The sequence below is a fragment of the Peromyscus californicus genome, unplaced genomic scaffold (assembly GCF_007827085.1).
Source record: "Peromyscus californicus insignis strain IS unplaced genomic scaffold, ASM782708v3 Scaffold_10__1_contigs__length_136768540, whole genome shotgun sequence".
Classification (NCBI taxonomy): Eukaryota; Metazoa; Chordata; class Mammalia; order Rodentia; family Cricetidae; genus Peromyscus; species Peromyscus californicus.
The window spans coordinates 82,035,325-82,107,413 of NW_026294391.1; positions in this window are offsets into that span (position 1 = coordinate 82,035,325).

Consider the following 72,089-nt stretch of genomic DNA (forward strand, 5'->3'; position numbering starts at 1 on the left):
GTCCCCAACAATCAGATGCCTTGAAATGTTTATTTCTTCTTCATTTCATTACTATCCTTTGTATATCTCTAACTCATTTATTCATTAATTTATTCAACAAAAATTTGCTGAGTACCTACTAAGTGACAGGCAGTGTTCCAAGTGATAAAAATATAACAGAAGGAAAAACAGATTTGAAAACTTCTTTATCCTCATTTTAGATCGCATCCAAGTGGGCAGAGAGAGAAGATAAACAAAAACAAGTAGGTAAAACATTTAAAGTGCCAGATGGTGATAACTTCTGTGTAGTGAAAACATGGAAGAGACATGTAGTGTATCAGCAGGAAAGGGTTACAATGGAAAACCAAGCTTTACTGAAGATTTGACACGTGAAGAAAGAATTAAATGAGCTACAGGAGCAAGACTTGGAGCAATCTGTTTTTGGTGTGTTTAGGCCCAAACTGCAAATCTGAACTCTCTGGGGGCAGAAAAATTTTGATGTGGCTAGAGGCTCATGACTGAGAGGAAGAATAATAGATGAAAGAGGAGAGGCTTTGGCCTCTGTTCCTAGTGAATTGGGAAGCCACTGGAGGTTGTAAATGCAGCAATGTTGTTTATTGGACTTGCTTTCTAAAACATTGTTTTAATTTCACTTTTAGAAAAAGGTATGATTTATACAAAATAAATTTCCTGATTCAGACATTCTAATGGAGAGTCCTGGGGCTGAAAAAATACATACAGATAACCTAAAACAAAAATCAAAACCCAGAAGCATTCTGTCACCTTCTCTTGTCACTGACTTGAATTCTGTTGTAGTCAACATTTATTTGTCCAAGGGACAGTACCTGCAGACAATTGCAGAGGCTGTTATCCTCCAATTCAGAGTTTTCTAAAACTATCATGAAGAGAGTCAGAAACTATATAACTTGTTGGTCTGGTGTGTGTGTGTGTGTGTGTGTGTGTGTGTGTGTGTGTGTGTGTGTGTGTGTGTGTGTGTGTGTGTGCGCGCGCACGCGCGCGCACGCGCTCGCACTGTGGGATGGTCTGTATGTCAAATTGCTCTGATTGGTCAATGAATAAAACACTGATTGGCCAGTGGCCAGGCAGGAAGTATAGGCAGGACTAACAGAGAGGAGAACAGAGAAAACAGGAAGGCCGAGGGAGTCACTGCCAGCCGCCACCATGACAAGCAGCATGTGAAGACGCTGGTAAGCCACGAGCCACGTTGCAAGGTATAGATTTATAGAAATGGATTAATTTCAGATATAAGAACAGTTAGCAAGAAGCCTGCCATGGCCATACAGTTTGTAAGCAATATAAGTCTCTGTGTTTACTTGGTTGGGTCTGAGCGACTGTGGGACTGGCGGGTGAGAGAGATTTGTCCTGACTGTGGGCCAGGCAGGAAAACTCTACTACATGTGTGTATGCAGATATCTGTGTATTATGAGCACATATGTGTGCAAGTGCTTGGTCATGCATGGAACAGGGGCCAGAGGAGGGTATTTGGTGCTTTGCCCAACCACTTTCTCTCTTAATCCTTTGAGACAGGGGACTTAAACCTAGAGTTAGATTGCTGGCCAGCAAGTCCCAGCCAGTCACTTGTTTCTGCCACCCAATGGTGCTAGGGTTAGTGATCTGGGCATGATCACACTGGGCTTTTTATATGAGTTCTGGAGATTTGAACTCACAGCCTTATGCTTGCACAGCACATGTTCTTACTTGCTGAGCCATCTTCTCAGCTCCACATACAACTTTTTGAGTCTTTTTTAGTTTACTTTTCCAAATACACTTTACCTTCATTGATTTTCCTGCATATACATTGTAATGAATTTCTCTATACTGCTGAATAGTATTTTAGCATATAGCTACACTAGTTTTCATATCCATTCATATTTTATTTTAAAAGGTCTTTTTATTTGTTTTCCATTGCGTGGCTGTTATGTACAACAAGTAATGCTGTGAATATTCAAATAAAAGTATTTTATTAAATAAGTTTCATTATCTTAAGTAAATACTTAAAATAGGGATTGTTTTATAAGAAAGGCAAAGTTTCCATAATATTGTGAATTAAGAGTGTGTTCAATTTGTTCCTATGATCCTTGACATGCTTTTCAATATCTTAGAATGTTACTTTCTGTTTCCTCTTAATAAGATATTAATTTTAAAAATGTTGCATTTAATTACATTTGTTTATATGAAACCATGTTTGAAGAATAGCACTGGGAATGCTTCATTTATTTTCTCCAAAATAATATTTTTATTAATTACTTGGGAATTTCAAACAATGTGCCCTGATCACACTCACTTCCAATTCCTCCCAGGTCCACCTTCTCACCCTTTTACCCACCCTCCCAAAAATGAGAAGATAAGAAAAATGAATAAAAATCCACCAAGTCCAATTTGTACTGCCCATATACTCACTGGAGCATGGTGAAACTCCCAGTGGCCAGCCCCTTAAAGATAACTGAGTCCTTCCCCACTCCTCCACCATTAACCATCAACTGGGAAGAGCTACACTTTAGCATCTTTGTCACAATTTGTAAGAGTTCTCTTCGATAGCTTCCTGTCTAGACTGTCTTCAATTTTTAGGGGAAGTGGGATTGGGAAAGAGAGGTTATCATAGAAGCCTTCAATGTTTCTCATTTTCAGCTATGAGTCTGCAGATACCACTGCAAAAGAAGCTTCCTTGCCCATATCAGCAGGCAGCAGCATGGATTATGGACTTCCACATAGTTTCTGGTGGCAGCACAGATTATTGAACATCTCAGATCACAGACATCAACATGGTTGCCGGCTGTAGCAGGGACCACAGACCTCAACATGGCTTCTTGTGGCAGTATGGATCATGGACATCAACATGGAAAATGGTTTATTTTTAATGCTTTATTACTACAAAGCATAACTTAGCTTAAAATAATTAATATAGACAACATAATTTATAGTTTTGTTGAAAGAAAAACAAATATTCATTAAATAGAATAAATATACATGATATTTTATTTTTATCTCAGATTTACTTATTACTTATGGTGTCATCAAATTTAGTCAATTTGAGTCATTTTGTTATTTGAGTCAATTATTGTTTGTAATTATTTTGTTGGTGGTGCATAAGAATTTTATAAAATAGCTTTAATTGTAAGTTTTTATATGTGGATACACTGTTCTCTGATAAAATTCAGTCACTAGTTATCCTTTCTCCTTTTCATTATTGCCTTACCATTGCCCGAGTAGTTCTCTTTCTGCTTTCTTATCTCTCTCAATAGCACATATGAAAGAAAACATTCCATACATGTTTTTCTGAGTCTAGCTTATTTTGCTTAACAGGATGACCTCCAGTTGTAACCATTTTATTGTAAATTACTTAATTTATTTTGAGTGTGGATAACATTCCATTTTGTAGGTATACATTTGCTTTAGCTAATTCTTTCTAAGCACTTCAACTGATTTAACGTCAGTAACTTGGTAATGTGAATCATGTCTGTATTACATACAAACTTTGATTCCTTTGGGAATATACTCAGGAGTCTTGTATCTTTTAAATATGTGATTTTTAACAATGTAGATATTAGTATTTACAAACTTCTCTCTTAATATATCTTTTACTGTCTCCTACAGATTCTAAATTTCATTTTATTTGATTCTAGGTTTATTTGAATTCCCTCAAAGTTCTTAAATGGCCTATTAATCCTTAAAATGTAGTGCTCAATCTGTGTTTTTTGTGTTTTCTCTATTTTTCTATGGATACCTAGTATTACATCATTTAATATGATAAGATTTAGGAAATTATTTCAATATTTTGTATCTAATATTTGATTTATAGACTAATTCATGGTTGATTTTAGATACTATTCACTGATTGCATAGAGAATGTGTTATTCCATCAGTATAAGATGGAATAGTTTGCATGTTTATATGAAGTATATTTAATATGTTGTAAAGTTTAAATCTAGTTTCTCTGTCGATTCTTTTGGTTTTAGGTGTTCCATTTATTAATAAAAGTAGGATATTGAACTTACCCACTTGATTACAATGTGACTCTCTCTGTACTTCTGATCCCAGCAATGTTTGTTGTATGAAGTGGGGAGGATCAAAGTTTAGTGCATGTGTATTAATGCTATGCCTTATTGGTTAGGTTGACTGGTTTGGTGTTTGTATCTTTCCTGATTCAATTTATCTTGAAATCTACTGTGTCATATATGAGAATAGCTCTTCCTGTTTGTTTGTTTGTTTTTTAATTTCTACTTAGTTGGAATATTATTTTATATCATTTTGCTTTCTGTGCATTTGTTAATGAAATAAGTTTCTTTTAGATAGCAGAGTTGAATCTTCTGTTTTGTCCATTCAGTCTTTTGGATGGTATTAAGACATTTTCCTTCATAATACTGAAAAACATATATTAATGACTGGAACTTTGATCTATTTTGAGTTATTATAACTTTTCTCTGTTCTCTACCATATTCACCTTAGAGGTTTCCTTGTTTACTGATATTAAAATGTTTGATTATTACTTTGCAATTGTTCAATTAGGTTATATTAAATTTTGCTATTTTATAATCTTTCATATTTATATGTGTCTTTCATAGTTTTATTTGTGTAGTATTTCATTTTAATTATCTTATGTAATAATGATGTAATATCTATGAATTTTAGGATGTCATAAATGGAGTCTTTTAACATTTACATTTTAGTTGGGTTACTTTCACTCAGATCATTTTTTTGAGGTTTATCCAAATGTCAACAGTTCTTTCCTATTACATTTAATTTCACTGCATTTATACATCAAAAATTGTTTTTCTAGTCAACTTTTAATGTTCACTTGGGTTAATAACAATATCCATTGGCAAAAAAATATATAAATTTAGCATTTTAAAAATTTAAATTTTTTTATATTTATAATTTATGTAAGGTATTAATGCTTAATTCAAGATTTTGATATATATACTTTTTGAATCTTAAGTGGTTTTCATTTTGCATGTAGTTATATAACTACTTTGAGTTAGTTTTCATATAAGAAATAGCTGTAAATAATATTTTGGATTTTTTTTGCTTATGGTTTTCCAATTATTTTAAAATCCAAGACAACAGCAACAGACATCAATACTGGCCCCCTCATCTGCTTCAGGGCCTGTGACCAAGACCTGGCCCTTGGTCATAGCCCAGGCCAGGATATCTCCCTGGACTCACAGGTCAGCCCGTTCCTCACCACCCTCACCTCTCCAGATCTGCCTCTATCCCCAGCCCTCAAACCGTTCTGTCTCTCCCTATCTTCGACTTCCCCCTTTCCCCGTGTACTCTCTCACCACATTGGTGCCCAATCACCCAATGCCAGGCCTCTTGGTTTGGTCACAGGTGGCCCTTGGTTGAGTATTGCACACCAGAGTCACAAGGAATGGCAAAGTTTTTGCCTTTCCTATCTCCAGTGCCCAGGCTCAAGATCTCAGGCAGCACTTGGTATGATGGTACCTGAGCTGGTGCCAGGAAGGCTCTGGTTGATTGTGATTGCTCCTGACCAAAATGTCTAGGTGAGTGTCATCTGTGTCCTCTGCCCATTAAGCTCCTGGCTGTTATCTTCTTAAATACTGATTCTACCCAATTACCTTTATGTCTTCTTGCTTTGGAATATAATTGCATATAATTTAAATTGAAGTTGCCCTCATTCTTAATATTTTGGAACACTATTGATAGTTATTTATCTGTTTGACTAGTTTCTAATATCTGCCTAAAAATTCCATATTTCTTTTGTTCTGCTTAGTATAGTGATGAGCTTCCCAAAGTAGTCTTCATTTATTTTATACCATTCCTTTTCATAGCCATTTCTGTTTGGTTATTTGTTTTGGTTTTCATCTCTTTGCTGAAAATAGTAATTCATGCACGTTGTTATTATTTTCCATGTATATGGCCTTCCAGTTGTTAGTTATTTGAAAACCCCCAATTATGAATTTCTTTACCATTTCTGAGTCTCATTTTACTGATTATTTTATTCTTTATCATGTGATTCAACATTTTTTGTTAAAACTGGATACTATGTACAAATCAATGAAGCATGAGGTAAACAGTACCTATTTTTACATGAAAATCAACACACACACACACACACACACACACACACACACACACACACACACACACACACATACACATTGGTAGAGAGAGAATGAAGTCCTGTATTCATGAACATGTGTTGTTGACAAGGACAAGGTCATGTCATGGACTCCAAAGCCTCAAATCCTTGAGCAGTTGGCAAACCCTTCCCCTGCAGTGAAGGTCCATAGATGACAAAGCGTTCATCGGGTCCAAGTGAAAATATTGATCATGTATACAGAGTAAGTCTACCATAGCTTTCTCCTATCAGCTCTTTATGACCTAAAGATTGGCCCTCTAAAGAGAGTGCTGTTACTGAAATTAACTAAATCTTCTTCCTTGTTTAAGCTGTATACCATAAACAGGGCTTTCTTGTTCACTTGTTTGCAGTAACCCTGCCTTTCTGTTTAACTTCATATAATAAACATTCTGAGCTTCATGTAACAGTGGCTTCTCTACTAGAGTGAAAGATCTCATCCAATCTCACGTTTTCTATGTATAGGTGTCCCTCTGCCCTTTCTTCATTCTTCATTGCCCTATTTAGTCAATTTCTGAAGCCATACAGAGGGCAGCAGGTGGCATGTGGACAGATACCTGAATGATGGACATCTGACTACTGGGATTGATCAGATGAGAGAGTGTTCCCAAGAGAATTGCACAAATGAAGGGAAAAGAAGTAAAAGATAAAAAAAAAGGATAAAGGAAAAATGAAGGCATTAAAAGAACATATTTCTATTTGTTGGATGTAAAAGCATGGGCAAGTGGAATCCAGAGCCACCCAGTTAATCTAGAGATAAACAGGATATATTGGCAAGTAGAATCTAAATACTGGAAGTTTATGGTTGTTTTGGAGATCTGGGGATCCGGTGGAATTGGGATGGTGGACAAATTGCAACTTAATTGGTTCTTGGGCTGTGTCAGGAGTGCTTGATTTCCAGGTCAGGGCCTGACAAATGTAATTTATTGAAGAAAGTATAAATAAATAAGCAAATAAATAAGAGAAGATTTTTTTTTTATTTTGCCTTAGTTGCTTTCATTTCACATTTGGCAAAACAACTAGCAGCACACATGTGACAAACCATGAGCTGGTAGCATACAGGTCGTGAGCTGACTTTGGATAAGTTGTCCTTTTCCAGCAGCCTGCACTGGTAGCCCTCCTTACTGAAGCCAGCACCCCTGAGTGGGAGATATGGACTGAGGTATCTACGACCTAGGCAGTGACTGTGACCTAAGCAGCAATTATGACCTAGGTGTCATGTTAAAAATGGATGGGATAGCTCACTGTCTCAGTGTTATTATGGCAGGTGTAGTGTGCAAAGAAGAGCCAACAGCAGTGGAGTGGGGCTCTAAGACTGAGGAGGCTTGTAGCCAAAGAATAAAATCTTGGTGGTTTTAAATATTATCCAGTTTTTTTTGTTTTTGTTTGTTTGTTTGTTTGTTTATTTTTTTGTTTATTTTTTAACAACCTGACCCAAATAACCCAACGGGTAAAATTCTAATGTATCTGCTAATTGTATCCATGAAGGTAAAACTGGTCAGGGGAGAAGCCAATTGGACCTTTACTTTTTCATCCAGTGGCTTGGTCACATCCTCCCATACCGATTTATACTAGTAAGTGCATCCATTTTGGAGGGCATTTCTCTAACCACATGGATTCCTAATGTGCTTTGTTCAACTATTTGGAAAAGTTTACAGCCCTGATATTTAGACAGGATTTAATGTCACACCAACTACCATCACATATGTGTGACAGCAACTCCTTATAATGAGATCAAATTTATTTGGGAATTAATTAGACCCACCTCTGAGCACTTGGACCCACAATACTGGTAACATGGATGTAGCCAAATTATGTCAGCACATAGTAGAAAGCAAAACACTTATGGTCACATTGGTTTTCCCTGCTAATACTTCAAAAACAATTCTTGACATGCTTTGAAGCTTTAGTCCCTTTAACTTAACAAACTCTCCCCCTTTGTTTTTGTTGGACATAGTGATGATCATCCTTCTTATAATACCTACAATCTGGATTCAAACATCACAGCAAATGCCCCCTGGAAAAAGCATAAAGATCCACCCTTAATACCTAAGAAATAAGAAGGGAAGAAGGGAGAAGATATAGAGTGAGGGCAGTCTTGAGTGAATGTGTGTTGTTGATGGCCATGTCAAGGAATCCAAAGCCACAGACCCATAGCAAGTTGGTTAGGTCTTGTCCCCTTGGTGAGGTTCAGAAGGATGACAATGCTTTCCTTTGGTCCAAGTGAGACTGTTGATAGTATGTGCATAAAAGGTCCACTCTAGCTTTCTCCACCTGGATATTTAGTCTGAGAATGTTACAGAGACTGCTACTGAGACTAGTCAAACCTGTTCCCTTAATTCAGTGGTATACTATAAACTTCACCTATATGCAATAATCCCACCTCCCATTCAACTCTTTAAAATGAACACAGTGAGCTTCTGAGATACTCTGGCCTCTTTATAAAAAAGCCCAGACCACCAAATCACAGCTTTTCTGTGTTTATGTGTCTGTCATTTGATGGTGATGTCATTCTGTATGCTGTGAATGTATGCTGCTCTAATTGGTTGATAAAAATACTGATTGGCCAGTAGCCAGGCTGGATAAGAGAGAAGGAGAATTCTGGGAATAGGAAGGCTTAGTCAGTAGATGCCAGCCCACCATCCAGGGAGCAGCATGTAATGGCACACAGGTAAAGCCACAGAAAACGTGGTGATTTATAGATTAATAGAAATGGGCTAAGTTTAAGTGTATGAGCTAGTCAGGGGTAGGCCTGAGCTAACGGCCAAGCAGTTTTAATTATTATAAGTCTCTGTGTGTTTACTTGGATCTGAACAGCTGTGGACAGGGTGGGACACAGGAAACCTTTAGCTACAGTCATCCTTTTCATTCCTTAGCAACTCCACTTAGGTCAGTTCCTGGCGTTGTGCAGAGCATGGCAATTTTTATTGTTATTAATTGTTTTTCACAGTCCAGGGAATGAAACTAGTCAGCCTCAGACTCTGTTTTTGTTGCTCATTCTTTTGGCTTGGTATTGTAGTTAGGACATTTAAAACATGGTTTCTTTTGTTTTCATTATGAACATAGATGCAAATATTCTTTTTCTGTAATATTGTAATTTAATTTAATTTTACATATCAGCCATGGATTCCCCTGTCCTTCCTCCCCCCCACTCCTCCCAATCCAACCCCCATCCCTACTTCCTCCAGGGCAAGGACTCCCCTGGGGATTCAGCTTGGCCTGGTAGATTCAGTCGAGGCAGGTCCAGTCCCCTCCTTCCAGGCTGAGCAAAGTGTCCCAGCATAGGTCCCAGGCTCCCAAAAGCCAACTCATGCACTAAGGACAGGGCCCATTCCCACTGCCTGGGGTCCTCCCAAACAGTTAACCTAATCAACTGTCTCACTTATCCAGAGGGCCTGATCCAGTTGGGGGCTCCTCAGCTATTGGTTCATAGTTCATGTGTTTCCACTACTTTGGCTATTTGTCCCTGTGCTTTTTCCAATCATGGTCTCAACATCTGTCGCTCATACAATCCCTCCTCTTTCTCGCCGATTTGACTCCTGGAGCTCCACCTGGGGCCTGGCCTTGGATCTCTGCATCTGATTCCATCAGTCATTGGATGAGAATTCTACCATGACAGTTAGGGTGTTTGGCCATCTAATCACCAGAGTAGGTCAGTTCGGGCTGTCTCTCGACCATTGCCAGTAGTCTATTGTGGAGGTATCATTGTGGATTTCTGGGGACCTCTCTAGCACTTTGTTTCTTCCTATTCCCATGGGGGTCTTCATTTATCATGGTCTCTCTTTCCTTGTTCTCCCTCTCTGTTCTTGATCCAGCTGGGATCTCTCGCTCCCCTAAGCTCTCTTTCCCTTGACACTTGTACTTCATTACCCCCCTCACATCCAGTTTGCTCATGTAGATCTCATCCATTTCTCTGTCATTGGGTGATCCCTGTGTCTTTTTAAGGGTCCTCTTTACTAGGTAGCCTCCCTGGAGTTGTGAGTAGCAGTCTAGTCATCCTTTGTTTTACATCTAGTATCCACCTATGAGTGAGTACATACCATGTTTGTCTTTCTGAGTCTGGGTTACCTCACTCAGGATGATGTTTTCTAGATCCATCCACTTGCCTGCAAACCTCATGATGTCATTGTTTTTCTCTGCTGAGTAGTACTCCATTGTGTATATGTACCACATTTTATTTATCCATTCTTCAGTTGAAGGTCATCTAGGTTGTTTCCAGGTTCTGGCTATTACAAACAATGTTGTTATGAACATAGCTGAGCATGTGCCCTTGTGGTATGATTGAGCATTCCTTGGGAATATGCCCAAGAGTGGTATATCTGGGTCTTGGGGGAGATTGATTCCCAATTTTCTAAAAAAGCACCATATTGATTTCCAAAATGGCTGTACAAGCTTGCATTCCCACCAACAGTGGAGAAGTATTCCCCTTGCTCCAGATCTTCTCCAGCATAAGCTGTCTTCAGTGTTTTTGATCTTTGCCGTTCTGACAGGTGTAAGGTAGTATCTCAGAGTCATTTTGATTTGCATTTCCCTGATGATTAGGGATGTTGAACAATTCCTTAAATGTCTTTCAGCCATTTGAGTTTCCTCTGTTGAGAATTCTCTGTTTAGCTCTATAGCCCATTTCTTAATTGGACTGTTGGGCATTTTGATGTCTAATTTCTTGAGTTCTTTATATATTCTGGATATCAGTCCTCTGTCAGATGTGGGGTTGGTGAAGATTTTTTTCCCATTCTGTAGACTGTCGCTTTGTCTTATTGACCGTATCCTTTGCTCTACAAAAGCTTCTCAGTTTCAAGAGGTGCCATTGATTGATTGTTTCTCTCAGTGTCTGTGCAACTGGTGTTATATTTAGGAAGTGATCTTCTGTGCCAATGCATTCAAGACTACTTCCTTCTTTCTCTTCTATCAGGTTCAGAGTAACTGGATTTATTGAGGTCTTTGATCCACTTGAACTTAAGTTTTGTGCACGGTGACAGATATGGATCTATTTGCAGCCTTCTTTATGTTGACATCCAGTTATGCCAGCACCATTTGTTGAAGATGCTTTCTTTTTTGCCATTGTACAGTTTTGGCTTCTTTGTCAAAAATTATATGTTCATAGGTGTGCAGATTAATGTTAGGGTCTTAAAGTTCTTGTCACACAGTTCCTTCACTTGCTTAGTTAGAGTTACCCCAAGGTATTTTATATCATTTGTGGCTATTGTAAATGGTGATGTATCTCTGATTTCCTTCTCAGCCTGTTTGTCAATTGTATATATGAGGGCTACTGATTTTTTTTAGTTATTTTTGTATCCTGCTATGTTGCTGAAAGTGTTTATAAGCTGTGTGAGTTCCTTGGTCAAATTTTTGGGGTCACTCATGTATACTATCATGTCATCTGCAAATAGGGAAAGTTTGACTTCTTCCTTTCCAATTTGTGTACTTTTGATCTCCTTATGTTGTCTTATTGCTCTGGCTTGAACTTCAAATACTATATAGAATAAAAATGGGGAGAGCAGACAGCCTTGCCTTGTTCCTGATTTTAGTGGAATCACTTTGAGTCTCTCTCCATTTAATTTGATGTTGGCTGTTGGCTTGTTGTAAATTGCCTTTATTATATTTAGGTATGTTCCCTGTATACCCAAACTTATTGGACACTATGAAAGCAGTGCTAAGAGGAAAATTCATAGCACTAAATGTCCACATAAAAAGTTGGAGAAATCTCACACTAGTGATTTAACAGTACACCTGAAAGCTCTAGAACAAGAAGAAGCAAAGTCACACAAGAAGAATAGATGCCAGGAAATAATCAAATTGAGAGCTGAAATCAATAAAATAGAAACAAAGAGAACAATACAGAGAATTAATGAAACAAAGAGTTGGGTCTTTGAGAAAATCAACAAGGTAGAAAAGTCCTTATCCAAACTAACCAAAAGGCAGAGAGAAAGCATCCAAATTAACAAAATCAGAAATGAAAAGGGAAACATAACAGCTAACACTGAGGAAATCCAGAAAATCATCAGGTCATACTTCAAAAACCTCTGCTCCCCAAAACTGGAAAATCTAAAAGAAATGGATAATTTTCTGGATAGGTACCACATACCTAAGTTAAATCAAGACCAGATAAACTATTTAAATAGTCCAATAACCCCTAAGGAAATAGAAAGTCATTAAAAGTCTCCCAACCAAAAAAAAAATTCTACCAGATCTTCAAAGAAGAGTTAATACCAATACTCTCTAAATTGCTCCACACAATAGAAACAGAAGGAACATTACCAAACTCCTTCTATGAGGCTACAATTACCCTGAATCCTAAGCCAAATGAAGATGCAACAAAGAAAGAGAACTACAGACCAATCTCCCTCATGAACATTGATGCAAAAATACTCAATAAAATACTGGCAAACAGACTCCAAGAATACATCAAAACAATTATCCACCATGATCAAGTAGGCTTCATCCCAGGGATGCAAGGGTGGTTCAACATACGAAAGTCCGTCAATGTAATACACCATATAAACAAACTCAAAGAAAAAAACCACATGATCATCTCACTAGATGCAGAAAAGGCCTTTGACAAAATCCAACACCCCTTCATGATAAAACATGGTTTCTTGATGCCTCTCAATTTACTTGTATCCAACCATTATTTTTAGTAATTACCTATTAAATATGTCAGTGAGGGCCTCAGCAAGAAGGGTTCTCTCCACTTTCTTACTTAATTCCACAGGTTACTCAGTGCTTTCTGTCTCTTTAGGCAGATATGATTTGCACTATCATCTATTGTCTTAGTTTTGTGTCAGAAAAAGGTAAGCCCTATGTCCTTGGTTCTTGTGAATTATATATTCTCAAAGCAAACAAGTAACATTCAAAGTTGGTTTTGTTTTTTTTTAGTGAGTCTTTCATGTGACAGGGAGTGTGTTTGTGTGTGTGTGTGTGTGTCCTTCTGAACCACTATTTTTTTTTAAAAGTTTTTATACAGTACATATTTTATGCTCTTTATCTCCTTAAAGATCTCCCAAATCCTCCCCTCATCCATACCTCCTTACCTACACAACTTCATGTTCTTTTTCAGTCTCAAAAGAGAAAAAAAAAATAATAGGAACAAAAAAGAAACCAAAGGGAATGAAATATAGCATAATTAAATATAGCATTCTTTAGACGCTTCCAAAAATATAAATAATGGATTTAAATGGAGTTACCATTTAATTGTGGCGACATTGCCACAACTAAACAACATAAACTTCCAGGTAAAATCCCAACACCAAGAATAAGTTATATCGTATTGAATCATCAGTGAAAGGGGTCCCATAGAAAAACCATTAAAAATCATATAGGAGCTGGGAGGTGGTGGCACACACCTTTAATCATTTAAGCACTCGGGAGGCAGAGCCAGTCAGATCTCTGTGAGTTCGAGGCCAGCCTGGGCTACCAAGTGAGTTCCAGAAAAGGCACAAAGCTACACAGAGAAACCCTGTCTCGAAAAACAAAAAAAAAAAATCATTACAGGATATTACCAAGGCTATTGGTTACTATACAGAGTCTGATAGTAATGCCTTGTTACTGAAGACACCACTTGCTTACATCCTTGAATTTGGAGAAATTATGCTGGTGTCTGACTAGAAGCTTCACCCCTATTGATAAGGGCTCATAGAGCTGGAAGGTACTGTCCATGCTACCAAATAAGAAAAGTAATTATCAATTTCACTCAACTAAAAACCTTGTTAGGTATAATAGTGACTTTCTTGCAAAATATACCCACTGGTACCATAGTGGCTCAAATATTATGTGGGCATCAAACAACTTTTTAAAATTTAATTGAAGGCCTCCTCTATGAGATATAACACATACTGTACACTGATACTGTGGCTAAGCCCCTGAGACTGGATAAGTCGTGGTCCCGAGGGAAACACTTACTACTATTATTTTGCTAAAGGAATACAATAATAAAATGACTACCGATGACATTACTGTACCCATAGAGCAGAGCATCAATCAACCCTAATAAGAAAAGTTTGTCCTTGGAGTAGAAGTAATTAACACAGAAAACCACAACCAGATTAATATGTAGAGAGTGAGAGACTTTGGAACATTCATCTTTAAATAGAATATCTTTATCAAATCCCTCCCCTTAACCACTCAAAGGCTCGGGGATCTAGATGGAAAAGGAGGTAGAAAGATTGTAAGAGCCAGAAGTTGATGGCATTGAGAGAACACTGAATTCCAGAAACAACAGGGCAAACACACACACTTGAACTCAAAGGGACTGTAACAACACACCACAGACCTGCACACATTCAAGCCTGACAAAATATCAGCATGAAGGGAGAGAAGTGGGAACTAAGTTCCACCATTAGCCAATAAGTTATTTGCAATTGATGTCTGCTGGAAAAGGAAAAATCAATTTTCTTTAGTGGAGTAACAGTGGATATATGTCAACAACACTTCATGGCAAATAGCAGGTTCAGGAGTAGTTGATCAACACAAAATAGACTCCATGTTTATATATATATATGTGTGTGTGTGTGTGTGTGTGTGTGTATCTATAATCTATCTATCTATCTATCTATCTATCTATCTATCTATCTATCTATCTATCTATCTACTTGCCTACCTACCTATCTATCTACAACTATCCGGCTATCTGTCTATCATTTGTCTCTCTCTCTCTCTCTCTCTCTCTCTCTCTCTCTCTCTCTCTCTCTCTCTGTGTGTGTGTGTGTGTGTGTGTGTGTGTGTGTGTGTGTGTGTGTGTGTGCATGCACGTGCGCTTGGATTTTAGTTTCTCTGTTGATGAGAATAGATTATGAACAATCTTCAAACATCTATCTGCATACATTGGAGGGTATGGCATTCTTTGTGTGTTTCTTATGTTTTTTCTTTCCTTTTATTTAGTTATGAAACTTCAAATGTACCCTAGGGGAGACAGATTGTGCTGTGTGCTCACAGTAATAAATGCAACCTTATGAAATTTCCTTTGTAAAAACACTGATAGGAATAATCTAAGTAGAAATCTTTGCTTCTCTGGGGCCAAGACTATACCTTTCCCCAAGGCTTGTTGCAATGAATGATTATTATCTAGTATCCTACCTGGAGTCCCATATTTCTCATAAGGGAACAATACATTCCATATAGAACAACAAGAGGGTGTAAGTTCATTGTAACATCAGTTCCAAAGAATTTCTGCTCTGTCATACTAACCCACTCTAGGCCTTTATGAATTCTTATAGAACTCATTTTATATATCCTTGTCTGTTTCTATGGCAGCCTCATCTTCCTCCAGTGCTTTGCTCCTGGTAAACAAACATGTCATTCCCCTCATTTCTATGGAGAAATCTTTATTTTCTTAGGTATACTTCAGTATTCTGATAAACTCAAGAAAAGTTAAGATTTTATATATTTTCTGTTTTATTTTCTATTTCTTCATTTGTGACATATAATCTTTCTTGCTTCCTATAAACAACTCAAACCAGAAGTCTTGACTTCCTTTTTGAAAGAAACAATGGGCCTGCAAAATGTAGAGCAGCAAAGATAAAAGTAAACTGCACAGCTGGAAGTTTGTTGCACTAAAACAGGGACAATTTATGGTTATTTGGGCAAAAAATGCAATGATAGATGTGATGAAAATTGAGCCGATCCTAGATATATTTTGAAGTTACAATCAACAGGATGTATACACTGATTGGAGGAAAGGTATGAAAAGGAAACAGTAAGCCGGGCAGTGGTGGCACACGCCTTTAATCCCAGCACTCGGGAGGCAGAGCCAGGCAGATCTCTGTGAGTTCGAGGCCAGCCTGGGCTACCAAGTGAGTTCCAGGAGAGGCGCAAAGCTACACAGAGAAACCCTGTCTCGAAAAACCAAAAAAACAAAAAAAAAAGAAAGAAAGAAAAAAAAATAAAAGGAAACAGTAGCTGATGATTATGGTAAGATTTTATTTTCAGCATGTATAATATTGAATTGCTGTTTTATTATATAAGTCAATTAAAAGTAGATTTTGGAAGAAGAGTAGGAGGGTCTCTTGTGGACTATGTATTTAAGACATCTATCAGATATTGAAGTAGTTTATATGAGCCTAAGACTATAAGAATCTTATATTCTAAGGTGTCTGGCTGAATGAATGTATTTTTTAGCAGAGTATGAAGAGCATTTGAATACTGAGTGAGATGCCCAAGGGAATGCATAGATATTAAGCTCAAAGTTAAGGAATTATGACAAAAAATTTCCTCATAAGGTAGAGTTGAGAACCCAGTTAAGGAGCCAATAGTTACAAGTGCCAGAAATAATAAATAAATGCTAAAGTGAGAGAACATGAGCAGAGAATTTCAAGAATGAATGCATGAACTTCATGTGTTCCAAGTCTGTGACTTTGAGTTTTTGAGTTTTGAGTTTATGACAGTGTAAAATTGAAACACAACCAGTAGATGCTATACTTTCACTTTTAGTTGTGATATTTTCCTTGCCTAGTGGTTCATAAGTGGGCACATAAGCAAGTTACAGTTCATAGTCAGCCATGTAATAATGTAACAAACAACTGCTGCTTTATAAGGCACTGTATTTCCAGTATTTTTTTATATTAGATATTGTGTTTTTGTATTACCTCTAGTCTAGAACTGTAGGTTAATGTAAATGTTCTGAGAAAATTTAATATATGATATAGTATCCTATAATGTTTGGTAGAGTAGTCATATTAAATACACTTTCATTTGTTCCATTTTCAACCTACTAACTTAACCATACTTTCAAGTAGCATCTCTAGATACAATGTTGCTTTTAGATTAAGTTGATGACTGAAGATTAAATAGTGCTCCTGATTAAAGAGACGTGGATACAATAGTACTGGTAAGTGAGATATTTTATTCTTTTCTGAGTAGAGATACATTATACATAGTGAAAGGAAGATAGATAGTAGAATAGGAGTTAAAAGTAGAAGGATAATAGCAGTAGAACCATGTGGGAATTTTGCATGTTTGTGTGTAATTAAGAAAAATATCCAAGTAGGATCATTAGCGCATGTAATTTTAAGTAGAAGAAAGTGTAAAAGTATGTAGGTAAATGGAAGAAAATAGATTAAGAAACTGGTCAGATTAGTGAACAATATCAAGGGCTTTCATGAGGATATTTTGTTACTTAAATATCAATGGAAAAGCTTACCATATTACTCAGCTTCTTCGTATAAAACACCTGACAAAAACTGCTTATGGAAAACGTATGGTTCATTTAGTTCATACTTTGTTGTTTCAAGTCCAAGATTATTCAGCTTCATTGATCATTGATCTGTGCCTGAGATGAGGATTCCACACCATATATATATATATAAAGGGTATTCCCACCTTGAGCCAGAAAGCAAAGTTTGAGGTGTCATAATACCTCACATGATAACGACCATGATTACCATTAAAGACTTCTCATAAGATCTTGTCTCTTAAAGAAACATAGCACTTACCAGTATCACCACCCTGGGGAGTATACTTTTTGTAATTGGATTTTGAAGAGACTGTGCATATTTAGACCAAAACACTGACAAATTCAAACATAACTGAAAGTAAACTGTTTTTCTTTCTTCAATGAAGTAGTTTATGACTAACCATTTTCTTCAGCACTTTCCATAAATAGCAGACTCTTTATTCCTTTTCTTTTTGAGCCACGGTCTTACTATATAGCTCAAACTCATAGTACTCCTATTATCTCAGTCTTTTGAGTGTTAGGACTGTAAGCCTGTTCCACCATACTTGGCCCCATTTTCATTCTTTTAAGTCTGTGCTTCCTTTGTGACTTGTTTTCACCAATTGAGTGAAACAGAAGTGAGATTATGTGAGATATTAAGACGGTAGACCTTCACTTATGCCCTTCTAGAACACCATTGAAATGTGAATATACCAGTAATCCTGTTTGGAGATGGATGAGTGTATAAAGAAATTGGAATATTGTCCAATAATAATAATAGCTGGTATCCATCATACCAGGTAAGGCATCAGTCTTATGTGTAGGATGCAGAAAAAAGAGCAACTACAGATTGATCAAGCTAAAATTGTCAAACAATAACATCATCAGTAAATAAATTATTTTTTATTTAATTAACATTTATTAGTTGTACAATCTAATGGGTTTCATTATGACATTTCATATGTATGTATAACATATGTTGATCATATTCAACCCCCTATTGTCATATCCTGCACTCCCCCACTATTCCCTTTCCTATGTCTCCAAATCTTACTCAATTTTCATATAATATCTCCATTGTTTTTCTTTTTCTTAAGTATTATTGTTACATGCATACATATGTATAAATATACAAATGTAACCTGCTGAGTCCATTTAGATTTTCATGTTTAGGGGGGCTTAAATCTTATAACTAAGGCTCAGGGAACATCTCTGAAGAGGGGAATGAAAGTTTGTAAGAGCCAGAGGACCAGGACATTTACTGCAAGATTGTGACTCTTAAATAGGACATAGAACCTGCGCCCAGGAGATCTCAATAATATGGTAGACTAAATAAGACTTAAACAGTGACAATACCAGTTGACATGTCAAATATTGATTGGGGAAATCTCACAAGGCCTCATCCCAAGATGAAGAGCTACTCACAATTAATGACTTCTCAGAGTCGGAGAATTTATCTTCCCTAGGAATGAGCCACCTAAATTGTTATCCAATACCAATTTCTTATTTTTTCAGCCCCACATTTGTATTTCGTGTCTAAAAGAAAATGCTCTCACTCAGACATTAAATCATAGCTTAAATACTTCCTAGACAATCCTGACATACTGAATAACCTGCTATCTTTGAAAACAAGTTGGAAATAGCCCAGAGGTTCCTACGTTTGTAAGTCTAGTGATCTCCATAAAGTAGTGGGGATCCCCATCCTAGATGGGCTTACAGTAACTTGTGCTACTGTGTTCAATCGCTTAATTTATAGTGACCATTTGGTTTTCATTTCAAAATAGGTTAGGAACTCAATGAAGGAAAAATTAGGAGTTTATTGTGGTCTGTTTATACATTGTCATATCTTTCACTTAAATTATTCACAATTATGCTTCAAAATGATTTTTTAATAGATAATTACTCATGCTAAAACATATAGGAAGAATATTATCCATAATAAACACCATGAAATTGAAGTTATGACAAAATTTTTCAATATTGTCATATTCTTGTCTTATTTGGCCTGCAGAGTTTAACGAAGTAGTTATCATTTTCTGTATATTCTTTTATTTATGGTAAAAGCTTCTAAAGGGGCAAATACAAGAGATGGAGTTTTGCTGAATTTTTAGTATTCATTAATAAAAATCAATACTAAACTATTGGTTAACAGATGTCATGTGTTATAAATAGATGTTTACTAAATATATTTGTTTTGTTTTATTTCATTTATTTTGTCTTCATTCATAAACTATTTTGGAAAATATATTTTATTTTCACACAGTTATTTAATTTTTTTGTTTTATAGCACTATTTTCATTCTGAATGATGTATTCCCTTTTATTGTCTCTTCCTAATTTTTGTATGTTATTTCAAATTACAATTATATGTAATTTTTAATGGCCACATTATTCAAATTTATTTTTATTACCTATAACTTTCTCTGCTTTATTTACTTTCCTAAATATGTCTTTTAGTTTTGTATTTAAAGTATATTTCAATGGCATTTAATAAATATTTCCTTTTCATTATAAGTTTCTGGGATGTGTTGTACCTCTTCTTTAACACATCTTATACCAATTTTCTCCAATGTTATATATACTCATCCCCTAGATTTCATCAAATAAAAAATTAAATTTATTTTGGAACCAATTACTTAAATATACCAAATCTCAGGTTTTCGATGATACTGTTTATATTGCATTTATCACACTATAAAGATTCAAATGTTGCAAACAGTCCAAATTACTGTATCTTCCTTTGTTCTTTCTTAGGGTTTAAATTATTGCAATAAAACAGCATGTGGAAGAAAAGGTTTATTTAATCTCACACTTCCAGGAAACACTCTACCACTAAGGGAATTCAGGGCAGGAACTCAAACTGACAGGAACCTGGGGACAGGAACTATGCCAAGGCCATTATCAGGGATTGTTTACTGGCTTTCACTCCATGAGTTGCTCAAACTATTAGTTTTATTCCATCCAGGATCACCTTCCCAGGGGTATCTCTACCCACAGTGAGCTGTGCCCTCTCATATCAATCATCAGTCCATTGTCTACAGATAAATCTTAATGATGCATTTTTTTTCAGATGAGATATCTTCTCAGATGACCCTAACTCCTGTCACCTTGACCTGAATATCAGCCAGATCATCTTCTTTTTCCTCATCTCCTAAAGAAAATCAGTCCATATTTGGTAATTATGGAATTGCTTTGTTTTTAAAGTTATTTTCCCACAGCATAATTTTAGTTCAAAGTGATTTTCCAACTTTAGTCAGTAAATTACAGTGTGTATCACCATAACCTAAGTAAGTTATAGGAAAGTAGTAGTCTATCTTATTCAGTCTTACATCTGTCACTTAAATTATTCACAATTTTGGTGTAAATGGAATTTAATAAACAGTAGATAGAGAAATATTGATCCTTAATTCAAGAGGTATTTATGAAGTAGGTCCAGGGCAGGCATAGAACTAATCAGTAAATTGAGATATTCCCTCAGGTCCATGAAACACACTTCGTAAAAATGACATCCAAATAAAGAGATTTGTCTAATCATTATAGCTACTAGACAGGGCTGTAGACAGCATTATCTATTTGTAATCTTCTACTGTATGAGTATTATCTCTCATAAGAAAGCTCATTAATTTGAAAACAGTTTTAGATTTTATAGACTTATACAGTAATAATAAAATAAACATTTTAGTTTGTTCAGGATTGAGTAAAACTTTGAGTGTTACAAAAATATTTCAGGCAAATGAGTCTTTAATATAATACTAAAATCTTTCTCTGATATCATCTATTGAAGTGTAGAGTACTTTCAAAACACTTTGATTTTACCTACTTGTCAACAAACCACACAAGATCAGGGAAAAATTAAGGCTTGAGAAAAGAAGAGTAACTGCAGGAATAGAAAATAAATAACCATGGAAGACAAGTTGAGATCATGTCAACAAATGTAAGCCTTTCTAGTATTTGGAGCAAATATGGCCTCCTTGCATTCCCTCTTCCTCTAGTGAAAGATCCATTATTGATTATCAGCAATACCATCCACTTCCACATACTGATTGCCCTTTAAAAAGTCATTGTTTTTCTGTTCCTTATTAAATAATTTATGAATGTATGTTCATGCTTTTCCACTGATACAATAAGGGAATGAACACATTTTTCCTTAGAAATTTGAAGGCATTAGAGAAGACCCCAATGGTCTTAACTCCTGTGCTCTAAAGCTTTTTAGCAGGTGCCATTGCTGAGCCTACTCTTTTTCCTACCTATCCTGTTCAGTGCTTTGTTGTTTTCAGTTCTTTTGTTTAAACAGTGAAAAATTTCGATTTTTATTTTCATTTCTAATGTCAGAAAATTTTATTATGACGTTCCTATATGGGATTTTTTTGGTTATTGGGAATGACATACAATAGACATTAAATTTGGCAAATTAAATCTCATATCAGCTGTGAGATATATTCTTCCATTATTTGTTCTATTATTTTGGTTGAATTTCTTATATTAATATTCTAAGACATTGATCTTTCTCATTTGTTTTGTATCTCTAAATCCTGTAATTTACTTTCTAAGTAAATTCTTCAACTATTTTCTTCAGCTCAAAGTATATTTTCATGATAAGAGAAGTAAATAGAATTCAAATAAGAGTATGAGCATAAAAGTAGAATATAATTAGTAAATCTGAGAGTGAGCTTGAGACTTGAACTATATTCCAATAATTTTATTCTACAGGTAGAAGGTTTAAATACAAAAATTAAACCTGAGTATGTGAAATAGAAAATGAATACACCATCCCCTAACATGGAATGTAAACATCTATACACATTTTCCACTAAGAATAAAGGAAAAATTAGAAGACCAATACATTTGACTAAACAGATATTAATACACATAGTAAGTGTCTGCTTTGATCAGAAAGTGCTGAAGGAAGTGCTTGCACTTTTCATGCTATATATTGGATTCAAACAACTAATATAAAAAGAACTCTTAGAAATCATCCTAAAAGTACAAATCAAACTCCAAAGAAAAAAGAATAGAAACAGACAATTTCAAAAGAAATACAGGGGGCTGGAGAGATGTCTTCTAGAAGAACCAACTTTGCTTCATAGACCTTACATCAAGTGGCTCATAACCATCTTAACTTCAGTTGCAAAGCATATGACACCAGGCAGGCACATGGCACATACACCGTTATGTAGGCACACATACACATAAAAAAAAACAAACATCTTTTTTTTTTAAAAAAAAAGTGCAGTCAATAAAAATAGGACAGGCACATCAACATAATCATTTTATTATCTGTGGAAGTGAACAAATATGTTATACAGAACCCACTAGGCATATCTTGAAAAAAATAACTGTAAAATACAGACTTATCTTACCATTCTGGTAATGCTGTAATGGTGCTTGATTATGATTGTTTGATTTCTGAACAGAGTCTTATACTGTGTGTACTATGTACTATGTAATGCAAGCTTGCCTCAAACTCATGGTAATCCACCTTTCTGAGCCCATTAAATGCTGGGATAACAGAAGCAAATCATCACACTCAGCTTATAGTTATAGTTTGAATATGAAATATCCTGCTGGCATTTATTTTCAGGGCTTGATACCCAGCTGGAAGATCTACGTTAGGATTTTCTGAAAACTTTAGATGTGGGTCACCCTAGAGGAAATTGGAGGAAATGAGCCACTGTGGGTGTGTTCTCAGAGTTGCTACCCTCAATTACTCTTTCCTTTATGAACACCATGAAGTCAGTAGTTTTGCCCCAAAATACCCTTCTGTCATCACATTCTGTCTCAGCACAGCCCAAAAATAGTTGATTCGACACTGAAACCTCTGGAACCATGAACCAAAATTAATCTTTCCTCTCTAAAGTCATTGTTCTAAGGTATTTTGTCATGGTGACAAAATATCTATTGAAAACAAAATGAAAACAGAAAATAATTTTAATGTAGTAAAATTGACAAAATATTCTTAAAATAATAACATACATGAGAAAAATACAAAAATATCTTCTTACATGTACTGTAAATAATAACGTTAATTGCCGGAATTTTTCTGGGAAGAAAATACAAAAATATTCCTTTTTATTTATCCATTAACTTACAAATTTAATTAAGAAAATATTCAAAAGTTCTCTAATGTTTACCTGAGTTTGATCAATGCAGCATATTTCATAATGGATTAATTTATTAAAATGGTGTTTTCTTGAATGCCCTTCTGGCATTCTTTTTATATAAATATCTCTAATATGCAATTTTAAAATATCAATAAAGTTATAAATTAAAGTCACATAGATTTTTATCATGCTATATTTTGAACATCCTCATCTTTTATAGACACAACAGTACTTGACTAATTGAATAGCAACTGCTTGTGAGTTTTAAAGAACTACTGATAAGAATAGTCTTTGCATTTCCCTTATATGGTAATTATCAGATTGTGGAAAGATAAGTCACTACCTCAGATATTTCCTTGCTGTTTGAATATGCTCCCTTCAAATTCTTCTTAAAACTTAATATCTATTGTGTTATTATTTGAAGTGAGGTCTTATAGTAAATGATTAAGAGCACTGTCAACTCATAAGTAGATTAGTGTCTTATTAATAATCTTGAGAGAACTAGCTTAGAACTTATTTTCCCTTCTTTTCTTCATACTTTTTGAGTACATGATGTTTAACCCTTCTAGAGAATTCTTATTAATGCAGTTGTGGCATAAATACTAGGAGAGTAGCCAAACACTTTTTTGATTGTATTTGCAACCTGATTCATTAGAGGGGAACCATGCTTGATACTATTATTGATGTCAAGAACCAAGGACTTGTTAGGTCATGGACCATGGACCGTAAGCGCAAACTCACTATTATTTTTCTTCTAAGTGAGCATAGCAGCCAAACAACTCCTAATGACATAATACTATACTAAAAGTTTAGTGTATCACTCAATCCTCATCAGAGAAGGTTCTTCTGATGGTAATTAACAACAGATATTCAGAACTAGACAATGTGCAGATACTGAGACATTTTGGAGCACCGAGTTCTATTTATTTATTTATTTGTTTGTTTGTTTATATATCTATTTATTTATTTTTATTTCATGTCCATTGGTGTTTCACCATGGGTGTCGAATTCCCTGGAACTGGAATTACAGATAGTTATGAGCTGTCATGCAGGTGCTGGGAATTGAACCCAGGTCCTCTGGAAGAGCAGTCAATGCTCTTAACCACTGATCCATCTCTCCAGCCAGAGCACCAAGTTCTAAATGGAAATTCTACATCACATTCCTCCATTCAATGCTCAAGAATATGTTGCAAAGGGTGAAGAAAGATTCTAAGAGCACGAGGTAGTAGAGTACTTCAAGGAAACATTGTTTTTTAGATATAACCTGGCAGGTGCATATACAAAATTAACAGTGTGATAGCATGCACAAGACCTTTACAATCTCAAGCTAGACAAAACTCCAGCATGGGACAGAAGTGGGAGCAACTTCTCACTCTTATCCAAAAAGCTATTGCAATTGATAGCTTCTGGGAGAGAGAAAATCAGTCTTCTTCAGTGGAGTGATGCTGGGTATATCAATCACAGTTCAGGACAGTTCTTATCAACAGGGATAGTTGACTAGCACAAACCAGACTCCACTCTGTGAGTTTGTGTGTGTGTGTGTGTGTGTGTGTGTGTGTGTGTGTGTGTGTGTGTGTGTTGTTGTTGTTGTTGTTGTTGTTGTTGTTGTTGTTGTTTTATGAGATAGCATGGTGTTGAATAGGTAGTGAGTTAGGGGAAGATCTGGCAGGAGTTTCGGGGAGAAGGAAGAATATGATCATAATATACCACATGAAATTCTCATAGTATAAAACTGGAAAGATTTTAAAAATAATAAAACACATTTTAAGTATCATCTGGCAAGATGTGGTAGAGAATACCTTTAATGCCAGTACTGGGAAGGGAAAGCATAGAGATCTTTGTAAATTCAAGGCCAGATTGGTCTATATAGTGAGTTCCACCTGAACCAGGTCCCCATGATGAGACCTTGTCTCAAGGTAAAAACAAAGAGCCCTGTTCATTTATAATTCCTATGAACCATACCAATGACCAGCATGGCACAGTAACTCTAAGTATGCAGTAGTGGCACATAAACATTGTCTACAATCAATAGCTCTCTAATTGGAGTTAAAACTCATTCAGTAATAGGGAAATTGTTCCTGGAACTGGAAGCCTAGCTAAATGCCCAGGGCTAGTGAAGTCGCAGATCTTGCAGGGAAACTGACAACTACTGTTTTATTAAACCAGCACAATCTCTAACAATGGTCAAAATATTTGGAATTACATCCACAGATCAGTGTAGTCCTCACTTCTCATCAAGGAAATGTAGAGTTGTAAAACTATGTCCCTATGGATGCATCTATAAAACAACTTGCACATCTAATTCTCAGGGATCACTATAGTAGAAGAGGTGAAAAGATCACAACAGCCAGAGAATCAGAGAGATGTTGTGAGACTGTGTGTCCTAAGACTGTTACAAGTTACACCCGTAAAACCTCAACAACATCACTGCCCAAACATCAGCTGAATAAGGACAACAAGAGCAGACATGTAAAAGTGGATGAGGGGCCGGGCGGTGGTGGCGCACGCCTTTAATCCCAGCACTCGGGAGGCAGAGCCAGGTGGATCTCTGTGAGTTCGAGGCCAGCCTGGACTACCAAGTGAGTTCCAGGAAAGGCGCAAAGCTACACAGAGAAACCCTGTCTCGAAAAACCAACAACAACAAAAAAAAAAGTAAAAGTGGATGAGGGAAAGCCCAGGAGGTCTTACACAAATAACTGCAGGCAACAAATAAATGCTGAGAATGGAAGAAATAGGATTTCCTGGTAAAGATCATACCAGTCAGTGAACCAATACAGAGAGAGTCAACCCTGAACCCAAACAGAAAAGTTACATTACAGACTGAACAACTTGTACTTATTTATTAGGAACATATATATAACAATGGTCAAAATATTTGGAATTATATATATATATAATATTATATATATAGGCATACAGGTACGTAGCAACAGTGAAAAAAGTGGCCATGAAATAAGGAGTATATGGGAAGTTTCAGGGGAAGAAATAGAGTGGTATAGTTATATCATAATCTCAAAATAGGGGAATGTAGCTAGAGTTTTCCTGCCTGGCCCACAGTCAGGACAAATCTCTGACACCCGCCAGTCCCACAGCCACTCAGACCCAACCAAATAAACACAGAGACTTATATTGGTTACAAACTGTATGGCCGTGGCAGGCTTCTTGCTAACTGTTCTTACAACTTAAATTAATCCATTTCTATTAATCTATAACTTGCCACGTGGCTTTTGCTTACCAGTACTTTACATCTTCCTTGTCCTGATGGCGGCTGGCAGTGTCTCCCTCACTCAGCCTTCCACTTCCCAGCTCTATTCTCCTCCTTGTCCCGCCTATACTTCCTGCCTGGCCACTGATCAATCAGTGATTTATTCATTGACCAATCAGCAACACATTTGACATACAGACCATCCCACAGCACTTCCCCTTTTCTTTTCTTAAAAAGGAAGGTTTTAACCTTACACATCTCCAAAGTCAGTTTGGTATATTTGGGAATTTGGGCGTAGCTTCTCTTACTACTTCCTGCTGGAGGGGGGCGCTGTATCTTCTGGGGAAACAGAAAATTTTAGGAACAGGGAGTAGTCCGTGAGGCTGTATCGTCTGAGCCAGTTGCCTTGAAACCATTCTGGATATTGGATCATCTGGGCCATGGTGTCATCGGAGACCTTTCAGGTGGTCTTGGCTGGTCAAACCTGATGTGTCTTAATCTGGAACAAATCCATAGCCTCTGGATTTCTGTGGAAACAAAAGCAGAGACTCTTTTCCAAAGCAACATATCCTTATATCCAAATTTTGAAGTCAAGGTACCTTTAAAGTATACATTTTGGCATAACTCAACAGCTTTTACAATCAAATGTTTTTCTGCAGCTAAAAATCCCAAAGACAACACAATCCAGATTCTCTGTGTAATATTCATCTTTATGTGACTTATTTTTTTATATTAATTTTACTGTCTCTTTAAAGACTTTATTTTTTAAAACTATGTATTTGTTTATATAACTGTATATATCACCTTTTTTGTCTCTTTCAAGCCTACGTATATTTTACACACATTTAAACTATTACATCTGAATCTGCTGGCTCCGCCCATCTCAGCTTCCCAACATGGCGGCGGTATTACCGCCAGCTCTGGGAGCCATCGTGGGTCCATGCCTTTATCCAAGCAGACCATCCCACAGCAGGGAAATATTTTAATGTACAGACAAGTCCTCACAAGATGGAATCTTAATCTTAGACTTTGCCTGACTTCCAAAGCTATTATGAGATATATTTCTATTATATGTATATAATACTCAGCACCTTGTGATAGCACTACAGACTAAGGCAGGTTTCATGTTGTGCAAATACTAAAGTATTTGAGGATACTCAAGACTGATCAAACAAAAATACATAACATGTAAGTAGAATCTCTAAAATACTTCTCAAAAATCTAGTGAGCATCTGCTGTTGTTTTTACTTAAAAAATTATACTGCATTTGAATTACATCATTATCCCCTCCCTTTTTCTTCCTCCAACCCTCCACCTAGGTACCCCTTTTCTAACTCTTCCTATCTCTCTTCCCAGTCTCAAGTTAATAGATGCTTTGTCTTTAGTTATTTTTGCTATGTGTATTTTGTGGGAATGTATATAAACAGAACATGTTGAATACATTTTTGCTGTTTATGTGCATATAATTTCAGATCTGACCACTTTGGTTTGGTGTACCAATAAGGGAGCTCATCCCTAGGAGAGGATAATTCTTCTTGTTGCAGCAGTTGTTGATTTCTTGCAGTTCTTTATCTATGGATGGGACCCAATGAAATTTTTCCTCTTTCACATCAACATGTTTATTGATGTTGCCACTGTCCCAGTCTTATTTATTCAGCCCTTTCTAGATAAGCTTTCATAACAGATTCCTAGTATTCTGGCTCTTACAATCTTTCCACTTCTGCTATGTTTCCTGAGCCATAGATGAAGGAGCTGTAATATAGATTAGCTGTTGGAGCTGGCTCCCAGCAATCTTTTAATCTGCACATTGTGTTCAGGTGTGGGGAATTGTGATGGTTTCTGTGTACTGTGAAGAGAATCTTTTTTGATGAGGGATGGTAGCTACCGTTTTCTGTGGGTCCAAGGATAAGATTTAGAATGTAGCAAGGATTTATGCTGATTTAGCAAAGTGGTAATCATAAATTCTTTTCATTTTATATTTTTTAATATTTCAAACAGATAGACTAAAGAAGCAAGCTGAAGTAGCCATTTTAATATCTACCAAAATAGACGTCAAACTAAAACTAATCAAAAGAGATAGGGAAGGAAAAATCCACCAAAATGAAATTTCAAATAATAACATGAATTCTCTAAACAAGGATGACACCCTCTTTTTTTTTTTTTTACTTTTAAAGAATTTGGTTTTTTTTTTTCATTTTTCTTTATTAAGAAATTTTCTACTCACTCCACATACCACCCACGGATCCCATCTCCTCCCTCCTCTTGCCCCCCAGCCCTCCCTCCCAAGACACCCTCTTTTATACAAAAAACACTACTACACCTTAAATCACATACTGACTCTTACACATTGATAGTGCAAGACTTCAATACCCTACTCACACCAATAGATTCTTTTCTAATGTCCATGACCTCACTGCCTCAGGAACTGGGCTAGGTTTCTAGTACTGTGCATTATTTCCTTCCTATTATTGAGTGTGTCTTAAATCCAAATAGACAAGTTTTGGTTACCACTGATGTGTGCATGCCACTTACTGCACCTTCCATGCTCATTGTCATGGTTCATTGGTGTTGCAGCTGGGCAGGACTGTTTAATTGCTTCCCTCTCTTGGAAACTTGCAAGCATTATCTGGTACCATGGAAGCAATCACTTGTTTTATTGATGATAGATAGCCATTATGACTGGGGTGAAACACAATCTCAAGGAAGTATTAATGGTTGGATTAAAAATGCAGCACATATACATGTACTCAGCTATAACAAAATATGAAATAAGACATTTGTTGGAAAATTGATTCATCTAGAAATAACCATTATGCCAACGTTAGTAAGCCAGAACTGAAAAACATGGAGTTATAGAACTTTACTTTTTTAATTGAAAATAGATTATGTTTTTATACAAAATATCCTGATTATGATTTCTCCTCTTTTTTCTTCCCACCCCAGTTCTTCCCCACATCCCCTCCCCTATGGATCCACTCACGTTTTGTTTCTGATTAGAAAAAAGTGGGCTTCTAAGAAATAACAACCAAACTATATATATATATATATATATATATATATATATATATATATATATATATATATATATATATATATATATATATATATATATATATAATATGATTTTTAAAAGTCATCACACAGAGGCTGGACCAGGAAACTCAATAGAAAGAAAAGAGCCTCAAGAGCAGGAAAAAGAATCAGATACACATATATACATATATACTTATTTGACTTATACATCTGTTCAGCCAAATAGCATGAAACTTGGATTCAAATTTTGAATGATTTTTAACTCTTAAATTTCAGTGTAGAAGTCTAGATTCTAGATACTCCCATAGACACCAGTTCTTGGATTAGTAATAGTTTGTGAAAGAACATGTACTACAGTTCTCATTCTGAATATCTCTAAAGTTTATACTACAAAATGCACATAAGAAATGGCTTTTATTATTTTCTCCTGGCCTTTTTGATAGCTAAATTGCAGAATATAAAATTATATTCTCTAGAAGAATAACTTCAATTTATCTATAGTTGTATCTCAGATTGTTTGCCATGTTGTTTAGAATAGAGACCAAAGCTGTGGTCTTGACATGAATCTCTATGGTACAGCAACTAATTTAGTCAGATTTGTATATCCTGCTAACTCTTATGTTGCCTCTTTTCATCATGTTACCAAAACACATAGATATTTCAGGGCCAAGGTATGGGCCTAGGTGAGCTGTAAGTAGATGGAAATACAATTGAGGGGCTCTAGTGGTATATATAACATTACAGTTGCAGAGGTGAAATGTTAAAATAAATTTGGTTTTACAGAAGGAAAATGTATTTACCACTGCATTTTTCTCCAAGGAGAATCAATTCAATGCTGGTACTACAATAGAAATATAAGTATTAAGGCAATGCTCCTCCAAGAATTCAGGCCCTGCTTTTATAAAGAGATATGTTCTTGCCTATACTTATTTCCTACTGTGATACTAACAAGTGTGTTTTTATGCTGACATTGGCCCAAAATTAGATGTGTGTACATTTATGTCTGTATGTATTCACTTCTTAAGACACTTACAGGTTTCGTAATGCCACATTAGATACTTTACTTAATATATTCTTCAAGAGTTAGACAAAGCTTAGAAAATTCTTGTTCATTGGGACTACCACTGTTTAAAATACTCATATGTCTAAAAGAAAGCCAAGGAAAAGGGGTAAGGGTCTGATATCCAGTTTACCAGAGCATACCTGATATAGAGGAATTTTCATTTAATGAAGGTATATCTTAAAGACATACAATTTAAAACTTACTAAAAATGTTTGAGGGCTAGGTAAAGATGTTTATTTATTACACTTAGTCAGAAGGATAACCTAGATCTAAACATTGAAAGTATTAGGGAAACTTATTTTTCAATTGATTAAAAAGAAAACTAAGAAAAATTTACTAAATAAAATTGGATTTGAAAATATTAGTGATTTTAGAGACACTGAAAGTAATTTATTGAAGCCTGGAGGAAAATGTTTGTTTCTATGAGAGATTTTATGGAATACTTGGAAAAGGAAGAAAAGCATTAATAATCTTGCTTTGAAAGAGTGATTGAATATAGTTCATGTGGTTTTAGTCTCACATTCTGAAACCAAAATGCAACCTATAGTTCTGGATCACAGATAACTTCAATAGTGAATTTCTCTTTAGTTTGACTCTCCCATTCAATTTAAGAATAACTACAGTACAATAATATTAAGCTTATATTTTATTCTAAAATTTTGATACATAGTGTCCTGTGTGGGGAGAAAGTGAAGTTGTGAGTAAATGTGTATTGTTGATAGAAGCATGGCCATGTCAAGGATGTCAATATTTCAAAACCTTCCCCTGGTCTGAGTGTCAGTGTTGACAGTGTGTGCTGAAAGTATCAACCACAGTTCACTCCTCCATGATAACTGAAATCTGAGACTTCTCCCCTATAGAGACCCCTTACCAATATTATTTAATCCACCTTCTCATTCAGCTGTATATAACAAATTTACCTCCACATTCATCTGTATACAACAAATATACCGAGGTTCTGGACAGCTGGTGTGTCTCCATCAGCATTTACAACCCACCCAATTCTAGCTTTCCTGTATGGGATGTCGGTTGTTTTTTATTCCCCACCACCTCAGTAAGGGCAAACCCAGAGCCATAGAGGCCACAGCAAGTGGTTTCCAAACAGGGAATCTAACTACAGGAAAACCACCTTGATTAGGTGAGGGAATGATCCCAAGAAAGGTTTATAAATAAAAGTAAACATTTCTAGGTGTTAGATGTAAAGCATGGGACAAGCTAAATCTACAGATAGGCAGTTGTATATTAGTACTTTGAAGGAACACTTGAGGAACTATGGAAGTAAAGTGAGAACATTAGTTTCAACCTATTATTGATTTCTAAAGGAAGGGGTAATAAATTTGACAACAGAGGGAAAATAGGAGAAAAATGAAGGTATAGATATGTAGTCAAAGGACCCAAGTGTATTCACATTTTTATTTTCATTTTATGTAGTCTTATAAATGATCCCACAGATGGAATGGTCCACCAATTTCCTCACAAAAGTGAAGATTTTGCCAACTTGGATTCTGAAGGAGCCTGACCTCATAGGCTTTGCCCCTTCAGTTGCAAAGACTGGCTCCTTGTCCCATGGATCTGAAATATTGTTACCATGGGTCTGAAATATTGACATCCTTGACATGGCCTTGCTTATGTCAACAATATACATTTACTCACAACTTCACTTTCTCCCCACACAGGACACCACAGAAATTGAAAGGGCGTACGTCTACAGGTCACCCATTACCTCCAGAACCTAAAGAGATAAAGATATACATTTGCAGGTGGAAAAATCTTACTGTTTTTTGTTGTTGTGTTTTTGTCTTTTCATTTTTTCCAGTTTTGAGAATGAGTGCCCAATGCTTCCTTCTGTTCTCCCTTGGATTCCAGAGACTACTGCAGAGTTTCCATGGACAGGAAGTCATGGTACATCATGAACATTTAAGAAATTTTTTAAAAAATGGAGGTTGTGGGGAGTAGATGAAGGACACAGTGAATGTGTTTTGTTGACATGACCGTGACCTCATCAAAGACACCAAAGACATCCCTCCTCCCTGAAGACAATAATCTGATACTACTCCACTATAGAGAAAACTATCAAGATTAGCGAATCTCTCTTCTCCTTCAGCTGTGCATAATAAACATGTTGAGTTTCCTGGTGGTTGATGTGTATCTATCAAAGTGCATGGCCTCCCCAATCCCATCTTTTCTGTTGGTCTTGAAATACTAGCTGCAGCAATAAGGCATGAGAAAGAAATTAAGGCATACAAATAAGAAAAGAAGTCAAACTATCCCTATTTGCTAATGGCATTATATTATACATAATATATCCCAAAAATCCTACCAGAAAACCTGTAGAAATTATAAATGTTTCAACAATACAACAGGGTAGAAAATCAACTTGAAGAAAATCAAAAGCTTCTCTATGCACCCACAAAAACATAAAAACTGAGATCATAGGCACACTGACATTCACAGTAGCCTCAAAGAAAATAAAATATGTAGGAATAGCTGTAATTAAAGATGTAAAGGGCTGCTGTGATAAAACTTTTAGCTTCTATCAACTTGTTTCCACAAGTAATGCATAAAAGCATTCTTAGAAATTATTTCGAGTTCACACAAATTATCTATCTTACAGATATTTTATGGTGTTTCAAAAAAAACTTGTACTTTACTGCAGTAAAGGTATTACTGGGTCACATTATAGTTCTACTTTTAATTTTTAGATTTATTTTTAAGTTTTTTTCTGTAAGAATAAACCCACATTCTTACTAGCACATTATATTTTATGTTTTGATAGCAGCCGTTCTAATTTTCAAGTAATAATAGTAATAAGCTACACTGTTAACATTTTAAAGCACATTTCAAGGAATACCAATATAAAAAATAAAGAATTTTTCCTCTTCTTTTTATTTGCAAGTCTCATTAATTTCTGCATTCCTGATTACAGATCTAAGTTTGCATTTGAATTAAATCTATAGTTCTTTTGTTATTGAGATTGAAATGTATATAATGTTCAGCGCACACAGATTTAAACCTGTACAGGTGAATGAGAGCAGACCATTTGCTATATGAGCAATTTTTTTTAAACCACAATAGATCAAAACTCAGCATCTGGATGTTTAAATGTTAAAGACAATCTTAAGCATTGATCTACTTCTTATACTTTGATTTACTAGAAGATATTGCTAGTCAATATAATTTTTAGTTATAATTCCATACCTCCTTTATCCAAGCATTGTGGATATTAGTTTAAGATGTGCATGTGCTATGTTTGTTTTTGCTGTAGAATATTTGTTTAATGATGTAAAGATGTGTTGCATTCTTTTTTGCTCCATTTGTTTAACTCTGTGAAGCTGTGTTACTTTGCTTACCTAAAACACCTGATTGGTCTAATAAAGCACTGAACAGCCAATAGCCAGGCAGGCAAGAGAAATAGGCAGGGCTATCAGGAAGAGAGACTAAATACGAGATGAAATCTACACTAAAGAAGAGGGGAAGAAAGAGAAGAAAGCTAGGAGTGAGAAGAGGAGAGCAAGATGCCAGAGGCCAGCCATTCAGCCACACAACCAGCCAAGGAGTAAGAAGGGAAGAAAGACATATAGAATAAAGAAAGGAAAAAATCCCAGAAGAGAAACATCAATTTACATTCGAAAAGCTGGCTAGAAATAAGGCAAGCTAAGACTGGCCTTCATAAGTAAGAATAATTCTGTGTATATCTATTTGGGAGCTGGGTGGAAGGCTTCCAAAGAGTAAGAGGAAAAAAAAAACAACTACAAGGCATGCATTTGTAATGGCACCTGTTGGTCATTTGTTTAGAGAATTTCACTGTTAAATTCATGTATACTTTGCTACTTTATGTTGTAAATAAGGTCTTAACATGCCTTCCTTCAGAGATTCTTATTCCTTCTAAGTATGTGTTAACATTTAAAAGCTACAAGTCTGTAGCTGAAAGTTTCTCTGGGTTCCGCCAAACCCCACTTATAAAATAATCACTCAGAAGCTTAAATTAATTAAAACTGCTTGGCCATTAGCTCAGGCCTACCACTGACTAGCTCTTACACTTAAACTCAGCCCATTTCTGTTAATCTATATGTCACCACATTTTCCGTGGCTTTACCTGTGTGCCATTACATGCTGCTCCATGGACAGCAGGCTGGCATCTCTTCACTCAGCCTTCCTATTCCCAGAATTCTCCTTGTCTGCTTATCTCGTCTAAACTTCCTGCCTGGCTACTGGCCAATCAGCATTTTATTTATTAACCAATCAGAGCAACACATTCACAGCATACAGAAAGATATCCACAGCACAAGTCCAAATTTACTAGTTTTTTTTTTTATAACAAAGAGGCATATTTAATTCCAAAATTTCAAATCTTACATCTGTCTGATTAGAACATATTAATGTGGTACTGTTTGGGGCTTCCATAAGGAACTGCAAACTGGATGATTTATAACAAGAGAAATTACTTGTCACATAGTCCTTAGAGACATAATGTAAACTTAACATATTAGCAGGCTTCTACTCTCTGAGTTTCATTGCTTCTGGTGAGGTTTTATGTTTCTTTGCTGGTAAATTGATTACTGAAACTCACACCTCCATTGTCATATGGCATTATCCTTCTGTTTGTCTTCTACATGGCATAAAATCATATTAGATTAAGGATCTATTTTACTCAGGTATGACCATGATAATTTATTTCCTCTGAAATTTCTCTATTTCACAGAAGGTAATATTCTAAAATTTGTGAAAGGACATGATTTTGGGAGAAATATTAACAATGAAGTAGAATATTTCTTATAGAGTGCCAAAATTCACATAAGTTCCTTGTATAAAACAAATTTAGTCCAATACAATATTCCTTCAAACTTTAGCCTATTATACTTTAGCTATTCACTTTTTATCACATGTCGTTATTAATATCATATGCCATATTAATATATTCATATCATCATCATATGTCATCCTAATGAGGCATATATGAGGCTCAGTGTCTAAAGACTTATGAAATTAAGTATGTAGTTGTTAGAATAGAGATTACTACAGTGAAAGAGAAACTAAAGGAATAAATTTATTAGTAGTCCAAAGCAGAATACACATCATCATGGAACAGTCAATTCATTTATAAGACCCAATGTAAATTAGCTTGTGGACCAAGGCTTTTCCCTCTTCTGCCTAAACATTTACAATTTATGTAAAGATGGTCTTCCTGATCCATGATCCATAAATTATCAGTTTAATATTTTTATGTGAAGACTGTTCACCTCTGAAATCACACTTACTTCTAGCACATACCATGAGAAGAGGCTGAGAATTTTCCAATCATCAAGGATTAGTAATCCCTATTTTCTTTCATATTTTGCTATAATCAGTTAAAAGAATATTGAATGCATTTCCCTATCTTTTTCTTAGAAATTCCCTCAGCTAAATATACAATTTTAATTTTTTTTAATATTTGTTAATTCTTTGAGGGTTTCATACAATGTATTTTGAACCCTCCTATTGCCACTGACTCCACTCTCCTATCCAACTTTGAAATTTCTTCTTCTTCCTTCTCTCAGCTTCCTCCTTTTCCTCTTCCTCCTCTTCTTTCCCCTTCTTCCCCTTCCCTCATTCCTCCTTCTTCTTTTTCTCCACTTCTTTCCCCATTGAGTCCATTTCCTGTTGCTAAGCTAGTCTTGGGAGTGGGGCCTGTCCTTCACCAGTGGTCACATCATTAAAGAAGACTCACACTCCTTCTCCCAGCACTTAACAAATATCAATAGCTCCTCATCTATTTGTGGAATTTTTGTTTGCTCTTCTTTCTTTATGCTGGGATGTTGTCTGGTTTGTGCATGCTGTCAAACTTGATGCCAGTTCACTTGTGCATCTGCCCTGTTTTGTTGGAAAACCACCATTTCTTGGAAATTCCTGGCTATAAAACATCCTTATAATATCCCTTCTGTAAAGATCCCTGAATCTTAGGGCAAAGCATAGTGTGATCTGAAAGTCTGATTGAGAGCTGAGCACTCCACAGTTCTGTTCTCTGCACATTTACCAGATTTGTAGATGTCTGTGTTAATTAGTATCTACTGCAAGAATAAGCTTTTCTGATGAATATTGAGAGATGTTCTGATTGATAAGTACACTAATAAGTCATTAGGATCATTTTATTACTATATTCATTTGCAGTATCATGGAATTGTATTATCCAAATTTTAATATTTAAGAATATTTGACTATTACAAATAATGCTGCGATTAATATAGTTGAGCAAGTGTCCTTGTAGTATGATTGAGCATCCCTTGGGTATATGCCCAAGAGTGGTATCATTGGGTCTTGAGGTAAATTGATTCCCAATTTTCTGAGAAGTTGCCATACTGATTTTCAAAGTGGCTGTACAAGTTTGCACTCCCACCAACAGTGGAGGAGTGTCCCCCTTACTCCACATCCTCTCTAAAATAAGCTGTCATCAATGTTTTTGATCTTAGCCATTCTGACAGGTATAAGATGATATCTCAGAGTCATTTTGATTTGCATTTCCCTGATGACTAAGGATGTTGAACAATTCCTTAAATGTCTTTCAGCCATTTGAAATTCTTCTGTTGAGAATTCTCTGTTTAGCTCTGTAGCCCATTTTTCAATTGGGCTGTTTGGTATTTTGATGTCTAGTTTCTTGAGTTCTTTACATATTTTGGAGATCAGCCTTCTGTCAGATGTGGGTTTGGTGAAGATCTTTTCCCATTCTGTAGGCTGTCATTTTGCCTTATTTACCCTGTCCTTTGCCTTATATATGCTTCTCAGATTCAGAAGATCCCATGTATTGATTGTTGCTCTCAGTGCCTGTGCTATTGGTTTTCTGTTTGAGGGGCCCCTGGCAGTGAGATCAGTATCTATCCCTGGTGCATGAGCTGGCTATCTGGCACTCATTATCTATGGTGGGATGCCTTGCTCACCCTTGATGCTGTGAGGAGGAGCTTGGTCCTGCCTCAACTGAATGTACCAGGCTCTGCTGACTCCTCATGGGAGGCTTTATCCTTTTGGAGGATGGGATGTGGTGTGGGTTGGAGGAGGAGGCAGGGGAGTAGTGAGAGGAAGGATGAGAGGTGGATCTATGGTTGGCATGTAAAATATAAAAATATTATAAATAAAAAGTAATTTACATGACAAAAATATTTAAGAATATTTAATTTATATAAAACAGTACAAAGTAATTCAACCAGGTTTTCTGTTACTTTTTAACAGTGACCACTTTTTTCTAGTGCTCAACAATGTCTTCTTAATTTCTGTGTGTTACTTCATCAGGAATGGCTTTAATATTTATATTTCATGCATTACTCTATTTATGAGATAAATATACATGTAAAATGCACAAAATTATATGTGTGTGTGTGTGTGTGTGTGTGTGTGTGTTGTGTGTGTGTGTGTTCTATGGTGATAAATTATTCTTTTTATATAGAAATTACTTCCTTTTTTTGCCCTCACAAAATCAACTTACACATCCCTGTGTCACCAGCAGTCTTATCAAAGAAACATAAGCTCTCTTCCAAAGTCTTCCAGCCTCTATCTATTAAGTAGTTCCAGTGCCATCTCTGTAACTTTAAAGTTGTTTTCACTGTATCCTAATTCATAGTGACAAAATTTGTTTGTAGCTATTCTCCTTTCATTTTGTGTACACATATACCAATTTTTCCTACACACACACACACACACACACACACACACACACACACACATGCATATATATATATATATATATATATATATATATATATATATATATATACACACACACATGCACATATAAACATATATACACATTCACATATATACATATGTATATGTTGAATAACATTCAAATTGTTTCCATTTGCATATTGTGCATAAAGTCCTGAGAACATTTCGATCTAACTCTCAGTACTATACTTTCAAAGCTTTAGATAAAGCCTTAAGATTAGAAATGCTGGGTAGTAGTCTATATGTTAACTTATCTGGATGTCCAACTAGCCAGCAGAACTTTATTATTCAGTGTGCCTGTGAAAGTGTTTCCTATAAAGATTAGCATTTGAAACAGAACACTGAATAAAGATTTCATTAATCAATGTGGGCACAAGTCAACAAAGCCATCAAGAGTACAAGTAACAGAATTGTAAAGAAACAATAAATTCTGTTTCTCAATTTTTTGCCTTTAGACATCAAAGATCCTGGTTATAAGGCCTTTCAATTCCTAGGCTCCCTTCTGCAGTCCTCTTCCATGTCTCTCAGGGTTTCTGGCTCTCAGTTACATTATCAGATTCCACGGCTCAAAGGCCTTTGTACTCTTAATGACATCATCAGACTCCATTTTCTCAAGCTGTTGGTTTAGAATGAATTAAAAAAACAGCTTTTATCTTTCTCTAGCTTATAAAGAGTGGGGCATTTTAATCTTAATGTCTCTCTCACTCACTCTCTAAACACACACATATACACATGCACATATATTCTTTCATAACATAATTCAGTAGATCCTTAAATGCTTCTAGTTTTCAAATATGATTCTCAATATCAATGTTGTATATGAAATTAATATCTCAAAAAACAATAAATCTTTGACACATAATTATCATTCAGTTTGCATTAAGGCTCAGTTTTGATATTGTGCATTCTATGTATTTGGAAATTGAACAATAATATACACCATTACTATATAATATGGTGTAGGATGAATGTCTTAAAAATTCTTCCGCTTTTGCCTTTTCCAAAATGTCTTATAGTGCAATAATACTTTATGTAGCCCTTTCAGATTGACTTCTTTACTTAGTAATATATGGAAAGTTTCCTTTGAGTTTTTCAGAGATAGATACATCATTTCAGTGTTGAATAATGCCCAGTTGCCTGCATGTAGTGCATTTTTTTTAAATCATTCATATGCTGAATCTTATTTTGGTTATTTTTACCTTTTCATAATTGTGAATAAAGCTGCTGTAAGAATGTGTGTAAAGGTTTATATACAGACACAAACATCTAACTCCTTCTTGTTAATATATTTTAAGATTATATTTATGTTTGTTCAAAGATGGTAAGATGTCTTCCAAAATAGCTGTAACACTGTTACATTCTCATCAGTTTTGAATGGGGATGGAAGGCAAGGCCATTCTTATAGCACTTTTTGTTGTAAGTGTTCTGGATCTTCCATATTCTAATAAGTGTACAATAATAATTTTGTTAATTTATACTATCCTGGCTATATAATGTGGTGATATTATGTTCCCCAAAATATTGCACACCCTAATAAACTTAGCTGGGGTCATAGAACAGAACAGCCACTAGATATAGAGGCCAGAAAATAGTGGCACACACGCCTTTAATCCTTGCTTTCCAGAGGCAGAGATCCACCTGGATCTCTGTGAGTTCAAGGCCACACTGAAAACAGCCAGGTGTGGTAACAAGAGCCTTTAATCCCAGGAAGTGATGGCAGAAAGCAGAAAGGTATATAAGGCATGAAAACCAGGAACTAGCCTGGTTAAGCTTTTAGGCTTTTGAGCAGCAGTTCAGCTGAGACCCATTCATATGAGGACAAAGAGGCTTCCAGTCTGAGGAAACAAGAACAGCTGAGGAACTGGTGAGGTGAGGTAGCTGTGGCTTGTTCTGTTTCTCTGATCTTCCAGCATTCACCCCAATACCTGCCTCCAGGTTTTGTTTTTATTTATAAGACCTTTTAAGATTCGTGCTACAATGTAATGTGGTGATGCAATATTCTGAAAATATCTCTTTAAATTCTAAGAATTTTTGCTGGACTTCACAGCAGAATTTAGTAATGCACCAGGTGTTCAGTTAAGACTTAAAAGACTGCTAGCCTACTTTGTACTCAAACTGTTTATTTACACTTCCTTTAAGAGAACAATGTAACAACATACCTTACTTGCCTTGAATTTCCCATGTAATCAACATTTGCAATCTAAGCTATTGCATAGCTGCAATCTTATATCACTACTCTTCTGTGCCCCTGACCCAGACAACGCATGTCTATGATTTGCTGAAAGCAGCAAACACAGAAGTTAAAAGCAACTTCCTCAAACTTATCATAAAGGTTGAAAGGAACCATTTATGGATATTGCTTGGTAAACAATGTTGTTTTTTATCTGGGTCAGTTGGGATCATTTGAAGCTACTGACTTAATCCCTTGCAAAACTCTGATAAAGATTTCTGTAAAGTATCCCCGTTATTCCCCATGTTTTCTATGATGTTCAGTAAATACAAAGTGAAGCTCTTTGTTGAGAACAGACACCACTCAAACACCACAGGAACAAAGACATACAAAGAGAGAAACAGATGACACACATATGGACAAGCACAGACACAGTGACAAACAGGTTCATAAGACAGTCTTCAGGTAGGCACAGATTCACACTTGTACAACAGACAGAAAGAAGAAGCAAGGCACAGGGATCATAAAGTACAAAATTCGAATCTAGACTCACTCTTGGTTAAGTGACTCCAAGGGAAAAGGCCTTTATTTTTTCCATAACGTGACACCGATTATTATTGGTGATTCAGAGTTAATCACTAATGCACATAATTAGTGCAACATATTATGTGGTGTACAGTTGCATGTTTGTTTACTATCTGTGATCTGTTTATCTTATTTTGTAAAATGTCTATAACTTTGCCCTCCTTTGAAATAAAGCTGTATTCTTATAGCTGAGCTTTTAGACTGCAATGCATGCTTTAATTAGCAGGCCTATAAATACATACAATATTTACAACTATTTTATCCCAGTCTGTTAGTACTCTTTTCATTCCTTGGATTATGTCTTTTGAGAAACAGGAACTCTTGATTTTAATGCGGTCCAAGTTCATAAATTCTTGATCTTGTAGACTATGAGTTTGATATAAATCTAATCAATGCCCAACCCATTGTCATCTACATATTCTTCTGTTTCCTTCTAGTTTCTATTATGCTTTTATACTTTACATGGAGGTGGCACATATTGTAAATAACTTTGCAATATACAATAATACAGATTCATCTTTTTATGCAATGTCCAATTTTGTCAGTGTCATTTTAAAATCAATCTTTGTTCAGAATATGTAGATCAGTGTTAATGTGTTTGTCTAGCCTGTATGATGCCTTATATTTTATTACGAGATAGAAAGAGACAAGGGAGGGAGAAGGAGAAGGAGAAATAAAATGAAGACTTTCTACTTCAACAGTTTTTCATTGTCAAATGTCAATTGACTAAACCCAAATTTGAAATCTAAAGCCCCATTTCATGAACTATCATTTACATGAACACCCTTAGCTGGGCAGTGGTGGCATACGCCTTTAATCCCAGCACTCAGGAGGCAGAGGCAGGCGGATCTCTGTGAGTTCGAGGCCAGCCTGGTCTACAGAGCGAGATCCAGGAAAGGCGCAAAGCTACACAGAGAAACCTTGTCTCGAAAAACCAAAAAAAAAAAAAAAAATACATGAACACCCTTAAAGGAAATATTCAGGTATATTGTTAATCACATACATATGATATACATGAGGAAAAGTATACAACTTATTAAGGAAAATTGAAGATAAAATAGGTGAAAAGATATTCCATGTTCATGGACTATAAACACGGCATTTTGATGATCTCAGTATTTTCCAAGTCAGTATAAAGATCTGATGCCATGATATTAAAAAATTCAACAAGTCATTCTGTAGATATCTGCAAATTCTAAAACTTATATAGAGAAAGCCAAGATCTAGAACAAGTAATATAATATTCAAGGGAGAAATGAAGTTTGAGAATTGCAACAATGATCAACGTGACACCCATGGGTAAGTGAAAGTTCATACATGCCTCTACATTTACACAGATGAAAGAACAACAAAGTCAATATGACTCTGTACTGATGGATTAATAAGTAAATAGACTAATGAAACAAAATAGATATTCCTAAAATATCTCTATATAATACAATCAAACAGCATTAAAATAAAATTTAAAAAAATTCCTCTACTGAATGTACCAGGCTCTGCTGACTTCCCATAGGAGGCCTTACTTTCTTGTAGGAGGGATGGGTTGGGGAGGGAAGACTGGAGGGGTGGGAGGAGGGAAGAGGGGGATCTGTGATTGGTATGCAAAATGAATAAAAAAATTCTTAATAAAAACATTTCATGTGTAAATAGTGATACTTTGACTTCTTTTCCAATTTCTATCCACTTGATCTCCTTTTACTGTCTTATTGCTCTAGCTAGAACTTCAAGTACTATATTGAATAGATATGTAGAGAGTAGACAGCCTTGTCTTGTTTCTGATTCTAATGGAAACGCTTTGAGTTTCTCTCCATTTAATTTGTTGTTGGCTGTTGGCTTGCTGTATATTGCTTTTATATTATTTAAGCATGTTCCTTATAACCCTTATATCTCCAAGACTTTTATCATGAAAGGGTTTTAGATTTTGTCAAAGACTTTTCTCAGCATCTAATGAAATAATAGTGTGTTTTTTTCTTTCAGTTTGTTTACATGATGGATTACATTGACATTTTGTATTTTGAACCATCCCTGCATCACTGGGATAAAGTGAACTTGATCAAAGTGTGTGATATTTTTGATATGTTCTTGGATTCAGTTTGCCAGTGTTTTATTGAATATTTTTGCATCAATGTTCAAGAGGGATATTGGTCTGTAATTCTCTTTCTTTGTTGCATCTTTGTGTGGTTTGGTTATCAGGGTAACTGTGGACTCATAAAAAGAATTTGGCAATGTTCCTTCTGTTTTTATTGTGTGAGACAATTTGAGGAGTATTGGTATTAGCTCTTCTTTAAAATTATCATTGAATTCTGTGCTGAACCATCTGGCCATAGGCTTTTTTTGTTTGGGAGATTTTTAATGAATGCTTTTATTTCCTTAGGGGTTATATATCTGTTTAAATTGTTTATATGGTCTTAGACTGGGAGCAGGTGGGCATGGTAACTTGAGGGATCAGGTTGGGGGGTGAGGGGGTGAGAGTGCTGAGAGACATGACTGGGAAGGGGAGCTTTATGGAATCTGGTAAAAGCCTGAGGCAAGGGAAACTTCCGTGAGTCTACAAGGATGGCCCTAGCTAAGACTCCTGGCAGCAGCAGCCATCGCCTGAACTGGCCATCCCCTGTGGTCTGATTGATAACTGAACTGGCCATCCCCTGTGGTCTGATTGATAACTACCCAGGTTTTCATCAGAGAGTCTTCATCCAATGACTAATGGAGGCATATTGAGAGACCCTCAGCAAAACATTGGGCCATGCTAATGGATTTCTGCTAAGGAAAGGGAGGAGGGATTATAGGAGCCAGGAGGTCATAAAACACAAACACACACACACACACACACACACACACACACACACACACACACACACACACACAGAAATGGCTAGCTTGGCTCATGGGAACTCACAAAGTCTGAACTAATAACCAGGGAGCCTGAATGAGACCGAACTAGGCCCTCTGCATATATGTGATAGTTGTGTAGCTTGGTCTGTTTGTGGGACTCCTAGCAATGAAAACAGAGACTGCCACTGGTGTTTTGGCTGCCTCTTGGGAACCTATTCCTGTGGTAATATTTTGAAAACTTAACAATATCCACAGCTATTACTCTGAAAAGTGGTGTTAATTCTTTATGACTTTGCTATAAATGGCATCAGTCAGTATACTCTCAACTGAATCTCAAATTGAAAACTGTTTGGCCACTTGAGATTATTTGTGTTGTTAAGTTCAGATAACATTTATTTTTGACAAAATACTTTTTAACTATGCTGTTTTTTATTTTTTACTTTTATTATTTTGGTCAACTTGACACAAATCTAGGCATATGTGAGATGTGGGGGAATTTTTAATTGAGAAAATTCCTCTATGAGATTAACTCCCCAGATCCAGTGCTCTTCTGTTTTGAGAAGGAAGACATTTTTAATATTTTATGTTTTAACATTTAAAACAATTTGAGCATAGTCTTTCCCTCCCTCAAGTCATTCCAGGTCTTCTCCCTGTCCCTATCCAACTTTAAGTTCTTTAAGTACTTTTTCCAAAATCAAACAAAACCCAATACAACAACACAATCAAGAAAACAGTGTGAAACAAAAACAGAAACAAAATCCTCCAACAAACTATAATGAAGAGAAGGCACAGAAACAAAGACCCACTTGTTTGGCCACATGGGAATCCAATAGAAACATTAAAAAAAAGGAGGCAGAAAGAGTGTAAGAGACAAAGTGGAAGGAGGAGAATACCAAGAAAACTACACCTGCTAAATGACCATAAGCATAGCTCATATGAACTTACAGGGACTGAAGAAGGGAGTCTTATTTTTTTTTAAATTTTGCAATACAGTTCAGTTCTACATATCAGCCACAGATTCCCTTGTTCTCCCCCCTCACCTTCCCCCCAGCCCACCCCCTATTCCCACCTCCTCCAGGGTAAAGCCTCCCCTGAGGACTGAGATCAACCTGGTAGACTCAGTCCAGGCAGGTCCAGTCCCCTCCTCCCAGGCTGAGCCAAGCGACCCTGCACAGGCCCCAGGTTTCAAACAGCCAACTCCTGCAATGAGCACAGGACCTGGATGCCTCCCAAACAGATCAGGCCAATCAACTGTCTCACCCATTCAGAGGTCCTGATCCAGTTGGTGACCCCTCAGACATTGGTTCATAGTTCGTGTGTTTCCATTCATTTGGCTATTTGTCCCTGTGCTTTATCCAACCTTGGTCTCAACAATTCTCAGCTGGATCAACAACAGAGAGGGAGAACAAGGAATAGGAGACCATGGTAAATGAAGACCACATGAGAATAGGAAGAAGCAAAGTGCTAGAGAGGCCCACAGAAATCCACAAAGATACCCCCACAACAGACTGCTGGCAATGGTCGAGAGATAGCCTGAACTGACCTACTCTGGTGATGGGATGGCCAAACACCCTAACTGTCATGCTAGAAACCCCATCCAACGACTGAGGGATCTGGATGCAGAGATCCATGGCTAGGCCCCGGGTGGAGCTCTGAGAGTCCAATTAGCAAGAAAGAAGAAAGGGGTCTTAATGAAGTGTTTTCACTTTTTGAGAGATTAAGTATGCTAATTGATGTGGGAGGATATGTGGACTGTGGAGGACACTATTCCCTGTTGTTTCTCTACTCTTACTGTATTAGAATAGGGAGTGCCTGTTAAGCACTAGTATCCATGCATTTATTTATTCCACTCTGCTCTTGATTGTGTCCTGCTGCCATGACTTCCCCTAAATGATGCGCTGCAGCATAGAATTGTGAGGTAAATAAACCCTGTCTTCCACAAGTAGTTTTCTGCAAATACATTTTACCTCAGTAACAGGAGAAGGAACAGAGGGCAAAATTTGGTAGCAGAAATAGATTTGTTACTCTGATTAACCAGACCATGTGTAGATTTTAAGCATTTGGAACTATTTTGTCTGAGATATGGGGAAGAGTTTGTAACACTGGGCTAGGAAAAGTCTTTTAATTGGAAGCAGAGCTTAATGGTTATTGTAGTGGGAGCTTGGAAGACAGTCATGCAGTCATGGCTTGTGTGCTATTGGGAACAAAGACGCTATTGGTAATTCAGCTAATGGTCTATATTTTGGGTTAGAATCCGGCTTCATTCTGCCATTCTACTGAGAACTTGAGTGAGTTGAAATAGAAGATCGGGGCCTAATTTGTTTGATGAAGGGAAGGTATGTAAGCAAATGTAAAATTTCAGATAATGAGAGTAAAAACAACAAAACAGCTGTAACTGTTGAAAGAGATTAACATATTTAAAGAGAAACTTGGTGCCAAACCAAGTTTGGGAAAATATGAAAGGTAATCTGCATGTAAAACCTTATCCCTTGGAGGATCTATCTCCTAAAAGCCAATTTTACTTAAAGAAGATGGGGGCTCCACATATCAAGGATGCCAGGACCATTAGACATTCAATAGGAGGGTTGCAGGGGTGAGTAGATATGGGCTAAGAGAGAGAAGCTGAGTGTTACAATGAGTTTGGCTGAAGGAATGGAGCTACCCACGTCTTTTGGGGCCCAGTTTATTTCAGTACAACCCGAAGATGCTAACTATTGAGTTTTGGGATTTGTTGTTCATCCTATAGTATTTTAGATTTGGCTTTGAGTTAGATGACCCCCCTGATGTGTCTCAATTCTTCAATTTTAGAATAGGAAATTTAAGTCTGTTCTATCATACTTTCAATTTTAAAGTGTTAGATCTATGATATACAAGATGTCTCAGCAGGTAAAGGTGATTGCTATACATGACTAGTGACCTGATATTTAGCCCCCAAAGCCATGAAAAGGTAGAAGGAGAGAACCAATTTTACAAAGTTGTCCTCTGACCTCTACATTCCCTGCACACCCAGATTATACATACATTCAAACAACAATAAGAATGTTGGCGTTGTATTGTAAGGACAGTGAGAGCTTTTAACATTGGACTACATTTTACATTCTGAGGTAATTATGAGACATTGAGGACAAGGAATGGAAGGTTATGGCTTATAAAGATATACTTGAGAGTTAAGTTGCAATGATTATGCCTATCAACTTGACAAAACCTAGAATCACATGGAAAAAGAACCTCTGGGAATTCTTGCCAGGATTGTCTTGATTATGTTAATTGATGAGAAAAGACCCATTTCAGTTGTGGCAGGATCTGGCATGGATTGTATAAATAAGAAAATGAGCTAAGTACTAGCATGCATACTTTAATTTATTGTTCTTAGCTCTTAACTATGGGTGTGATGTGACTTGTTGCTTCAAGTTCCTGCTGACTTGATCTTTTCTCCCTTAAGTTTCTTTTGCTAGTGTATTTTATCATAGTAACAAGAAAATAAATTAAGGCATTATCAGTTTACCTAAACACATATACACACACATTCTTCTAGCCAAAAATTTGAAAAATCTCTAATTGCTCCTTTCAATACCAAAAATGTGTCTGACTTTCTAAAACATGAAAGTCTTATATAAACATGAATTTATCAAATAGAAAAGGTTAGGCTTAGAAAGCACAACTCAGACAACTCAGAGATATTTGGAAACCAGAGTTCAATCATTTCACCAGCTTGAATGTTAAACCAAATTCAATACTAAATGGCCTAAAAACTCAAAGAGTAACACAAACCTGATTGTGCTTAACACTCAATTTGCAAATAGCAACTAAATACATCATTTTGCCCAATTTAAATTAAAAAGGATATAGGATGCTTTTCGATGCTAAAGTCTTCCTTCACGTGCCACTTGTGATTATTGGAGGGTTAATTTTGGCTTATTTTCTTCAAATGGAAACATTTAAATCAATGTTTTTGTAGCAGAGGTGAAATCTTCAGTGATGAAAAGATACACAATAAAAGTTCTACTAATCTTATTTTTCAGTTTTGCATAATATAGTGATATGTTCTAAGGGAAAAGAAAGAAATAATATACGTTATTATCACACATTCTATCTATATCTTGTAGTTTGAACTGATGTTTAAAATAGAAACATGAATAAAGGGTCAATGCCAATCTGCCAACACTCATTTGGGATACTAATCTGAATATTCCATATAGAAATAGCTTGGGAAGTACTGCATGACCACATGAAATACTGACAAAATGCTTAGGGCCCTCAAAAATACTTTTGATTAGTAAGATTCAATAGTTTTAATATACCTTTGTATGAACCCAAATACCTCTGTCTAGTACATTTTGAATCAAGAATGATGATTTAGGTTTGTCATAGGCTCTGTAGATGGCTAATCAAAATCCTAGAAAAGGTAAATAATTTCCATCCTACTGTATGGCTTCCTGGAAACCAGAAATGGAAAACTTCTATTTTATCTGCATCTATGTGTTATGGAGATGTTTCCTATGGCTTCTAGCAATACCTCCTCAAGAGAAGAGGGAGGTTAATGGGGTTCATGAAACTCACAAGACAGTTCCAAGACTTGAGAAATTCACAAATCATGCAAGAATCATGAGGTCCCTCCCTAAAATTACGTGAGCCATAAAAATTTGCTGTAGGTAAAAGGACTTGAGTGTTACAGCTTCCTGGAAAGTATACAGGGTATTCTAGTAAGGCAGCTTATGCGAATTATCACTCATAACAAGGAAAACTTTCCAATGAGGCACTTGCCCGAATCATCCACCTTGTGTAAATAACTTCTCACCTGTGCTCCTGTAAGTAACCCCAATAAATCCACTAGATCACTAAACAGGATATGGAAGAGGTTTTGCTCATTGATCTTGTATATAGTGAAGCTATTTATAGTCAAAATAGGATTCCCAGGTAAAGTAACACAACATAAAAACAATTTTTTTCCAGTAACAAAAATTTAAACATTAGATCCGTGTACTGCACTGCAAGTAGATACCATAGAAAGAGGCATACTATTCTTCCCTATCTTTCCCATAAGTCATAAGGGAGGCCATTGTGGAACATGATTTGTAGTGAGAGTTATCTGTCAAGACAGCAGAAGAGTCTGAATTTGTATGTAACCAAACCCTTAAAGACTCCATCCTTCTACTTGCTACACAAGAACCAATGTAACACAGGAGACTGACCAGAGGTGACAAGAAATGGGGGTCATTAATGAAGACATGCTTTGGTACAAAGTTCAGACAGGTAGTAAAGTTGGCTAGGTGGTAGACATTTTCAGAAGATCAGGAGCCCAAACTCAGGTAATAGAAAAGAGACCAGTTGTGAATATAAATAGAGTAAAGTGCCTCCTGGACCTGTACAGATGCACTTGATTGTAAAAGAATCTACAAATTCAATGCAATTCCAATCAAAATTGTAGTAGCATTTTTCACTAAAACAAAATAAGACAATTATAGAATTCATATGGGAGTACCAAAGAACCCATATTTCCCAAGGAATTCTAACTAAAAGGAATAATGATGGAAATAACTCAATAAGAGATTTAGTAATAACACCATAATACTGGCACAAAAATGGGCATGTGGGCCAATAGAACTAAAAAAGGACTTCAAAATAAACTTACATAATTGCGTTCACTTGATTTTTACAAAGATATGGAAAATATACATTAAAATAACAGGTAGACTCTTCAACAAATACTGCTTGGAAAAATGGATTGTTGTATATAGAAGACTGAAAGGAGAGCCGTGTCTCTCATACTATACCAAATCATTTCAAAATATGTCCAAGGGGCATAAAGGAAAATGAGATTGAAAATAACTAAAATTTATTATATAAATGTATGACACTTTCAAGCAGTAAAACATAAACATTAAAAAAGACATGAAAGCTTGCAAATGTTCAAGGGGAACTTAAGAAAATCACTTCTAGAATATCAACAACCCTACTTCTGAACAGAATTCCATTAGCACATGACATAACAACAAGAATTGGCAGATGGGATTAAATAATATAAAAACCTTTGGAAGAGGAAAGGAAATAATTGTCAGAGCAAATACACAATAGTTTGTATGACAGAGACTTTTTGCTAATTGTACATCTGATAAATGATTAATATATACAATATTTAAGTAACCTAAAATTAAATACCTAATCTCCAAATCAATGAAGAGGAAAATTATTAAAAAGAACAGATTTCAAAAGAAGAAACATAAATTGGTGATAAATAAATGCAAAAAATGTTCAATAGTAGCATGATAGATTAGAAAATGTTTCCATATGACCCAATGAAGATTCAAGATTTTAGAAGTAGATGATTTCAAAAGCAATAGAGGAAGAGCATCAGAAATTACAAAGACAGGGATAGGGTAGGTGAAAATGCGGAGAAGCAAAACAGTAATTCAGCAAAATGAAGTTATCCCTATAGAACGCCAACCTCTCAGATTCCCATCTGGGAGGATGGAAGAAGCCATATCAAAAGCATAATCAAGGTGGTTCTGTTGCAAATAGATTGCACCCCTTCCCACAGGACAAGACAAAAGTTCTTGCAAGCCTCAAATGTATTTTATGTTTTGATCAGAGAGTGACACTGTAGCATGACTCTTAAAAGTTCTTATTAATAAAAACAAATCCGGGCTGGGTATTGGGGTGAATGCTGGAAGATCAGAGAAGCAGAACAAACCACAGCTACCTCATCTCGCCAGTTCCTCAGTTGATCCTGTTTCCTCAGGCTGGAAGCCTTTGAGTCCTCTTCCAAATGGATCTCAGCTGAACTGCTTCTTGAAAGTCTAAAAGCTTAAAAGCCTGTAGTTCCTGGTCCTCACGACTTATATACCTTTCTGCTTTCTGGGATTAAAGACTCACTTCCTGGGATTAAAGGCATGAGTAACCATGCCTGGCTGTTTCCAGTGTGGCCTTGAACTCACAGATATCCAGACAGATTTCTGTCTCTGGAATGCTAGGATTAAAGGTGTGAATGCCACCATTTTCTAGCCTCTGTATCTAGTGGCTATTCTGTTCTCTGACTCCAGATAAGTTTATTAGGGTGCACAATATTGTGGAGAACACAATACCACCACATGACACTTGTATCAGAAAGTGTTAGCTCCCCACATCTCAGAAGGCTGTAGCTGGGTACCATCTTGATTTTTTTTTTAGTGTTTTTTTCAGCCATTTGTGTTTCATCTTTTTTTTCTTTATTAAGAAATTTTCTACTCACTCTACATACCACCAACAGATCCCACCTTCTCCCTCATCCCATCTCCCAGCACTCCCTCCCAAGCCACCCCACATCCCCACATCTCCCAAATCAAGGTCTCCCATGGGGAGTCAGCAGAGCATGGCATACTGAGCCTAGGCAGGTCCAAGCCCCTTCCCACTGCACCAAGGCTGTGCAAGGCGCCAGACCACAGGCACTAGATTCCCAAAAGCCTGCCCATGCACCAGGGATGGATCTTGATCCTCCTGCCTGGGTGTTCCCCAAACAGTTCGAGCCAAATAACCGTCTTCAGTATCCAAAGGGCCTAGTCCAGTCCCCTAGGGGCTTTACAGCCACTAATATACAGTTCATGGGCTTCCCATTATGATCTCAACGTCCCCCTCCTGCAGAATCCCTCCTCTCTCTCATCTATTGGATTCCCAGAGCTCAGCCTGTTGCCTGGCCGTGGATCTCTGCATCTGCCTCCACCAGTCACTGGATAAAGGCTCTATGATGATAGTTAGGATATTTGCTAAACCAGTCACCAGAGTAGACCGATCCAGGCACCCTCTGGACCACTGCCAGCAGACCAAGGTGGGATCAACCTTGTGGATTCCTGAGAGCCTCCCCAGCACCCTGCCTCTTCCTTTTCCCATGATGTCCTCATCTATCATGGTATCTCCCTCCCTGCCCTCCCACTCTGTCCCTGTTCCAGCTTGAACCTCCCATTTCCCTATGTTCTCATTCCCTACTCCTCACCCTCTGCCACCGCCCCCCACACCCAGTCTGCTCATGTAGCATTTCATCCACTTCTCCTTCGCTGGGTCATCCATGTGTCCCTCCTAGGATCTTTCTGTGTTTGCTAGCCTCTCTGCAGCTGTTGGTTGCAGTCTGGCCATCCCTTCCCTCACATCTGGTATCCACTTATGAGTGAGTACATACTATGTTTGTCCTTCTGAGTCTGGGTTACCTCACTCAAGATGATATTTTCTAGTTCCATCCATTTGACTGCAAATTTCTTGATATCATTGTTTTTTACTGCTGAGTAGTATTCCATTGTATATATGTGCCACATTTTCTTTATCCATTCTTCAGTTAAGAGGCATCTAGGTTGTTTCCAGGTTCTTGCTATTACGAATAGTGCTGATATGAACATAGTTGATCATGTGTCCTTGGGGTAAGACTGAGCATTCCTTGGGTATATGCCCAAGAGTGGTATAGCTGGGTCTTGAGGAAGACTTACTCCCAATTTTCTGAGAAACCACCATACTGAGTTCCAGAGTGGCTGTACAAGTTTGCATTCCCAACAACAATGGAGGAGTGTTCCCCTTTCTCCACATTCTCTCCAACATAAGCTGTCTTCAGTGTTTTTGATCTTACCCATTCTGACAGGTGTAAGATGGTATCTCAGAGTTGTTTTGGTTTGCATTTCCTGATGACTAGGGATGTTGAGAAATTCTTTGAATGTCTTTCAACCATTTGAGATTCTTCTGTTTAGAAATCTCTGTTAAGCTCTGTAGCACATTTTTTTTTAAATTGGATTGTTCAGTATTTTGAAGTCTAGCTTTTTGAGTTCTTTATATATTTTGGATATCAGCCCTCTGTCAGATGTGAGGTTAGTGAAGATCTTTTCCCATCTGTAGACTGCTGTTTTGTCTTATTGACCGTGTCCTTCACTCTACAAAAGCTTCTCAGTTTCAGGAGGTCCCATTTATTAATTGTTGCTCTCAATGTCTATGCTACTGGTGTTATATTTAGGAAGTGGTCTCCTGTGCCAATGCATTAAAGACTACTTCTTACTTTCTCTTCTATCAAGTTCAGTGTAACTGGTCTTTGATCCACTTGGACTTAAGTTTTGTGCATGGTGACAGATATGGATCTATTTGCAATTTTCTGCATGTTGACATCCAGTTATGCCAACACCATTTGTCAAAGATGCTTTCTTTTTTCCATGGTACAGTTTTGACTTCTTTGTTAAAAATCATATGTTCTTAGGTGTGTGGATTAATGTCAGTGTCTTCAATTCGATTCTATTGGTCCACATGTCGGTTTTTATGCCAGTACCAAGCTGTTTTTATTACTATAGCTCTATAGTAGAGTTTGAGGTCAGGGATCATGATGCCTCCAGAGGTTGCTGTATTATACAGGATTCTTTTAGCTATCCTAGGTTTTTTGTTTTTCCTTATAAAGTTAAGTATTGTCTTTCCAAGTCTGTGAAGAATTGTACTGAGATTTTAATGGGGATTGCATTGAATCTGTAGATTGCTTTGGTAAGATTGCCATTTTTGCTATGTTAATTCTACCTATCAATGAACGTGGGAGATCTTTCCATTTTCTGATATCTTCTTTGATTTCTTTCTTTGGAGACTTAAAGTTTTTATCATATAGGTTTTTCACTTGCTTGTGGCTATTGTAAAGGGTGATGTTTCTCTGATGTCTTTCTCAGCCCATTTATTATTTGTATATAGGAGGGCTACTAATTTTTTTGAGTTAATCTTGTATCCTGCCACCTTACTAAAGGAGTTTATCAGCTGTATGAATTCCATGGTAGAATTTTTGGGGTCACTAATGTATACTATCATATTGTCTGCAAATAGTGAAAGTTTGGCTTTTTCCTTTCCAATTTGTATCCCCTTGATCTCCTTTTGTTGTCTTATTGCTCTAGCTAAAAGTTCAAGTACTATGTTGAATAAGTATGGGGAGAGTGGGCAGCCTTGTCTTGTTCCTGACTTTAGTGGAATCGTTTTGAGTTTCTCTTCATTTAACTTGATGTTGGCTGTTGGCGTGCTGTAAATTGCCTTTATTATGTTTAGGTATGTTCCTTGTGTTCCAGATCTCTCTAGAACCTTTATCATGAAGAGGTGTTGGATTTTGTCAAAGGCTTTCTCAACATCCAATGAGATGATCATTTTTTTTTCTTTCAGTTTGTTTATATGGTGTGTTACATTGACTGATTTTCATATGCTGAACCATCCTTGCATCCCTGGGAAGAAGCTTACTTGATCATGGTGGATAATTTTTTTGATGTGTTCCTGGATTCGGTTAGCCAGTATTTTATTGAGTATTTTTGCATCGATGTTCATGAGGGAGATTGGTCTGTAATTTTCTTTCTTGTTTCATCTTTGTGTGGTTTGGGTATCAGGGTGACTGTAGCCTCATAAAAGGAATTTGGTAATGTTCCTTCTGTTTCTATTGTGTGGAACAATTTAAAGAGTATTGGTATTAGCTCTTCTTTGAAAGAGTGGTAGAATTCTGCTCTGAAACCATCTGGTCCTGGGCTTTTTTTAGGTGGGAGACTTTTAATGACAATTTCTATTTCCTTAGGGGTTATTGATCTATGTAAATAGTTTATCTGGTCTTGATTTAACTTCGGTATGTGGTACCTATCCAGAAAATCAGCCATTTCTTTCAGATTTTCCAATTTTGTGGAGTACAGGTTTTTGAAGTATGACCTGATGATCCTTTGGATTTCCTCATTGTCTGTTGTTATGTCTCCCTTTTCTTTTCTGATTTTGTTAATTTGGATGCTCTCTCTCTCTCTCTGCTTTTTGGTTAATTTGGATAGGGGCTTGTCTACCTTGTTGATTTTCTCAAAGAACCAACTCTTTGTTTCATTGATTCTTTGTTTTGTTCTCTTTGTTTCTATTTTATTGATTTCAGCCCTCAATTTGATTATTTCCTGGCATCTGTTTCTCCTAGGTGAGTTTGCTTCTTCTTTTCTAGAGCTTTCAGTTGTGCTGTTAAGTCACTAGTGTGAGATTTCTCCAACTTCTTTATGTGGGCATTTAGAACTATGAATTTTCCTCTTAGCACTGCTTTCATAGTGTCCCATAAGTTTCAGTATGTTGTGCATTTGTTTTCATTGAATTCTAGGAAATCTTTAATTTCTTTCTTTATTTCTTCCTTGACCCATTGGTAATTCAATTGGGCATTATTCAGTTTCCATGAGACTGTAGGCTTTCTGTAATTTTTGTTGTTGTTGAAATCTAACTTTAAGTCATGGTGGTCCAATAAGATACAGGAAGTTATTTCAATTTTTTTTTTGTATCTGTTGAAATTTGCTTTGTGACCAAGTATGTGGTCGATTTTGGAGAAGGTTCCATGGGGTGCTGAAAAGAAGGTATATACTTTTGTGTTAAGTTGGAATATTCTGTAGATATCTATTAAATCTATTTAAGTCATAATTTCTGTTAGTTCCCTTATTTCTCTGTTAAGTTTTTGTCTGGCAGACCTGTCCATTGGTGAGAGTGGGGTGCTGAAGTCTCCCACTACTAGTGTATGAGGTTTGATGTGTGATTTGAGCTTTAGTAATATTTCTTTTACGAATGTAGGTGCCCTTGTATTTGGGGCATAAATATTCAGAATTGAAACTTCATCTTGTCAGATTTCCCTGTGATAAATATGTAATGTCCTTCCCAATCTCTTTTGATTGATTTTAGTTTGAAGTCTATTTTATTAGATATTAGGATAGCTACACCAGCTTGCTTCTTAAATCCATTTGATTGGAAAGTCTTTTCCAAGCCTTTTATTCTGAAGTAGTGTCTGTCTTTGAAGTTGAGGTGTGTTTCTTGTATGCAGCAAATGGATGGATCTTGTTTTTGTATCCATTCTGTTAGCCTGTGTCTTTTTATAGGTGAATTGAGACCATTGATATTAATGGATATTAATGACCAGTTATTGTTAATTCCTGTTATTTTTTGGTGGTAGTGTTGTATGTTTCCCTTCTTTGGTATTTGTTGGTGTGGGACTATCTCTTACCTGTGTTTTCATGGGTGTATCTAACTTCCTTAGGTTGGATTTTTCCTTCAAGTGCCTTCTGTAGGGCTGGGTTTGTGGAGAGATATTGTTTAAATCTGGTTTTATCATGGAATATTTTGTTTACTCCGTCTATGTTGATTGAGAGTTTTGCTGGGTATAATAGTCTGGGTTGGCATCCATGGTCTCTTAGTGTCTGCATAACATCTGTCTAGGACCTTCTGGCTTTTAGAGTCTCCATTGAGAAGTCAGGTGTTATTCTGATGGGTCTGCCTTTATATGTAACTTGGACTTTTTCCTTTGCAGCTCTTAATATTTTTCTTTATTCTGTATGTTTAGTGGTTTGATTATTATGTGGCAAGGGGAGTTTTTTTTTGGTGGGGGGATCCAGTCTATTTGGTGTTCTGTAACCTTCTTGTATCTTTATAGGCATTTCCTTCTATAGGTTGGGAAAGTTTTCTTCTATGATTTTGTTGAATATATTTTCTGTGCCTTTGAGTTGGTATTCTTCTCCTTCTTCTATCCCTATTATTCTTAGGTTTGGTCTTTTCATGGTGTCCCAAATTTCCTGGACATTTGGGGTCATGACTTTGTTGGCTTTAGTGTTTTCTTTGACTGATGAATCTATTTCTTCTACCATATCTTCAACACCAGAGATCTGCTCTTCCATCTCTTGCAGTCTGTTGGTTATGCTTGCATCTGTAGTTCCTGTTCATTTACTCAGATTTTCCACTTCCAGCATTACCTCAGTTTGTGTCTTCTTTATTGTCTCGATTTCAGATTTCAAATCTTGAGCTGTTTCCCTCATTTGTTTAATTGCTCTCTCTTGGCTTTCAAGGGGATTTACTGATTGCTTCCCATTTTTTGTTTGACTTTTCCTCTAATTCTTTAAGGAAATTTTTCATTTGCTCTTTAAAGATCTCTATCATTTTCTTAAGGTCATTTTTAAGGTCGATTTCTTCTGTTTCTTCTGTGTTGGGATGTTCAGGTCTTGCTGATATCGGTTCTGATGGAGCCATGGTGGGTTTTTTGTTGTTGACTGTATTTCTGCACTACTGTCTACCCATCTCTTTCTCCACTTGGTGCAAGTGGTGTCTGTGTCTGAGGGAGGCTCTCTCGGTCTGATCGATACTCTTGGTCCAGTGGGAGCTCTTGGTCTAGTCAGTACTGATGGACTTTTTGTCTCAGGGAGTAGCTCTTAGTCCAATTGGCCCTTGTGGGCTCTGTCTTAGGGAGTAGTTGTAATCTTGGCACTCAGGTGGGTTGGGAGGGTTGGGGTGGGGTTTGGGTTACAAGGTCTGGTGGGGGTGGTTGTAGTCTGACCTGTCTGCAGGAGGTCTGCCTGCCAAACTCGCCTGAAACTGGGACTGCAATGATTAGTGGTGTAGGGGCACAGGGTTGTGCCCCTGGGCCCAAAGCCTAGGGGCTGGGGTATTCAAGTTTGAGAATAAAGACTCACCTCTTAGTCCAATCAGGTGCTGGAAGTCTCTGTCTCAGGGAACAGTTGCAACCTCGGAGTGTGGGTAGGATTTGGGGGTGGGGTGGGGTTTGGGTTACAGGGTCTGATGGGGATGGTGGTAGTCCGACCTGTCTTCAGGAGGTCTGCCTGCCCGACTGGCCTGAAACTGGGACTGCAATGGGTGATGGTGTAGGGAGCAGGGTTGTGCCTCTGGGCCCTACCTAGACAAAGATTCACCTCTTAGTCCAATTGGGTGCTGGAGGTCTCTGTCTCAGGGAACAGTTGCAGCCTTGGAGGGTGGGTGAGATTTGGGGGGAATGGGTTACAGTCTTGAAAAGCAGCCCCTATTATTTAAAACTAAGCTATCATAGGAGACAAAGGCAAGAAAATAATCACAGGCCAACCTTGCTACAGCATCAGTGTGAGGTATCTGTAGTTAGCAGTCCTGGAAAGCAAGAGGAAAAGACACTGACAAGCCAAAAAGTACAGACGGCAGGAGGCTCAAGAAATGAAGCATAGAAGAAAGGTTAAGGAAAGTATCCAGGCTCAGAAAGAAAAACATGACATATTGTCTCTTATTTACAAAATCTAGAATAATATAAAAGGCAAAAGGGTTGAGTGGGGGAATTGTTTGAGGCAAGGAGGCACAAATCAAGAAGAGAATAAGGAATTATGGAGGTGAGTGAAAGAATTGTGTTGTTTGTATATTAAAATGGCATGGTGATAATCACTTTTTGAAGAAATAATATTTACCAATTAAAAAAGAAATTATTTACATTCACATAACACACACACACACACACACACACACACACACACACACACAAGGGATCAAAATGAGCTAGACGCTAACCTTCTCTGAGGACATTCATGGCCTACTTGGGGCATCTAGGAATTTATTTTTAACAATATAGAATCAAGCAAGTAAATAGATGATATCTGGAAACAAATCAAAATCTAGTATACTAAACTTCCATTTGTTAATCCTTTTACATATATGTGAAGCCATCAGGAGAAAATTACTTCCCTATTTTATGAGCTGACGTTGATGTTCAGAAACAACAGAAAATTGTCTTCCCTTAACTCATTGACAACTACCAGTGTAGAATTCATGTTATTTAATTCTCAACTGGAGCCTATGCTGCTAAGTTGAATAGCTTTGAAATCAGGAATCTGAAATCATCTGGTTTGCTTGAGTGATAATATTCACATTAAAAAAGCATCTTGACTACACTTTGTACCCCATAAATGTACATTAGTGAATGAAAATAGTACAAGAGCTGAAAGGAAGCATTATTTGAATCCTGCTGATCAAAATGCCACTGGGCTCTATCATTTCTTTTTCATTCCACCTGGTATGTATACCTGAGAGAATGCTTGCAAGAGCTCCAGCTGTTGTACAATAGAACATTCGAATAAAGAGCAATATGAGCCACAGGCATTAAAGCACACCTGTGCCTCATTTACGCCATTGAATTTAACACAATAAGTATACTATTATGGTGGACTTGCTGTGCTTCCAGTATATGTACACAGGATCTCTTAAAATACCATCCATGCTCCTACAGAAATAGTCATGTCTGAATGTGCTCAGGGTTTGAGATTCCATAAATGGCTATTTTTTTTCTAAATAGATACAGATCATGTCTCAAGGAGAAAAAAGTCACTGTGTGTGGTTTTCTTTCATCCATTAATTTACTGATGTGTGATAATTCCAATGGTACCCACTGCATTGTGTCTAAGCAATATGCTAGAGATGAAACGATGAGTAAATCATAGCATCTCTCCTAAAGAAGTTCAGTTTCTGTTGGAGGAAGTAAAAATAATATAAAATAGTACATATACAGTTTATTAATTTTAGACCACAATATATTTGCAAACATTTCTGTGCTTATTGCCTAGAACATGCTATCAATGGTATATTGAAGGTTTCATAAACTGTATCAGAAGATCATTCAAAATGAATTATTTTCCTCATAGGAGATTAAATTCTAAACAAAAAGAACCAACTTGTCTTTGAAAATCATATCTTTTACTTAATGCAGGATAAATTCAGACAAGATTATTGTGATTGCCTCCCTGGAGAACAATTTTAATATTAGCCTCACCGTTAACAACTTCTTTTATTTTTGTAATTATTTTGTAGTATGAAAAATAAGAGAAATTTATCTAAAACTACAGTTCATATACATGTGGGGAATTGACATCATAAATAATTGCTAAAAAACTATTTATAAGTATTCATACTATCCATAGGTTTTTCCACTTCTCAGTTTGAAAGGGGAATTTGCTGTCTGTTTACAAAGTGTCCACACTGAATGCTAATTCTAACAATACATAGATCTGAGTATCAGGTCATCTCACTGTGGTGAGTAAACTTCTTGCTGGACAATGTTGAACCAAATAGTGCACATCAAGGTATATTCTTTAGTGTATAACCTGGCCCATGGGAAGAATTTGTCATTACTATTCACCCATTGATCTAGACCTACTAAGTCAAGAACTAATATTTTTATCTAGGTGAGTTGGTTTTGGTAGAAAATATATTATAATTGAAATTATTCAATATGAGCTTCCTTTCTGAGCATAATGATTTTAAGAATTTTCTACATTTTAGAATATAAAAGACTATCATTCTTTTTTGTAAGAATTCACCACAGTTGTTTCATTTCTTAGTTCATAGACATTCTGAATTTTTCTGTCTTTCACTTATCTAAATAATGTTATTAGCATCACCATATAACTTTTTATGTAGACACATGGTATCAATACTTTTGGATGTATATAAAAGACAAATTTGGAATATTTCTTTAACTTTTAGATATACCACAAATGTGTTTCCTACAAGGAATACCCCATATTCTACTTGGTATCTTTTCTAGTAGTGTATGATGTTTCAATTGCCTCCCAAATTTTCCCACATTTGTGACTTTTTGAAGGAACAATCCCTGATTTCAAAAGTGGCTGTACCAATCTACCCTCTGTTAGATTGTATTCAAAAACATTAGTGAATAGTGGTATCCCTTGCCCCACAAACTCACCAGCATCTTCTGTCACTTAATTTTTTGATAAAACACATTCTGACTGTGGCGAGATGGGAAGGCTCCAAAGGAAAGATACAAACCTATGGTCATACAGACAATCCTGGTTAAAATTGATGAATTTGAAAATAAAACCTAAGGACTGGAATTTAGGAAATGGAGGTGATGGGAAGGACAGGGATGTGAGAGAGATAAAAGCAAGTGAAGTGTAAGGGTAAAGAAAATATACTGCTTCGAAATTAAAAAAAATATTTTTAAAGTATCCACTTGTTTTCCACTAATGGTAATTAGTTCAGTGTTTTTAAGCCTTGTAGTCTCTTAATACTCCAAGACCTGTACTTTCATTTCAGTGTACTATATATTGGGCTTATACGTTTTAAAATGTTGCTATAATAGTGGAATGTTACCCCTCTTAGTTCTTAATTTATTCTCAAATAATATTTCAAGGTACTTAATAGGTTTTAAATTTGAAAAATGAAAAATCTTTTCAATTGAGCTAGGAAATTTTTAAAAAGTGTAAAGAGAAAAAGCACTCTGGTATATTCAAAAGACAGTTTCTTTTCTATTACAGAACAAGAGGAATTTTCTTTTGTCCTTTTTAGTATACCTTTACCAAAAATAGTTGAAAATTGTGTTCACCCTATTGGGGAACTTGACTTTATAAAGAATTCCCTAAACACCAGTTTTTACCTTACTCAGACTTTGAGTTCAGAGAACATTTTTCTTGATGGTGTCTGCATTGAGTTAGACTTACAAGAAATCAATTACAGAATCAAGGAAAGCTTCTTCCATGTGCTTATACAAAAGCTGACTAATGAGTCACCCTGGCAGTAATCAAAGAATTCTGGGTAGTTTACTTCATTCTTTAAGTACCTTCCAATATTCCTGATCCAGAAAAATGCTTTACTTCATCCCTGACTGCTTCTTGTGTTACTTCTTGTTCTCTTGTCTGCATTTTACACACCACTTTTCCTTATGCTTATTTTTCTGGAAACTTTTCTTGACACATTCAATATTCCTTTGTGTCATAGTTCAATACAGTTTTCTAGTGAAATTAAGCAATGTGTCTTTTTTATACTCCATATATAATTAAAATTATAATTATTTTTAACTTAGAAAATCTTAACATATCCAAATTTATAATATGTGTATTATAAAATTATCATACGTGTTTTATAGCACATTACAGGGAACCTCCATCTTAATTATTTTCATGTGACCTCTTCAAAAATTTCAAATTTAAGAATCTCATCATGTTACATTTAATACTTGTACCACTGTTGCAATTACTATGTTCACAAGAAAGAAAAAACTAAACTTTAACTACTATAGAACACTGCTTTCGAGATATTTATACCTACACAAGTAAACCACATGTGCCATGTTATAGTCACGGTGTTTATCACAAGAGGGTGAGAACCACTGCCATAGAAGTACACTGCTTAATAGAATGCTCCAAATAATTTGTTAGCCCTACTTTTTTACACAACGCAGGACCACCTGCACTGTCCCAGTGACCTCCCACCTCAATAATCAGTCAAGAAAATTCCCCACAGGCTTGCCTACAGGTTTTAAAAGGTTTTTAAAAGGACAAGGGATCTAAAAAGACATTTCTCGCAAAAGAGACAAGTGATTACCTGATAATGGAAAAATACTCAACATTGTTGACGAAGAAATGCAAATTGAAGCCCCAGTAAAGTATAATATCACATCTGTGACAATATTTACTATGAATTAAAAGAAATAACAACTGTTGCTATTGATGAAACATAAATTAATGCAATCATGGAAAAAATTCATATCATTTGATCCAGCAATTCCTCATTTATAAGGTACTCATAATTGAGAGAACACCATTCAGTTTCTAAATTCTGTCATTTTCTGTAACTTTGATGAAATTAAAATAAGGGACAAACATATCTTTTATGTGAAAAAGTTTGAATTCATAGAAACAGTATAATTTTGGTTACTAGGGGCTAAAGTAATGAGATTTGTTGGAGAAGTGTTAATCAAAGGACATAAAATTAATTATACAGGGGAAAATAACAAGATCTATACTACAACATGGTGACTATAGCAACGATGTGTTCTACTCTGGAGAACTGCTGAGATTAGATTTTTAAGTGTTCTCACCACTAGAAATGACAAGTGTGAAAGATAATGTGTTAACATGTTAATTAACTCAATTTAGCCACCCCACAATGTGAGTATGTTTGGAGAAAACATGTTGTACATGATAAATACATAGAATATTTATTTGATAATTCAAATAATTAAAATAAATAGAGTTACTAATTGTATCACATAAGCATCCAGACTATTAAATTCTATAACTATTATGGTTAAAGTATTTCTTCATTCAATTTTATTGCCTGCATTTTATGAAATGACATACACATATATTTCAGTATGCTATTATTGGACTGAGTTTAGTTTTAATATAATAATGTTCTTATTTTTGTTTAATACAAGATTCTTTGTAAAGTCTTGTTTTATATTTTGTATCCCAAGAATATCACTGCAATTTTATATATCTTGCCAACCTCTTACTTTCAGTTTATTTGTGTTTTTAAATATATTTTGTCTCCTATATATTTCTTATAAATGAAAATTATTTTCATGTATTGCAAAACTCTCTGAATTTGACTGAATGGTTTATAGCATATAGTTAATGTTATTGACACAGCTGGATTTGTTTCCCCAATTTGTTTTCTCTTTGTTTTATGTGCCTTTTTTTCTCCTCTGTTCTCATTTACTGCCTCATTTTTTTCATAATGATACTTAAATTTCATTTATTTTTCAATGATGTTTTTGGTTGTGATAAAGTTGACAATACAAACTCTAAATTAAAACTTATTTTCAATATGTAGAAATTAATTACAATGATTATAAAGATACAATCATATTTATTACATTACCACCTGTAGTGTGCTTTTATGCTACTATTGCTATACACAATATATCACTGTTAGTGTATATAATTTTATTTCTTTTGAGGATAATTAGAGGAAAGAAAAAAGCAACTATATCACCTACTGAGTTTTCTATATTAACCTTCATATTTATGGTTTGTCTTCTTTTCTTTTGTGCTTGATGAGATTACACTGGCAGATTTCAGTGAATTTTATTTATATTATGATTGTATATTACTATGATCCACTTTTGTTCTCAATCACCATGTTTGTGTTGCTATCTTCAAATATTATATATGTGTATATATGTGAAATATTTACATGATCTTAAATGTATTAGATAATAGGTCTTATGATTATTCTTGCTATGTATATATATTCCAAAATTTCATTTTCTTCATTAAAAAGTAACATTATTGTTCCATGGACCCAGTGGGTCCACTTTGAGATGTATTGGCAAGAAAATTATGTTGAACAGCAGAGTCCTTGAATCCCTCTTCTCTTCTTGTTTCATTATGTATTCTCTCCTGCTCATACTCTCACCATAATATCATTTTTTATTCTTCTCTCATACATTACATCCTGACTACAGTTTCCCCATCTCCACTCTTCGCAGTCCTCATCCCACCCCTGTTCTCCACCAGATCCACTTCCAAATAAGCCATAACAAGTTAAAATAAGACTGGGCACATACTCTCATATCAAGGTTGGACAAGGCAGCCCAGTAGGAGGAAACAAGTCCCAAGTGCAGGCAAAGAGTCAGAGACATCCCCACTCCCACTGTTTGAAGTACCCCAAGAACGCCAAGCTAAACAATCACAACACACACACAGAGGACCCAGGTCAGACCCATGCAGGCTCAGTGGTTGCTGCTTCAGTCTCTATTAGCCTCTATGAGCCCTGCTTAGTTGATTCTGTTGGCTGTGTTTTCCTGGTGTCCTAGACCTTCTGGCTCCTACAATCCTTCCACCCCTCTTCCACAGGGTTCCCTGAGAGCTCCACCTAATGTTTGGCTGTGGATCTCTACATCTGCTCTTGCCTCTCTTACAACGATTGGGCTAGGCATGATCTTTTATAACAAAATATTGTTAGCAATCATTTCACTGCCCTTATTTTGGCCATTCGTGTTTGGTTCTATCCTAGCTCCCTGGGCTATCCAGCCTCTGGTGACAGGCCACCCAGGCGGTGTTAGATGTGGACTCCCTATCAGTGGTGTGGTCCTCAAGTTGGACCAGTCATTGGTTAGCCATTCCCACAAGTTCTGCACCACCGTTACTCAAAGGTTTTGTGGTTGAGTTGGTATTCGAATCCCAGTACTTGAAGCTTTGCCCCTTGTGGTGGTATTGTGTTCCCCAAAATATTGTGAACCCTAATAAACTTATCTGGGGTCAGAGACAGAACAGCCACAATATTAAACATAGAAGTTAGGCAGTGGTAGCACACACCTTTAATCCTAGCATTCCAGAGGCAGAAATCCATCTGGGATCTCTGTGAGTTCAAGGCCACATTGGAAAGAGCCAGGCATGGTGATTCACGCCTTTAATCCCAGGGAGTGAGCCTTTAATCCCAGGGAGTGGTGGAAGAAGGCAGAAAGATATATAAGGCATGAGGACCAGGAACTAGAAGCATTTGGGCTGGTTAAGCTTTCAGGCTTCTAGTAGCAGTTCAGCTGAGAGCCATTGGGATGAGGACACAGAAGCTTCCAGTCTGAGGAAACAGGACCAGCTGAGGAACTGGCAAAGTGAGATAGCTGTGGCTTGTTCTGTCTCTCTGATCTACCAGCATTGACCCCAATAACTGGCCTTGGGTTTGATTTTCTTAATAAGAACTTTTACGACTCATTCTACAGCCCCTCAACCAAAGAATGGATAAAGAAGATGTGGTACATTTATACAATGGAGTATTACTCAGCTGTTACAAAATGGCATCATGAAATGTTCAGACATTGATGGAACTAGAAAACATCACCCTGAGTGAGGTAACCCAGACCCAGAAAGACAAACATGGTACATATTCAGTTGTAAGTGGATATTAGCTGTTAAATAAAGAATAATCATGCAACAACCCGCAGATCCAGAGAAGCTAAGCAATAATGATATCATTTAAGTTGTAGTATAGCTAGGAGGCCCTTATGCCAGCTGCAGAAATGGAAGTGTCATTCTTTTAGAACTCCCAGAGTTTTATTATTTAAATAACCATGTTTTCTATAGAAAGTACATGGACTCATACTTTGTTATAGTAGTTCAAATTGAATTAACTCAATGCGACAAAACAAAATACATAGAAATCTACTACTGTTTGAGAATGGGAAGTATTTAATAAGGTTTTATACCTTAAAGAATATTCTGTAAGAATATAATATTGACAGCTATTGTTTACCTTTAAGAGAAGGGGGTTTAGTAAGAGGCCTTTAGATTCTAAGAGTTTGGCCTCAAAGGTGATTATGAATCCTCAATAGTTCTCTCTTTGTTTCCTTCATCAAAAATTGACCACTTGATGTCATGCACCTTTACATTAAAGCTCAAACAAATATGAACAACTGATTTTAAACTTGATCCATCTAAGCTATGTGTTAAAATACAGCACTTGCCATTTTATAGGTAGAATTTATTCAAATTCCCCCATAGGCTCTGATATTTGAATGCTTAATCCCCAGCTCACAGTGCTGTTTGGGCAGGTTATAGGATCAGCCTTACTGGAAGACATGTCATGGGTAGGGAGTTTTGAGAGTTTATATTCTTGTCTCCCTTCCAGTTTTCTCTCTGATTCCTGTTTATGATTGACAATGATATTTCTTAGCTTCCTGCTCCTGCCGCCATGCCTTCCACTTCCTGTCATGCCTTCCAGCCATTATATATTCTCCTTCTGGAACAGAAAATAAGCCTTTTCTTTCACAAGCTGCTCTTGTCCATGTTATTTTCCCACACCATCAGAAAGTAAATAACACATCTGTTAAAGCATGAATGATGAGTTAGACTAATCTTTATAAATTTAATGTTCTCTTTAGGAGAAAGTTGCTCATATGTCATTCATGAAGTATCCCCTGCTTGAATATATCTTAAATATACTTTGTCAGTACTCCTTATTCAGTACATACTTGTGATGGTTAATAGTTGTCAACTTGGCAGTAGTTAGAATTATCCTTGGTCATTTGAAGTAGAATTATCCTTAGGTCATTTGAAATGGGAACATTCAGCCTAAACATGGGCAGCAACTTCTATCACTGGTCCACATATGAAGAGACCTCAAGGAATATTTTTTTTCTTTTTTGCCTGTTTACCTTCACCTATGACTGGCATATGTATCAACTCTGTTGCTGCTATGACTACAGCTAAGGCTGCTTCATTTTTCTGAGTTGTTTTCCTAGTCTAAAATTTTTCTCATGGCATTGCCAAAAAAAATCATTCTTTATATTTGTGTGTTCAACTTGGAGCACTTGTAGAAGCCAGGAAAGTATAAAAGTATCTTATGGAGACCTTATGGAGAGAAATGTTTTAAAGAAGGAAATATAGATACAGGAGGTACAAAGGGGAATGTGAGAAGAATGAGGGGAAATTTTAAGCAGAAAGTAGAATGAAAGTGTAAAGAAGAAGAGGGGATGGCAGTGGAAGAATAACTAACAACAAAGGTTTCTGAAAAGCCATGTTAAAACTCTTTGTTTTATAAACTTTCAAAGAACATTTTAAATAAAATAAAAAGTCTGATTGTGGTCGGGGGAGAAAATATTCCTTCAAGAGCCCAGTTTAAGTCATGAAATACATCCCTTAGAATTGTTTATCAGGAAGGATCATTGAAATCCCCTAAACAATACAAGCTATTTCTGTTACTCTTGGTTTCCTACCAGATCGTGATGCTAAGATCCTATTTCTGAAGACAGCATTCACAGAATACAGAGAAATTAAGTTGCTGCTGACCTGGAAGCTTTCTCCCTATTGACTAGTATTCAGAGTGCTACAAGACACGATATAGGCTTTTAGGAGAGAAAAGTCATCATCAGTGTTATCCAGTTGTGTTCTTGTGAATGACAGTAATGACCAGCCAGGCAAGATATACCACTGGTGCATGAAGTCCATGGGAATAAGCAACAGCTTCTGCATTGATTTAAGGAGTACTCAACAAAGAGGAAACATATACCTGGAACTGGAAACCTGGCCAAGAACCTGGGACTGTCAATACAAAAGGCAGTAGAGAAGAACCCAATATTATAATTTTTGCTAAATCAATAAAGTATCAAACTATATTTTAAATACTTTTTTCTAACCCTGTAGATTAGTGTAGCTCTCATCCTTTATCAAAGAAGAAGCTTTTGTTTCCAGTGAACAGAGTTTAATACCAAAGCCCACAAGTGGAAAAATTGCAGAGAAAAATTGAGTGCATTATGCTGAGCCCTAAATAGGACATCAATAGCATCTCTCTCTCAAAACCAGGGTTTATCATGAAAGAGGAGTTTGGATAATTCCAATGGTCAGAGGATAAGAAATATTCTGAACATGACAGAGATGTTGCTGTGTACCTAAAAAAGATTAATCCATTCAACATTCCAACATGAACTGTGGTGGGACTCAGGAGGTTCCATCACTAATTGAGGAAGTATTGGCAGTTAAGGCTGTTAGAAGAGAAAGAGTCAGTTTTCTGTGGAGAGGTTACCTTTGTTAGACTGCCAGTGCTCTACTGGATAAGCCTACACCCATGTGCATACAGACAATAGTGCTTGGATTCAGAAGGGTTTTTTTTTTATTTAAGCTATTCATTTATTTTACTTCCCAACCGAAGCCTCCCCTCCCTCTTCTCTTCCCACTCCCTCCTAAAACCTCCTCTCCACACCCCACTCAATCCATCACTCCTCCATATTAGCTCAGAAAGGCCTCCCATGTGCATCTGCAAAGCATGGCATATCAAGCTGTCATAAGACCAAGCACACCCTGCCCCTGTTTTCAGGCTGGGCAAGGCAATCCAGCATGAAGAATAGGTTCCCAACAGCCAGTCAAAGCACCAGGACAGCCCCTGCTCCCATTGCCAGGACTCCCAGAAATAGACCAATCTACACAACTGTCACATATATGCAGAAGGCCTAGGTCAATCTCATGCAGGCTTCCTGGTTGTTGGTTCAGAGGTGGATTCATAATATTATTCAAAATCTAATATAATATGAAGTTTCAATGAGGCTATTGGTGGGAGGCATCCCGGAGAAGTCATAGGAATGAGGGAAAATATGACCAGATTAAATTTATACATGTATGAAATACTCAAAAAAATAGTTTTTAGAAAGATCACTTTTCATGTGTGAATATTTATGCTGAGGTTTTTAGATTCTTGTGTCATATAAGCACTTTATTGAGCAAATGTTTTGTGAGTAAAGTAGCTTTTAACTTGAGACCATGAAACTGAAAAAAAAATTCTTTTCCCATTTTCTAATACCTTATAATAACATACAAGACTTCTTTTTATAAAACTATTCATTTTATTTATGTGTATGTATGTGTGCCCAAATATAATGTATAATGTACAGTGCATTATTGCAAGAGCATGTGGAGCTCAGAAAAGTCTTCGATCCCCTTGATCTGTAGTTAGACAGTAAGCCACTATGTGGGTGGTGCTCCATCTCTCCAGGTTCCCATCAGTCTTCTTACTGGGTTCAATGTAATAACAGTGATTTGCTGCAAGATATTCCATGTAACTTGGATGTCTAATTTAACTCACATCTGCACTCCAATTTTCTCTACATAATATTCTTTTAATATTTACAGAATAGAGTGCAACCTATTTTTTTTGTTTGTAAAGCCCCTGGTTTGTATTTGTCATCTTCATTTATTGTAAGATTTCTCCCTTTATATTTTACCATTTGGCACAGTAATAGCAGTATAGAAAGTGATAAAGAATGATTATTCAGCAGAGTTATTAAAGGTTTTTTTGATTATTATAAACTCTAAATTTAATGTATTTTAATAAATGACAATATAAAATATTTAATATTTCATTAAAGTATATATATATGATGCTTCTAGTATCAGTGGTGTTATAAATGTAGGACCACAAAATCAAAACCTATAGTCACAATTATGCAAGGGGAATGTTGAAAGACTTTTGCATCTTCCTTCTTGCCATTATGAACCAAAGACAGAGCATCAACATCTCACTATCAGAAAGATACTATGAATGGATGAAAGGAGCTAGACTTAAATAGAAGCATATATTACATAAAAAGTTAATAACATTCGCCTATAGCTGTTTAATGGCTCTCTAACCTTTAAGTATGTCTTTGTCCACCATACAGGCTTATTTTTCACTGTGAGTGTTAGAGAAGTAGATTATAAGCCCTAAAAGAAGTAAATCAACTAAATGGTGTATCCTTATAAACAAGCATGTCCTGTACTGCAAATTGTTTCTATGAGAAATAATTTGGAAAGGTTTGAAGAACTGTTCTTTACTGTGTTAAAATTGTTGTGTGTTTTAAAATACTTAGTTTAAACAAAAACTTACCATAGCCATGTTTTTATTCACTACTACTAGTCACAATTCTCATTAGCACAAATAACTGAATATTGGTTGTAATTATTCTTCAAGGGTAAATGTTTGAACATGAATATTTAGATGATATTATACTTTTCAGGACACTAGAGTAATTTAGTCAATAATTACTTCAGTGCACTCAGTAGTACTTTAGTGGAATGAAAGCACCAAAGTAAGTCCCTAGTGTACATCTGAACTTTAAAGGCATAATATACTCACAGGAGTCCCTGGAGAGCGTGTGAATGGGGCTCCAGAAGAAATGTACATTCTTAAGCCCCAAGAAAGGTAATGTGAAAGAAACTTCTCTGTAACAACTGTTAACATTCATTTTATATATAAAACAATATATATATATATAACTGGAAGTGGATTTATTTTTATATTTCTCTTCAGAAATGTTCATGTACCTCTCTTTCTGTTAGATAATGAATTTGTGTATTTGGCATATATTTTATTCTCTCTGCACTGAAGAAACTTAATGGAACTATGACAATTATTTTAATCATCAAAATTAACATTCTGTTATAATTTCATGGTTTTAAGGAGTATAAATGATGTTATAGCAACACTATACAATTTATTTCTGTTGGCATATACAAAATAAAAGAGTTTCTTCATCAGCTTACTGTTACTGTATTTTGAATATAATCTAGCCACTCTAAACTTGCAGCCAAGTCTCCAGTGAGAAGTTTTCAGAAATACTGGGTATTTTAGAACACATCAAAGTCTTTCCTGTAAGATTTAATTATCTCTAATTTTAAAAAGGCCATTATAAAGCAGGTGAGATATTTTATCCTCTCCATTTTCTGCATATTCCCAATGACAGAGAAAATATCAGCTTCATGCTTTTGGACTTGCACAAACATTCATTTGTGGTTTACCTAATTTACTTATAAATTATCTAGCACACAACTACACATGGAAATCTGATTACTTTATACAAAATAAGTAGGTTTATTTTGCATTGAATTACAGTTCTGAAGTTTAAAGAACATACTGGTGGTATTCTAGCCAAGATCTAACCACAATGGAATAAGGGCATACAGAAGAGAGAACTGGAGAGGTTACAAGTAAAATAGGAAGTCAGAAACCAAGAATGAACCAGGTTCTTTCTCTGTTATTATAGCAGTCTTTTCTCACTAACTCACTTCTGTAACACCTAGTATTCATTTAGTCATGATTATAAAATACTCAAAGATCTTGATGACTTTCACTGGGTCCCCATCTCTTAAAGTTTCAATTACCTGAACACTGTCATACTGAGAAACAAGTTTCCAGTACATAGTGGTTTAAATGAGAATTATGTCCCCTATAGTTTCATGTATCTGAACACTTGGGCACTTGTTGGTGGCTCTGGTCACTTGGTGGCTCTAGGAGGTTTAGCAAGTGTGGCCTTGTTGAAGGAAGTATGTCACTGGAGGTATTTTTTGAGAATTTAAAGAATTGAGCCATTTCCAATTGCTATCTCTTCTTTATGTTTGTGGTTCAAGATGTGAACTCTAAGACTCCTGGTGTTGCTGCCATGCCTGCTGCCTATTGCCATAATGGACTCTTAACCCACTAGATTATAAACCAACGTAAACTCTCTCTTCCATATGTTATTTTGGTCATTGGAATTTATCACAGCAACAGAAAATTAAACAATACGCAGTGCATGAACTTTTATGGAGAAAAATAGATCATCTCTAAATCATGGAACCAAATCTTTCTTATTATTAAGAATTTTCTATCCATTTTATATACCAATCACAGATTCCCCTCTCCTCCATCCTCCTGCCCCCCAGCCTTCCTCCCCAAGTCCACTCCCCATTCCCACCTCCTCCAAGGCAAGGTCTCCCATGGGGAGTCAGCACAGCCTGATGCATTCAGCTGAGGCAGGTCTAAGCCCCTCCCCCTGCACCAAGGCTGTGTAAAGTGTCCCACCATAGGCACTGGGCTCCAAAAAGCCCACTCATAAACCGGGGATGGATCCTGATCCCACTACCATGAGATCCCTTAAACAGTTCAAGCTAAACAACTGTCTAGAATATGCAGAGGGCCTAGTCCAGTCCCATGGGGGTTCCTCAGCTATTGGTCCACAGTTCATGAATCATGAAACCCAATCTTAAGCATTCTTTCAAGGCAATAAAAAGTGGACACAGAGATAACTTTAGTAAAATGCAAATAGCAAATAAAAAAGGGTAGATATAGTCTTTATTTGTATAATTAAAACCATATCTTTAAAATGTGTTTTTTTATTTTCCTTATTTCTTGAAAAGATCTTTATTCACTAAACTAAGAAA